The sequence below is a fragment of the Hypanus sabinus genome, unplaced genomic scaffold (genome assembly GCF_030144855.1).
Source record: "Hypanus sabinus isolate sHypSab1 unplaced genomic scaffold, sHypSab1.hap1 scaffold_276, whole genome shotgun sequence".
NCBI classification, from domain to species: Eukaryota; Metazoa; Chordata; class Chondrichthyes; order Myliobatiformes; family Dasyatidae; genus Hypanus; species Hypanus sabinus.
The window spans coordinates 400,256-466,965 of record NW_026780896.1 but is presented as its reverse complement, the minus strand read 5'-3'; the positions used below and the strand labels follow the sequence as shown (position 1 = coordinate 466,965).

Below are 66,710 nucleotides of genomic sequence, written 5' to 3'. Positions count from 1 at the left end.
TTTCCGACACACCGTATATCCTGATACACAGGCCACACAATCCCATCTACCGACTAACCTATCTTTCCGACACACCGTATATGCTTATACACAGGCCCCACCATCCCCTCTACTGTCTAACCTATCTTTCCAACACACCGTATATCCTTATACACAGGCCACACCATCCCCTCTACTGACTAACCTATCTTTCCGACACACCGTATATCCTTATACACAGGCCACACCATCCCCTCTACTGACTAACCTATCTTTCCGACACACCGTATATCCTTGTACACAGGCCACACCATCCCCTCTACTGACTAACCTATCTTTCCGACACACCGTATATCCTGAGACACAGGCCACACCATCCCCTCTACTGACTAGCCTATCTTTCTGACACACCGTATATCCTTATACACAGGCCACACCATCCCCTCTACTGACTAACCTATCTTTCTGACACACCGTATATCTTTATAGACAGGCCACACCATCCCCTCTACTGAATAACCTATCTTTCCGACACACCGTATATCCTTATACACAGGCCACACCATCCCCTCTACTGACTAACCTATCTTTCCGACACACCGTATATCCTTATACAGAGGCCACTCCATCCCCTATACTGTCTAACCTATCTTTCCGACACACCGTATATCCTTATACACAGGCCACACCATCCCCTCTACTGACTAACCTATCTTTCCGACACACCGTATATCCTTGTACACAGGCCACACCATCCCCTCTACTGACTAACCTATCTTTCCGACACACCGCATATCCTTCTACACAGGCCACACCATCCCCTCTACTGACTAACCTATATTTCCGACACACCGTATATCCTTATACACAGGCCACACCATCCCCTCTACTGACTAACCTATCTTTCCGACTCACTGTATACCCTTATACACAGGCCACACCATCCCCTCTACTGACTAACCTATCTTTCCGACACACCGTATATCCTTGTACACAGGTCACACCATCCCCTCTACTGACTAACCTATCTTTCCGACACACCGTATATCCCTCTACACAGGCCACACCATCCCCTCTACTGACTAAACTATCTTTCCGACACACCGTATATCCTTATACACAGGGCCACACCATCCCCTCTACTGACTAACCTATCTTTCCGACACACCGTATATGCTTCTACACAGGCCACACCATCCCCTCTACTGACTAACCTATCTTTCCGACACACCGTATATCCTTATACACAGGGCCACACCATCCCTTCTACTGACTAACCTATCTTTCCGACACACCGTATATCCTTATACACAGGCCACACCAACCCCTCTACTGACTAGCCTATCTTTCTGACACAACGTACATCCTTATACACAGGCCACACCATCCCCTCTACTGACTAACCTATCTTTCTGACACACCGTATATCTTTATAGACAGGCCAAACCATCCTCTCTACTGACTAACCTATCTTTCCGACACACCGTATATCCTTATACACAGGCCACACCATCCCCTCTACTGACTAACCTATCTTTCCGACACACCGTATATCCTGATACACAGGCCACACAATCCCCTCTACCGACTAACCTATCTTTCCGACACACCGTATATGCTTATACACAGGCCCCACCATCCCCTCTACTGTCTAACCTATCTTTCCGACACACCGTATATCCTTATACACAGGCCACACCATCCCCTCTACTGACTAACCTATCTTTCCGACACACCGTATATCCTTATAGACAGGCCACACCATCCCCTCTACTGACTAACCTATCTTTCCGACACACCGTATATCCTTGTACACAGGCCACACCATCCCCTCTACTGACTAACCTATCTTTCCGACACACCGTATATCCTGATACACAGGCCACACCATCCCCTCTACTGATTAGCCTATCTTTCTGACACACCGTTTATCCTTATACACAGGCCACACCATCCCCTCTACTGACTAACCTATCTTTCTGACACACCGTATATCTTTATAGACAGGCCACACCATCCCCTCTACTGACTAACCTATCTTTCCGACACACCGTATATCCTTATACACAGGCCACACCATCCCCTCTACTGACTAACCGATCTTTCCGACACACCGTATATCCTGATACACAGGACACAACATCCCCTCTACCGACTAATCTATCTTTCCGACACACCGTATATGCTTATACAGAGGCCACACCATCCCCTCTACTGACGAAGCTATCTTTCCGACACACCGTATATCCTTGTACACAGGCCACACCATCCCCTCTACTGACTAACCTATCTTTCTGACACACCGTATATCCTTATACTCAGCACACCATCCCCTCTACTGACTAACCTATCTTTCCGACACACCGTATATCCTTATACACAGGCCACACCATCCCCTCTACTGACTAACCGATCTTTCCGACACACCGTATATCCTGATACACAGGACACAACATCCCCTCTACCGACTAATCTATCTTTCCGACACACCGTATATGCTTATACAGAGGCCACACCATCCCCTCTACTGACGAAGCTATCTTTCCGACACACCGTATATCCTTGTACACAGGCCACACCATCCCCTCTACTGACTAACCTATCTTTCTGACACACCGTATATCCTTATACTCAGCACACCATCCCCTCTACTGACTAACCTATCTTTCCGACACACCGTATATCCTTATACACAGGCCACACCATCCCCTCTACTGACTCACCTATCTTTCCGACACACCGTATATCCTTATACACAGGCCACACCATCCCCTCTACTGACTAACCTATCTTTCCGACACACCGTATATCCTTATACTCAGGCCACACCATCCCCTCTACTGACTAACCTATCTTTCCGACACACCGTATATCCTTATACAGAGGCCACTCCATCCCCTCTACTGTCTAACCTATCTTTCCGACACACCGTATATCCTTATACACAGGCCACACCATCCCCTCTACTGACTAACCTATCTTTCCGACACACCGTATATCCTTGTACACAGGCCACACCATCCACTCTACTGACTAACCTATCTTTCCGACACACCGCATATCCTTCTACACAGGCCACACCATCTCCTCTACTGACTAACCTATCTTTCCGACACACCGTATATCCTTATACACAGGCCACACCATCCCCTCTACTGACTAACCTATCTTTCCGACACACCGCATATCCTTATACACAGGCCACACCATCCCCTCTACTGACTAACCTATCTTTCCGACACACCGTATATCCTTGTACACAGGCCACACCATCCCCTCTACTGACTAACCTATCTTTCCGACACACCGTATATCCTTGTACACAGGCCACACCATCCCCTCTACTGACTAACCTATCTTTCCGACACACCGTATATCCTTGTACATAGGCCACACCATCCCCTCTACTGACTATCCTATCTTTCCGACACACCGTATATACTTGTACACAGGTCACACCATCCCCTCTACTGACTAACCTATCTTTCCGACACACCGTATATCCTTATACACAGGACACACCATCCCCTCTACTGACTAACCTATCTTTCCGACACACCGTATATCCCTCTACACAAGCCACAACATCCCCTCTACTGACTAACCTATCTTTCCGACACACCGTATATCCTTATACACAGGCCACACCATCCCTTCTACTGACTAACCTATCTTTCCGACACACCGTATATCCTTATACACAGGCCACACCATCCCCTCTACTGACTAACCTATCTTTCCGACACACCGTATATCCTTATACTCAGGCCACACCATCCCCTCTACTGACTAACCTATCTTTCCGACACACCGTATATCCTTATACACAGGCCACACCATCCCCTCTACTGACTAACCTATCTTTCCGACACACCGTATATCCTTATACACAGGCCACACCATCCCCGCTACTGACTAACCTATCTTTCCGACACACCGTATATCCTTATACACAGGCCACTCCATCCCCTCTACTGACTAACCTATCTTTCCGACACACCGTATATCCTTGTACACAGGCCACACCATCCCCTCTACTGTCTAACCTATCTTTCCGACACACCGTATATCCTTATACACAGGCCACACCATCCCTTCTACTGACTAACCTATCTTTCCGACACACCGTATATCCTTGTACACAGGCCACACCAACCCCTCTACTGACTAACCTATCTTTCCGACACACCGTATATCCTTATACACAGGCCACACCATCCCCGCTACTGACTAACCTATCTTTCCGACACACCGTATATCCTTATACTCAGGCCACACCATCCCCTCTACTGACTAACCTATCTTTCCGACACACCATATATCCTTGGAGGTATTGCCTACTGAGTCTCTGTGCTTGGACGTTAGGAACAGGAAGGGGTCAATAACTCTACTCTGTGTGTTTTTACCGGCCACTTAATAGTAACAGGGATATCGAGGAGCAGACATGGAGGCAGATTCTATAAATGTGTATTAATAGTAGGGTCGTCGAGGTGGGAGGTTTTAATTTCCCAAGTATTGATTGGCAGCGCCCTGGAGCAAGGGGATTAGATGGGGTGGAGTTTGTTAGATGTGTTCAGGAAGGTTTTTTGACATAATTTGTAGATAAACCTACAAGAGGAGTGGTTGTGCTTGATCTGCTATTGAGAAATGAACCTGGTCAGGTGTCAGAACTCTCAGTGGTAGTGCATTTTGGAGATAATGATCACAATTCTATCTCCTTCACCATAGTATTGGAGAGGGATAGGTAGAGACAGGTTAGGACAGCATTTATTTTGAGTAAGGGGAAAAATAAGCCTACCAGGTGGAAACATGTAAGCATAAATAGGGAACAGGTGCTCTCAGGGAAATGAACGGACGAAATGTGGCAAACGTTGAGGGGATATCTGCATGGGATTCTGCGTAAGTACGTTCCAATGAGACAGGGAAAGAATGTTAGGGTACAGGGACCGTGGTGTACAAATTCTGTTGAGAAACTCGTCAAGAAGAAAAGAAAAGCGTACGAATTGTTCAGAAACTTGGTAAAGATGGAGATCCAGAAGATTATAAGGCTAGCAGGCAAGACCTGAAGAATGAAATTAGGAGAGTCAAAAGGGGCCACGTGAAGGACTGCAGGGCAGGATTAAGGCATTAATAAAGTATGTGAACAGCAAAAGCATAAGAAATGAGAGAATAGGCACAATCAAGTGTGACAGTGGAAAAAATGTGTCTGGAACCGGAGGAGATAGCAAAGGTATTTAATGAATACTTTCCTTCAGTGTTCACTGCAGCAAAGGATCTGGGCGATTGTAAGGATGACTTACAGCTGACTGAAAAGCTTGAGCATGTAGCTATTAAGAAAGAGGATGTGCTGGAGCTTTTGGAACGCATCAAGTTGGATAAGTAACCGGGACCAGACGAGATGTACCGCAGGCTATTGTGGGAGGCGAGGAAGGAGATTGCTGGGCCTTAGGCGAGTATCTTTGCATTATCACTGCGGACGGGAGAAGTTCCCGGGAATGGGAGGGTTGCGGAAGTCGTTCCCTTGTTCAAGAAAGGGAGTAGAGATAGCTCAGGAAAGTATAAACCAGTGAGATTTACCTCAGTGGTTGGTAAGTTGATGGAAGACATCCTGACAGGCAGAATCTATGAACAACTGGAGGGGCAGAACATGATTACGAATAGTCAACATTGCTTTGTCAAAGGCGACCTGCATAATTGCATTGTTTGACGATATGACTAAATGCATTGATGAAGGTAGAGCAATAGGTTTAGTGTGTATGGATTTCAACAAGGCATTTGATAAGGTAACCCATGGACGGCTTAATGAGAAAGTAAGATGGCATGGGATCCAAGGGGATATTGCATTGTAGATCCAAAAATTGGTTTGCCTACAGAAGGCAAAATGTGGTTATGGGCGGGTCATATTCTGCATGGAGGTCGGTGACCAGTGGTGTGTCTCAAGGATCTGTTCTGGGACCCTTACTCTTCGTGATTTTTATAAATGACCTGGATGCAGAAGTGGAGGGATGGGTCACTAAATTGGCTGATGACACATCTGTTGGTGTTTTGTGGATATTGTGGAGGGATGTCGAACGATACAGCGGGACATCGATAGGATGCAAATCTGGGCTGAGAGGTGCCAAATAGAGTTCAACCCAAATAAGTGTAAGGTGGTTCATTTTGGTAGGACAAATATGATGGGAGAATATGGAATTAATGTTAAGACCCTTGGCAGTGTGGATGATCAGAGGGATCTCGGTGTCCGAGTCCATAGGACACTTAAAGCTGCTACACAGCTGTTCAAAGCTTGACTCTGTGGTTGAGCAGACATATGGTGCATTGGCCTTCAACAACCGTGGGACTGAGTTTCGGAACCAGGAGGTAACGTTGCAGCTATATAGGTCACTGGTCAGACCCCACTTGGAGTACTATGCTCAGTTCTGGTCACCTCACTGCAGGAAGGACGTGGAAACCATAGAAAGGGTGCAGGGGAGACTTACAAGGGTGTTGTTTGGATTGGGGAGCATGCCTGATGGGAATTTATTGAGTGAACTCGGCCTTTTCTCCTTGGAGCACCGGAGGATGAGAGGTGACCTGATAGAGGTGTATATAATAATGAGAGTCATTGATCGCGTGGATATTCAGAAGCTTTTTGTCAGGGCTGAAATGGCTGACTGTCACTGTCCGATCAGTGAAGACCGCATTCCGCTTCACAGTCCGGTCCGTGGATTCCGTATTCCGGCTATTCCTTTTCTCCCTTGTTCCGTAGGGCGCCTTAATTGAGGCACCCGATTCTCGTTTCGGGCTGGCAGCATAAATTGCTGTGTGGTCCAGTGATTCCTTGCTGCACCGTCCTCGTCAGTAACCGCGTCAGAATTCCAGTCAAGATAACCCGCCGAAGTGAGACTGGAGCCGCTGTCTGTGGTAACTGGGCGGCGTCAGCGACTTGTAGTTATTTTGAACATCTTTTTTGTTTTAAGTTAAAGAAAAGTCTATCTTTGTGTGGTTTTGTCTTTCCGTGTTCTCTCCTCCGCTGGGTAGGTCCGGCCATTTTCCGCTACCCTGAGTGTTGCGTGTCCTGTGTCTAATAAGAGTCCCGGCTCTATGTCCTGTGTCCAAGGAGGAGCCCTGGATCAGTGTTTCGTGCCCTGTGTCTAAGAGGAGTCCCGGCTCTATGTACAAGGCGGAGCATCGGCTCAGTGATCTGCGCCCTGTGTCTAAGTCACGTCTCAGCCTAGTCCAAGTCAAAAGTCTAGGTCCAAGTCGAGAATCAAGTTCCAAATCGAAGACGAGAGCTGAGTTCCAAGTCCAATTCGACAGCCAAGTCCGAGTCTAATCCGAGTCAATTCCGAGTCAAGTCCAAGCCAAGACCCAGTCAAGATGTGGCAGGCTGAAACTGAGTCTGCCGCCCTGAGTCCCGAGTTACGACCTGAGTTCCCTGTCAACTTCTAGTCCCAAGTCGAAGTCCATGTTTCCAGTTTCTCACTCTTCGTCTACCTTCGTGCTATCATTTTGTCCACGCTTCTTGGCTTCACTAGCATTCTTAATAAATATAGTTTAGTTCCCAGTATTTCAGTGTCTGTGTCTTCTATTTGGGTCGGCTTCCATTGGCCCCGTATGACACGAACAAGAGAGTTTTAATGTGCTGGGAAGTAGATTGAGAGGAGTAGTCAGGGGTAATATTTTTACGCAGAGAGTGGTGAGTATATGGAATGGGCTGCCGGCGACGGTGGTGGAGGCGGATAATATAGGGCCTTTGTGGATAGACGATGAGCTTAGATAAATAGAGGTCTATGGGTAACCGTCATTAATTTCTAAAGGAAGTAGAGATTCTGCACAGAACTGTTGGCCTGAGATATCACAGAGTCCTGGGATATCACAGTTTTAGATCCAAGTACAATGGACCCGGGGATCAAGCTGCGCAGGTATATGTGGTATTGAGTGAGTATCTATTTTCTAAGCTCAGATGTTTATATCTGGGGTTTCTTTGGGAGCAATGACTGCTATATTGAGGAGAGGATGAGTTTCCATTTCATCTATCACAGAAAGAGTCTGTGAGTAAATGGGCTGTTCTGTGTTCACAACAGTAGAAATAAACCGGTGAGTTTGGTCTTCAAACTGTGTGTGGAAATACCCCCTCACTGTCATCTGTCTCTCGTCGGTGGAAAACAGGCAGAAACTTAAGATGCCGGAAATCTTCACTAAAAACATGAAATAGTTGAAGCTATTCTGAAGTACGGTTGTGAACCGAAATCGCTAACTTTGTTCCTCTGGAAAAGCTCCTGTGCACAAGCGCTTGTTTTGTGATACTCAGTGGAACAGTGAAGAAACCACAGTTTTCCCCTATGAATTTTCCTGGTACCACTTTCCCTGTTGTTCATGGAAATGTGTTCAGTACAACTGTTGCTCTCATGGTTCACAAGAATAATCTCAGGAATGAGAGGGTTTATGTCTGACAAACGTTTGATGACTCTGGGCCTGTACTCTATGGATTTCAGAAGTATGGAGGTGGACGGGATCTTATTTAAACCCAGAGAATACTGAACAGCATGGTGACATTGGACAAGGGAAGGATGTTTGCATCAGAAGGAGAGTATATGATCTGAGAGGACAGCCTCAGAATCAAGAAGTTTCCCTTTAAACCTGAGATGAGAGTAACGTCGTCAGCCAAAGAGTGGTCGACGTGTGGAGTTTGTTGCAACAGATGGTGTTTGAGGCTGTCATTTGGTATATTTATGGCAATATATTATTGATCACTAGAGTAGGAATCATGTTTTGTTAGCCAAAACTACTAGACGATTAATTCAATACAGCACGAGGCATGGTTAAAAGCAGTCTTTTCGATGTTAGATTCATCATTTCAAAATGGCTTCCGTGTTAACCTTTGTCACAATGTAACTCATAGCATGTGATGTTGAGTTTGTTATTTCCTTTTTCAGTTACCTTTGTTGAGCCACTTCCTCCGTTTCCTTTGGAACAAACCAGTATAACTGCAAAATCTGTTGCCCAATTTCATCACTCTGTGTTCACTTCCTCCCAGCGTAGAGACAGTAACCTCGGGAGCAAATGCAACAGTATGATAGTGGGAGGAAATGATGCTGTGAGCATGGGCTGTATGGAATGAACTGAGAATATAGAGATATTGAAAATCTGCAGCATAATACACAGGCCCTTCGGCCAAAAGTGCTGTCCGAAACATGTACTCACTTCAGAAATTTCCTGGGGATACACATAGCCCTCTATTTGCCAAAGATCCATGTCCGTATCAAAAAACACTTAAAAGACCCTACCCTATCCGATCACCTCACTGCAGGAAGGATGTGGAAACCATAGAAAGGCTGCATGGGAGACTTGCAAAGATGTTAATAGACAATAGCTGCAGAAGTAGAGCATTCGGCCCTTCGAGCCTGCACCGCCATTTTGAGATCATGGCTTATCATCTACTATCAATACCCGGTTCCTGCCTTGTCCTCATATCCCTTGATTCCCTTATCCATAAGATACCTATCTAGCTCCTTCTTGAAAGCATCCAGAGAATTGGCCTCCACTGCCTTCCGTGGCAGTGCATTCTACACCCCCACAACTCTCTGGGAGAAGAAGTTTTTCCTTAACTCTGTCCTAAATGACCTACCCCTCATTCTCAAACCATGCCCTCTGGTACTGGACTCTCCCAGCATCTGGAACATATTTCCTGCCTCTATCTTGTCCAATCCCTTAATAATCTTATATATTTCAATCAGATCTCCTCTCAATCTCCTTAATTCCAGCGTGTACAAGACCAGTCTCTCTAACCTCTCTTCGTAAGACAGTCCAGACGTCCCAGGAATTAACCTCGTGAATCTACGCTGCACTTCCTCTACAGCCAGGATGCCCTTCCTTAACCCTGGAGACCAAAACTGTACACAATACTCCAGGTGTGGTCTAACCAGGGATCTGTACAAATGCAAGAAGATTTCCTTGCTCTTGTACTCAATTCCCTTTGTAATACAGGCCAACATTCAATTAGCCTTCTACACTGCCTGCTGCACTTGCTCATTCACCTTCAGTGACTGATGAACAAGGACTCCTAGATCTCTTTGTATTTCTCCCTTATCTAACTCTACACCGTTCAGATAATAATCTGCCTTCCTGTTCTTACTCCCAAAGTGGATAACCTCAGACTTATTCACATTAAACTTCATCTGCCAAGTATCTGCCCACTCACCCAGCCTATCCAAGTCACCCTGAATTCTCCTAACGTCCTCATTACATGTCACACTGCCATCCAACTTAGTATCATCAGCAAATCTGCTTATGTTATTCTCAATGCCTTCATCTAAATTGTTGACGTAAATTGTAAACAGCTTGGGTCCCAAAACCGAGCCCTGTGTCACCCCACTATTCACCTCCTGCCATTCCGAGAAACACCCATTCACCGCTACCCTTTGCTTTCTATCTGCCAACCAGTTTTCTATCCATGTCAATGTCTTCCCCCCAATGCCATGAGCTTTGATTTTACCCACCAAACTCCTATGTGGGACCTTATCAAATGCCTTCTGAAAATCGAGGTACACTACATCCACTAGATCTCCCCCGTCTAACTTCGTGGTTACATCCTCGAAAAACTCCAACAGATTAGTCAAGCATGATTTACCCTTGGTAAATCCATGCTGGCTCGGCCCAATCCTATCACTGCTATCTAGATATGCTACTATTCCATCTTTAATAATGGACTCTAGCGTTTTCCCACCACCAATGTCAGGCTGTCAGGTCGATAGTTCTCTGTTTTCTCCCTCCCTCCTTTCTTAAACAGTGGGAAAACATTAGCCATTCTCCAATCCTCAGGAACTGACCCTGAATCTAAGGAACATTGGAAAATGATTGCCAATGCGTCCGTTAATTTCCAGGGCCACCATCTTTAGTACCCTAGGATGCAGATCATCTGGACCTGGGGATTTGTCAGCCTTCAGTCCCATCAGTCTACTCATCAGCGTTTCCTTCCTAATGTCAATCCCTTCCATTTCCTCTGTTACCCTCTGTCCTTGGCCCATCCATACATCTGGGATATTGCTTGTGTCTTCCTTAGTGAAGACAGATCTGAAGTACTTATTAAACACAGACAGCGGCTCCAGTCTCACTCCGGTGGGTTAACTTGACGGGAATTCTGAAGAGGTTACTGACGAGGACGGCCCAGAAAGGAATCACTGGAACACACAGCAATTTAAGTTGCCAGCCCAAAAAGAGAGTTGTTTGGGTTCGGCAGCGTGCCTTATGGGAATTTGTTAAGTGAATTCGTTCTTTTCTCCTTTGAGCACCGGAGGATGAGAGGTGACCTGATAGAGGTGTAAATGATGATGAGAGGCATTAATCATGTGGATAGTCAGAGTCTTTTTCCCAAGGCTGAAATAGCTAGCTAAATCTGACGGTCCGGTCCGTGAAGACCGCATTTCGCTTCACAGTCCGGTCCGTGGATTCCGTATTCCGGCTATTCCTTTTCTCCCTTGTTCCGTTCGGCACCTTAATTGAGGCACCCGATTCTCTTTTCGGGCTGGCAACTTAAATTGCTGTGTGTTCCAGTGATTCCTTGCTGGGCCGTCCTCGTCAGTAACCTCTTCTGAATTCCCGTCAAGTTAACCCACCAGATTGAGACTGGAGCCGCTGTCTGTGTTTCCTGGGCCACGTCGGAGGATTGCCGTTACTTGGAGCCTTTTCGTGTCAAGTTAAAAGGACAGTCTATTGTTGCGTCGTTTTCTTCCCCATGTTCTCTCCTCCGCTGGGTAGGTCCGGCCGTTTGCCGCTACCCTGAATGGGAAACGGTCACAGTGTTTTGTGCCCTGTGTCTACGAAGAGTCACGGCCCTATGTCCTGTGTCCAAGGAGGAGCCCTGGATCAGTGTTCCATGTCCTATGTCGAAGTCAAGTCTAAGCCTAGTCCAAGTGAAGAGTCAAGTTCCAAATCCAAGTCCTGAGCTCAGTTCCAAGCCAATGCGATAGCTAAGTCAAAGTCTAGTCCGAGTCAACTCCGAGTCAAGTCCAGGCCATGTCCGAGCCAAGTTCCTGCCAGGACATGAGAAGCGATTCATGACTTAAGTTCCCTGTCAAGTTCTAGTCCCAACTCCAAGTCCAGGCTTCCGGTTTGTCACTCTTCGTCTACCTTCCTGTTATCATTTTGACCTCGCTGATTGGCATTCCCAGCATTCTCACCAAACATAGTTTAGTTCCTAGTGTTTCAGTGCTTGTGTCTTGCATTTGGGTCCGCTTACATCGCCCCCGTGTGACACTAACATGAGAGGGCATAGTTTTAAGTTGCAGGGAAGTAGATACAGAGGAGATGTCAGGGGTAATACGTTTAATTAAGGGGTGGTGAGTGCATGGAATGGGCTGTCGCCGACAGTGTTGGAGCAGGAAACGATAGGCCTTTTGAAAAGATTCTTGAATAGGGACATAGAGCTTAGAAAAATAGAGAGCTACTGGTTACTCTAAGTAATTTCTTGAAGGAAGTAAAAGTCTAAAGGGCAGCCTCGGAATCAAGAAGTTTCCCTTTAAACCTGAGATGAGAGAAACTTCCTCAGCCAAAGAGTGGTGGAACTGTGGAGTTTGTTGCAACGATGGTGGTTGAGGCTGTCATTTGGTATATTTATGGCAATATATTATTGATCACGAGCGTAGGAATCATGTTTTATTAGCCAGAACTACTGTATGATTAATTCAATACAGCACGAGACATGGTTAAAAGCAGCATTTACAATTTTAGATAAATAATTTCAAAACAGCTGTCGTGTTAACCTTTGTTACAATGTAACTCATAGCATGTGATGTTGTGTTTATTATTTCTTTTTTCAGTTACCGTTGTTGAGCCACTTCCCCCGTTTCCATGGTAACAAACCACTAGAACTGTAAGAGGTGTTGCACAATTTCATCGCTCTGTGTTCACTTCCTCTCAGCGTAGAACAGTAACCTCGGGAGCAAATGCAACAGGTTGATAGTGGGAGGAAAGGGTGCTGACAGCACTGGCTGTATGGAATGAGCTGGGAATATAGAAATATAGAAAACCTGCAACATAATACACAGGCAATTCGGCCAAAAGTGCTGTCCGAAACATTTACTTACTTTATTAATTTCCTGGGGTTACTCGTAGCCCTCTGTTTTCTAAGCTACATGTAGGTGATTGATATGTTCCTTCTGCCTTCGGCCACAAACTTATCAATCACTCGTACTGGCGACCACTCTGGAAGTCCAAGATGCTGACTTCTACAATGAAAGGATCCGTATGCTCCACGACCGCTGGACTAAGTGTTTACATGTAGGATGGGACTATGTTGAAAAGTAAATTTGCACGGTTTTCTAAAAATGACTTCTACTTTAGGCCGCGAACATATCAATTACCCCTCATACGTATCCAAGTTTCTCTTAATAGACCCTACTCTATCCGTCTCCACCACCGTTGCCGGCAGCCCGTGGAACGTACACTCCACTGCCTGCATAAAAGATAACCTTAACCTTGACATCGCCTCTGTACCAACTTCCAAGCTCCTTAAAACTGTACCCTCTCGTATTAACCATTTCAGCCCTGAGAACAGCCTCTGCCTATCCACAGGGTCATTGCCTCCCAACATCTTATATACCTCTATCAGGTCACCTCTTATCCTCAATCGCTCCAAGGAGAAACGGCCAGGTTAACTCAACCTGTTTTCAGAAGGCATGCTCCCCAATCCAGGAAACATCCTTGTAAATCTCTTCTACACACTTTCTATAGCTTTCACATCCTTCGAATAGTGAGGTAACCAGAGCACAGTACTTCAAGTGGGGTTTGACCAGGGTCCTATATAGCTGGAACATTAACTCTCGGCTCTTGAACTCAGTCTCACGGTTAATGAAGGCCAATGCACCGCATGCATTCTGAACCACTCTTAGCATACGCAGCAGCTTTGAGTGTCCTATAGACTCGGGCCCCATGATCACACATATCCTCCACACTGCCAAGAGTCTGACAATTAATACTATATTCTACTATCATAGATCATCTAGCAAAATGAACCACCTCAGACTCATCTGGGTTGAACTCCATCTGCCAATTCTCAGCCCAGTTTTTCACCCAGTCGATGTTCCACTGTAAACTCGACAGCCCTCCACACTATCCACAGTACCCCCATCCTAGGGGCCGTCAGCAAATTTACTAACCTATCCCTCCACTTCGTCATCCAGGTCATTTCTGAAAATTACGAAAAGAGGTGTTGCCATAACAGATCCCTGAGGCATTCCACTGGTGACAGACATCCTCTTTGCCTTCTGTGGACATGTCAATTCTGGATCCAGAAAGCAAGGTCTCATTGGGTCCAATGCCTCCTTACTTTCTCAATAAGCTTTGCATAGGGGTACCTTATCAAATCTCTTGCTGAAATCCATACACACTACATCTTCTGCTCTATTTTCATCAATGTGCTCAGTCACATACTCAAACAAATCATTCATGTTCATAAGGCACGACCTGCCTTTGACAGAGGCATGGCGACTATTCCTATTCATATCTTGCCTCTCCAGATGTTCATAAATCCTGCTTCTCAGGATCTTCCCGATCAGCTTCCCAACCACTGAAGTAAGTCTCAATGGTGTATGATTTCCTGGGCTATCCCTACTCACTTTCATGAATAAGGGAAAAATATCCGTAACCCTCCAGTCAGTTAATATCTGCGCATTAAAAATAATCAAAAACTGCTCTTGCAGGAAATTTAAAGTAGATAAGAGAGAATGTTGGAAACATTCAGCAGATCTGCAGCACCTCGGACAGTCTCAGTTCTGGAACTGGGTCTCCCAGCATTTCTCCTTTCCCAGATGTAGTCTGGTGTACTGAGTTCCCAGCATTTTCTATTTTATAATTTTACACTGTGTTTCTGATACCCTGAGGGAACCATCGCAGCAAACTGTGCAGGGCATGACCCCACACAACAAGAAGTCAGTGATCAAAGACAGATACTGGAGCCAAGTTGAAGTGTATCCGTATGCTCTCACAATCTACAGCCTGGTAAACCAGCCTGAGCAACAGCGCAGGCAGAAGATTCTTAATTTCCCGTCCCACCTTAGTTTGTGAATCGAAAATGGCAAATCTCCGGCAACAAATTGTCTGTGTGTCGCTTATAATATAAATGGAGTCTCTCAGAATGCAGAACTGGCAGTATACGGGCTTCAATCCAGGTTGTCAATTTTACAGCTGGGACTGGAATTTCTTTTGTCTGCAGTGAGGCTGAAGTCTCGGGTGGTTATACATGGGTTATGGAGACATCGCAATTCGCTCCACCCAGTGGGACATCACACCTGTCGAGTATTCTGGAGATTTTTGACGAGTTCACTGTGGAGATAGATGAAGTAGGACAGTGATTTTGTCTAAACGGACTTCAATAAAGCGTCAAACAAGATCCTCCATGGCAGCTCATCTGGAAGGTGAGGTCACATGAGGTGGATTCACACCGGGATCGAGGACAGGCAGCAGAGGGTGATTTTGCGAATGGAGGCCAATGACGAGAGGTATGTGCCTGACTTTGTCGAGACCTCGGTAACTCATTGTTCATACTATTGTTACTTATATGAATATACAATGCACGGTTAGCAAGTTTGATGCCAAAGTCGAGACTCTGGTTGATATTGCAACATGTTACAATGAATTTCAAAGGGATCCTGTCCAGTTATGAAGATGGGTTGTGGAATGGCAAATGGTTTCATATTGGACAAATGAGAGATGGTACATTTTGGAGAGTCAAACAAGGCTGGGACTGATATAGTGAATGGGCGGGGACAGAATGTTGTTTAACAATGCGACCAGCGAGTCCAAGTGTACAGTTCACTGCAGGTTAACGGGCAAGAATAAAGGGTCGAATAGTAGTCTTTACTTATTCTGGCCTTATTCATTTAGGGCATTGTGTTCTGGATTATGGACATAATATTCTAGTTAAGTAAATTACTGGTGACGCTACACTCAGTATTATGTACAATTTTGTTCACGCTATCGTAGTACTGACATTATCAAACTCACAGAGCACAGAAGAGTTTGATGACAATGCTGCCTGGTCTAGAGGGCCGAGTTTCGGGGAGAAGTTAACCATATAACCATATAACAATCACAGCACGGAAACAGGCCTCCTAACATGTTAGTGGAGCTGGATCTTTATTCCATGGAGCACAGGGGATTGAGCGTGACGTTGTAGGAGTTTATAAAATGAAGAGTGAGTATAGATTATGTGGTTGGTCGTGGTACTTTCACCAGGTTTCAAGATTCAGGATTCTTTAACATAAAGAATAACACACACACACACACACACACACACACACACACACACACACACACACACACACACACACACACACACACACACACACACACACACACACACACACACTGATTGTACACACATACATTGATTGTATGTCCAAGAAATAAAGCTAAGCAGAGGAGTGTCTGGACATGCCGTGACTGAAAGGAAATGTTAATCTAGTGCTGATGGGAGTTCTGTAGGGTGGGTTAGAGGGTGGAGGCGTTGATCAGTCTGATTGCTTGCGGAAATTAAATATTTTTTGAGTTTGCTGTTCCTGGTGTGAATGCCATGTAGCCTCTTCACTGATAGGAGTGGAACAAATAGTTCATGGACAGGGTCGGCGGGAGCCTTCATGGTGTTATGTTGTTACTGGCCAATTTTCTGGCACCAGAGTGTATATAATATGTGTGTGTGTGTGTGTGTGTGTGTGTGTGTGTGTGTGTGTGTGTGTGTGTGTGTGTGTGTGTGTGTGTGTGTGTGTGTGTGTGTGTGTGTGTGTGTGTGTGTGTATAGGAGTATGCCCAGGAGTATAAAACTACTTGCAGTTTCCAGAGCTATGCTGCTGATGTAAAGTTATGTGAGTGGTGCAAGTTCTCCTGAAATGGATAACCATCTCCTTTGTCTCGTTGACGTTGAAGAAGCGGCCAGTCCGTAGTAATTTGCTTCTGAAGGTGTAGATTTGAAGACACATGAGTGAATTGTTGACGATGGCCGTGAAGTCATCAGTGAGCTGGTGTCCACACTGCCCGAATATTTGGCCTGGGATGATTTCTGGCCCGTCAGCCTCACAGTGGTTGAGTCTCGGCAGAGTCCTCCCATCTGCTGCTGTTACAATGTGTGACTGCTCTCCTCGGAGAGGATAGCTTTCGTGACTTGCTCGAGCTGCGAGCCTGGAAACATCCGCCAGGGATGGGGACGTGACTGATGTAGTCAGCGCTATTTTTCCATACGTAGTCTGCAAAGCCATTGATGTCCAGTCAAAAATACCAAAGATTGTTCCCCAGGGTTGGGGAGTCTAAAGTCAAAGGTCGCAGATACAATGGAGCAGAGAGACCAGAGACACCGCAGAGGTACCTGTTCAGTATTTGCATCGTTGTTCATCTACCTCGGGATCCGCATTCTCATCGTGTTTGGAAATTCCCACTTACTTTCAGCTGTCGGTGACAACTGGAAATGAAAGAAATACTCAAGTTGTTGGACACCTGAATTCAAATCAGAAAATGTTTGAAGCCATTCCGACGCAGCGAGTTGGAGCTGAAGCATTAACTTTGTTTCTCTCTCCACAGATATTCTTTACCTGTTGAGTGTTTCTTGTACTTGCAGCGTTTCTTTAGAACATTACGTTGGAATGAATTATGTCTCCTGGAAAATGGAATTGTGTAGGACACACAATGTAATTCATTCTCTTACAGAAACAGGGATTTTAGCCAATCTAGTCTGTGCCATTCTCTGCTTAGACCCATCCACGTGCACCCAGACCATAGCCCTCAATACCTCCTTTATCCGTGTGCCTCCTTAGATTCCCATTAAATATTTCACTTTTTGCCCTAAACAGATAACCTCACCCAACCTGTGTGGCAAAAGCTTACATGAATTCACCCTATTTATACCCTCATAGTTTGCAGACCTCTAGCCCGGGTATCCTTTGTATACATTTGGCAGGAGTTCGCAGTCTGGGGTCCACGGACACCACGGTTAATGGTAGGGGTCTGTGACATAAAAAAAGTTTGGGAACCTCCGCTAGCATCACAATCTCTTCTGCTGCACGGAATCAATTTCTAACTTGTTCAATGTAGCCCTGTTACTCGGTTCCTTAAACGCCAGCAACATCCGTGTCTTCCAGGGCTCCTGCAGTCTCTACATTAGCCTGCCAAGAGCTATTTAGTGTAATCTGGTCCATCTCTGACACATCCGTACCCTTTCCTGATCTCTTCATCTCTAGAGCCAGGTTGTCAACCAACATCTTTTATAAACTTACTGATTTCCATGGTAATCTCGACCATACCTCTTCCCAGCCTATCACCTGTAAAATGCTCTACCCTTTTCTCAGTTTCATTGCTTCTGTTGCATCTGTTTCCAGGATGTGGCTGTCCTCCCTCGGGTATTGATATTCTCCTCACTCACATTTACCGTACTCAGTGATCACTCCATCTTCCTATCACCGTAATAGTGATAGAGTTCCACATGTCCTTACCTACCACCCCTTCAGCCTCTGCAACTTCCACCATCTCCAAAGAGATGTTACAACTATACATATTTTTATCTTCCTCGCCCACCCCACCCTCTTCTTTCAACAGGGATCACTCTCTTCATAATTCCCTTGTTCATTTATCCCTTTTCACTAATCTCCCTCCAGCCACTTATCCCTGCAAGTGGCCTAAGTTCTACACCTACTCTACACTCATCTCCATTCAGACACAAAACATTCCTTCCAGCTGAGGCAACACTTCACCTGCGAATCTGCTGGTGTCATCTATTTTGTCGTGTGCTCCCAATGCGACCGCGTTTACATGGGTGAGACCAGCCATAAATTAGTAGACCATTTTGTCGAGCATCTCTGTATCATCTGGCACAAGGGAGACTTTGCAGTGGCCAAACATTTTATTTCGACGTTTGTATCAATGGCCTCCTCTTGTGCCAAGATGAATCCGCCCACAGGGTGGCGGATCAACATTTTATATTCCATCTGGGTACCCTCCAACCTGATTGTATGAATAATGAATTCTCCTTCCAGTAAACAAATCCCACCGCTCCGCCCCATTCTGAACTTTCATTTCTCCCTGGGTCCCCTCGTTCCCTTTCTCCTGTTGACAACGCTCTGATTCTTTCCTCTCCAGCCCTTGAACAGACCATCACTTGACCTCACCGATCACCTTCCAGCTCCCCACTTTATCCCCACCCCGACCTTTGTATTCAGATCACTTCCCCCTCCTCCTCAGGAATGAAAAAGGCTCGTGGTCCAAAATGTGGACAGTTTACTTTTTTCCATAGTCACTGCCTGCTGTGCCGACTTCCTCCAGCATTTTGTGTGTGTTGCTCTGGATTTCCAGCATTTGCAAGCTTTCTCGTGTTTAAGTGTGGCAATTACCGTAAAAATTATTTGGGCTTTGTTGAGACTGCTCCTGGGAAATGGTGTAAAATCCCGCTCCCCATACTAACACGGATTATACAGACCAAAGAACAAACTGCCGGAGGAACTCAGTGGGTTGGGCAGCATCTGTGGAGGGAAATGGACTGTCAACATTTCGGGCCGAGACCCTCTCTCTGGACTGAGAGTGGACGGGAAATAGTCAGAGAAAAGAGGTGAAGGGTGGGTATGGGGCAAGAGATGGAGAGTGAGAGGTGGATCCAGGTGAGGGGGAGATGGGAAGGTGGAAAGAGTGACAGGGGTGTGTGGTGAGTGGTTGGGGCAACACGGGGCTGCAGAAATGGAATTTAATCCCATGGAGGACTACAAAAAGTTAGAGATTCACCAATCCGATTCCTGGAGGACAAAGAAGACTCAGTCTTCACATAAAACAGAGGCTGGCAGATGTGTGGAGACTGCAGGGAGCGAGGAAATGAGGACCGGGCAGGAACACGTGGATGAGATGGGAGAACAGCCGTCAACTTGTTGATGGTTTGTGGAGCTGAGTGGCCACCTCCTCCTGTTTCTCACTTGATGTTTCAGTGTTCCTGTCCAGTGAGGCTCCAGAGGAATGTGATTAGAAATTAGTGTTTATAAACGGAGAAGTGATTTCAATGAAACCTGCACAATTCTTCTTCGGGTGGGAATTCAGTGTCGGACCGGGATGGGATTTGATCCAGTAACTCTGAGAACCGGGTGGTGGAGCGATGGGGACGGGGAAGATGCAGAGGGAAAGATTAAAAATGTAGTTGGGCTAAATATGAAATAATGTGTAAAATGCGGCAGATAGGTCGGGCAGTGTGTGAAGAGCGAGGAGCTGAATCACCGGTTCAGGTGGAAAACCCTCCACCCGTCACTTGATCCAGGTTCTCACTCCCATTCCAAACGCAGATCTGCTGCAACAACGGGCTTTCGCTTCCGAGGCCCCGCCCCCCGCTCTCACAGTCTCCGGATGGGCGGTGGCTTTCGTTCCGTTCTCTGTTGAAGCGGATTGTCTGCTGGGAGCCGGAGGACTGATCGCTGTCTGCGGGACAAATTGATCAAGTTCTCATGGGTCAGGATTTGCTACCGGTCACTAGGGGTGAACGCGACAGAATATTTTTCATCGGTGAGTATTGAAGCCGATCCCGGGGGAGGGGAATCTGATGTTGGGCAGAGAGTCCCGTTAACATTCTCGTTCTGATGGCGTCGTCCCGCTTCCTGGACTCAACCTGTCGTGGTCGCTCCGGGTTATGGGACCTTCTCACCGAACCGCCTGAGATAAGCCGCCGCTCAGCCCCTGGTATTCTGGTCCCAGGAGCGGGATGAGGTGGTGATGCCGAGACTGAACCCATCCATTAAGATGTACATGGTGAACTTTAGCTCCATTTCAAGGCCCGGTTCCAGATCCAAACTTCACCTGTATTGACGCCTGGCGTCGATAATTTTTGTACATATCTCCAGCATACTGGAAGCGGTCGTTCGGCCTGTTGTGTTCTTGCAATCAGAGGGTTAAACAGAGTTATCGCATTCTCGGGACACTGCTCCACGTGTTTGAGTAGTTTCATCTTTCCCTGTTCAGACAAGACAGTGAGATCCAGATCTCTCACGTTTTCTCGGGGGACTGGGAAGTTTATTTCCATCTTCTTTCCATTGCTGCGACTTGCCGGCATGCTGACAGTGTTTCCCGATATCTGGCCCTATTAATGCGAGAAATAAGTCTTGTTCATTTATCTAGGTTTCTCGGAAATGTGTCCACTCCCTCCGGAATTTCGAAAGAAGCAACACAGGCTGTCTAATATTCCCACACGATTGAAATGGGGAATCTTTATTTTTTTTCCATGTACAGAGTTTGAGTGAAAATCGAGTCTCCGGTATTCTCCACAGAGATCAATACAGTGCAGCAGTACATTGAGGTAAAACAAATCATTCTGGTTACAGAGAAAGTGCAGTGGTGCAGTGCAGGTAGATATGTGGTGCAAGGTCACATCGATTTAGACTGTGAGGTCAGGAGTCCACTCATCACGCTGTTCGCTTCTAACAGCAGAATGGACACCGTCCTTGAGCCCGGTGACATGTTTCTGTTCCATTTAATCCTCAAACCGATGGGAGGGTGAGAAGTGAAAATGTCCAGGATTGTGGGGATCTTTCATTATGTTGTCTGCTTTACTGAGGAATTATAGACAGAGTCCATGGAGGGGAGATCAGTTCCTATGATGTACTCCGCTGTGTCCACAGTTCTCGTTCAGTTAAAGGAAGAGCAGTAGCCGTATGAAGATGTGAAGTATCCGGATGGGATACTTCCTGTGGTGCATTGATAAAGTGTACAGTATAGAAAATAACACAAACCAAAATACTTATTGTTTGTTCTGGCTTTGTTATATTGGTATCCGTTGTCAACTAGTGCGTACTATTATTTCATGGTTTGTGTATTGCTGGAGGACCATGAGATATTGCCCTGGATCCCATTCTCCCATCTCCCAGTGATATATATATATATATCAACCATCTTGTTCAACCTCTGTTCAGTCTGTATCCCTTCACCTCAATGAGATATATCAACCATCGTGTTCAACCTCTGTCCAGTCTGTATCCCACCATCTCAATGATATATATCAACCATCTTGTTCAACCTCTGTCCAGTCTGTATCCCACCAACTCAATGATATATATCAACCATCTTGTTCAACCTCTGTCCAGTCTGTATCCCATCACCTGAATGAGATATATCAACCATCGTGTTCAACCTCTGTTCAGTCTGTATCCCACCAACTCAATGATATATATCAACCATCTTGTTCAGCCTCTGTCCAGTCTGTATCCCACCACCTCAATGATATATATCAGCCATCTTGTTCAACTTCTGTCCAGACTGTATCACACCATCTGAAAGATATATATCAACCATCTTGTTCAATCTCTGTCCAGACTGCATCCCATTGCCGCAGTGATATATATATATATATATATCTTTCAAACTTTGTCTTCATTGTGAAATTTTGGTTTGCATCTTTTCCAGAATTAGTTTTTATGACAGTTAGGACTACCAGAGGTGTAATTGAAAACAGCACGTGGCAGGGTAAAAGCAACTATTTCAATTTTAGTTTCACCGTTACAGAATGGCTGAAGTGTTCATCTTTGCCATAATGGAACTCAAAGCATCTGAAGTTCAGATTGTTGTTTCATGTTTTGTTTATTTTAGGTGAGCCACTTCCTCTGTTTCCATGGTAACAGCCCGTCAGAGCTGCAGCAAGTGTTGCAGTTTTTTATCGCTCTGTGGTCACCACCTCTCAGCGTAGAGACAGTAGCCTCGGGAGCAAATGTAACAGAGTCATAGTGGGAGGAAAGGATGCTGTGAGCAGTGACTGTATGGGATGTACTACAACAGAATGTATTCAGAACTAAGAAATTAGTTGGTGTGGGGTGGCGTTTACAGTTTAGGGTGGCAATCGGTTACTATCTGTGCATTAAAATGAAGAGGGACAAAATGCTACAGTTGCAGGAAATTTAAAGTAAGGAGGTGAAAATACTGGAAACGCTCAGCAGACCGGCAGCATCTTGGACAGTCTCAGGTCTGGAACTGGGTCTTCCACCATTTCTCCTTTCAGAGATGTAGTCTGATGTACTGAGTTCCCAGCATTTTCTACTTCATAATTTTACGTTTTGTTCCTGCTGCACTGCAGGGAACATGGCAGCCTGCTGTGCTAGGCAGGATCCCACACAGCAGAAAGATTGCGATCAAATGTGCTCGGTTTAGCTGCTGGGGACAGTCTGAAGTGTATCGGCATCCTCTATACAGACCGGGGAACCAGCCTGAGCACCGGCCCCGGCAGAGGGTCATTAGTTTCCAATTCCAATTCCACCTTAGTCACGGCAAATTACCGGCACCAAAGCGTCTTTGTATGAGTGATAATATCGGGCCGGTGACTCTGAGGATATGGAACTGACAGTATACGGGCTTCGGTCCAGGTTGGTAACTCGACAACAGGGATCGGAATTTCCTCAGTCCGCAGTGAAGCTGAAATCCCGGGATGTTGGACATTGGTTATGGGGAAATCACCGTCCACACTGCCCAATAGGACATCATACCTGTCAAGTATTTTGGAGATTATTTAAGAGTTAACTGGGGAGTTGGGTGAAATTGGGCAGTGATGTTGCATCTGAACTTTGGTAAAGTCTGTAATAAGATCCCGCATGGCAGCTGATCGGGAAGGTTCGGTCACGTGGGATTCACGGGGTGCTGGGGAGGTGGATTCACACCGGGATCGAGAACAGGAAGCAGAGGGAGATGATCTAAAATGGTTTTAGCGAATGGAGGCCTGTGACGAGTGGGATGTGTGTGTCAGTGTCGACACCTCTGTAATTCATTATTCATGCCATTGATTTGTATCTGAATATACAAGGTACGATTAGTAAGTGTGAATTGAATTGAATTAAATTGAATTGATTTCTTAAATCCTTCACATACATGAGAAGCAAACATCTTTATGTTATGTCTCGGTCTAAATGTGCAATGCGCAATGAAAGTAATTTATAATAATTTATAATGTATTGAGCAGTCCATATAATATAGAGTACACTCAATGCAGCGTGAATTAATCAGTCTGATGGCCTGGTGGAAGAAGTTGTTCCGGAGGCTGTTGGTCGTGGCTTCAAAATTGTTTAATGACATTGCAGTCCACAAGTGTAAAAGAGAACAAAATAATTGTTTCTCTGGATCCAAAGCAAGACAGAAAAAAAAACAAAAAAACAAAATGACAATCACAACAATAAACAAAACACAATATATAATGTATGATAGTTTAAAAACATTGTTCGTATGTCCCTGAAGTGACGATAGACACAGGAGTTTCTAGACATTTGAGACTGGCATTGATTATACGTCCATAAAGTGACGTTAGGCACAGGAATGTCTAGAACTGTCAGGAAATGTTAAACTACTAGTGGGTGGGATGTGGAGGGTGGGTTAGTGAGTAGAGGTGTTGATCAGGCTTTCTATTTGGGGAAAATAACTGGTTTAAGCCTGATTGTCCTGGCGTGGATGTTACAGATTCACAATTCCTTTAAGGCAACACCAGAGTCTTCAAGCGAGTTTTGGGCATATATTGGCATTTCTATCTCACGCAGCCTATTAAGAAGAAGGGTTAGGATATTAATGCTAAAGTTGTAAACGACACCGTGATTCCAAAGTTTGCAGAATTGTGTGCAGTTATGGTTAGCTACTTGGAGGAAAGATATCGATAAACGTGAAAGAGTGCAAGGAAAATTACACGGACATTGCTGGTATTTAAGGAAATAATTATAGTGGAAGGTTGAACAGGTTAGAACAGGGGAATGATGGGGTATATACAGCTACAAGTAAAGGAAGGAACCATGGACCCTAGGTTGGGAACCCCTGCTAGCGATATAGAAATCTATGATGGTACAAATAGGGTGAATGCAGGTAGGCATTTTCCCCTCAGGTTGGGTAAGATCATGGATTTAGGGGAAACAATGACACATTTAAGGGGAATCTGAGAGGAAACTACTTCACTCAGAGGGCGGTGCGAATGCGGAAGCAGTTCCCAGCAGAAGTGAGAGATGAAGGTTCAATTGTGGTTTTTGAGAGATGGTTGGGTAGAGGGAGGTATAGAGGGCTGTGGTCTGGGTGCAGGGGGATGGGACCACACCGAACATGGCACGGGGTGAATGGGCTAACAGTCCTGTGTCTGTGCTCTAAGGGCTCTGTGAATCTCAATTGAAACTTCTACACATGAACCACATTTGTTGCAGACAGGTGGTATCCAACATTGTGTTTTTATTTTGGACGAGAGTCTGCACTGCTCAGAGCTCTGTAGAGCTGGAACTATCAGGAAATTTACTGAATGCACCTCGACAAGGTAAATACAACAGCTGAAATTTTAGTTTCACCGTTACAAAATGGCAGAATGTTCTGTTCATCTTTGCCATAATGAAACTCAGAACATGTCGCATTGAATGTGTTATTTCCTTTTTCGGTTATCTTTGCGAGCTACTTCCTCCTTTGCCAGGGCAACAGCTCACCAGAGCTGCAAGAAGAGCTGAACATGTTTATCGCTGTCTGGTTTCTGAATCTCAGCGGAGAGAGAGTGGCTTTGAGCATTCACTGTGCGGGATGGATGATGTATGTGCTGGAATGAAGAAACAACTAATGATTGTAGGGATTGCATTTATGCAATTCTATTCTGTGTGTCAAACATCTTGCAGTCAGTCAGTGTTTTGTGCATCAAAAGAACAAAAATAAATCTCCTGTACTGTGCTTCCAGTGCTATATTTTCAATTTGATATTTAAAACATTTAGTTCCTGTTATACGCCGGGAAAAGTGGCTGCTAATTGACCTGGGCTACACCGCCCTCAACAATAAAATAATGAACAAATATGCTCAATCTAACTGTCGAGACAAGTTGAAATGTATCAGTGCCCTCTTTAGGACCCAATATCCATGTTTCTCCGTCCAGACAAAGGATCATCAGGCTCCAGTTCTGTCATGGGTTGGTGTTGGAGTGTAAGTTTTTGAACTGGGATTAGCTGAGACACTGCCGCATATAACCGGCAGCAAAGAGCCCTGAGAGAGTTGGTGCCTGAGATACAATCTAGGGATGGGGTCTCCAGGAATATGGAAATTGTGGTGTTTGGGCTTTGGTCCACGTTGGTGCTTTTATAGATGCGGCTGGGTGTTCCTCCTTCCGCAATGAAGCAGACGTCTCCGGGGGCTGGATATTGGTAGCGTGAATCTCTCAGTGTGAGATCTGGAAAAGATGTGCGAGGCTCTCGGTGTGGGCTGTGACCCTCTGAGGTTGGATCCCGGGATACCGCACTTGTTTTGACCCAGATAAATGCATCAGGGATTAAGTTTTCTGGGTTTATGAGCTGTTGAGCGAGTATTCCTGTTCTGTGCTCAGATCTTTGGTTCTGAATTTCCATTTGAAGTAAAGCAGAGAATGAGTCCTCATTCTATCCCTCACAGGGAGAGGCTGTGATTAAATACTCTGTTTTGTGTTTACACCAGTAGAAATAGCACAGGGTTTCAGAATTCAATTCACATTTGGAAATCCCCCCTCACTGCCACCTGTCTATCTGCCAGTGAGAATCAAACAGAAACTCGAGATGCTGAAGATGGAACAGAACATGGAACAGTACATCACAGGAACAGGCCCTTCGGGCTCAGTGGTGTGCCAAACCAGCTGAGAAGCAAATCAACCCCCCCATTCCCAAAACTAATTCCTACCTACACAATGTCCATATCCTCTCAATGTTCCTCACACCCACGTGCCTGTCTAAACGACTCTCAAACGCCTCCAATGTATTTGCTTCCACCACCATAACAGACAGAGCATTCCGGGCATCCACACCTCTCTGAGTAAAACAAATTACCCTCACATTTCCTTTGCATCTACTCTTTCACACGTTCATTGCATGTCTTCTGGTATTGGACATTTCAAAACAGCGAAACCATACTCCCTGTCTACTCCCATACTCCCATACTATCTATGTCTTTCATACTCTTATAAACCTCTATCAGATTTTCTCTCAGTCCCCACCGCTCTATGGAGAAGAATCCAAGATTTTCCGCTAAAAACTGGATGATGTTTGAATTCATTCTGACGAAAGGTCAGGAAACCGAATTGTTAACATTTTTCCTCTCCCCACGACTGTTCCTTACCTGCAAAGCGTTTCTAGTAATTCCAGTTTCTCTTTACTACATTCACCCTGGAACACTTTAAATCTCCTGCGAATGGATCAGTGCCCCTGCGCTCGTTTAGTAAGAATTGATGGAAGAGTAAAGAAACCACAGTTTTTCCCATTATCCTGATACCAAATGTCCTGTTTTTTCTTTCCCCGGAAATGTATTCAGTACAGTTTTTGCTAACAAGGTTCAAAGAATAATCCGAGGAATGATAAGCATTTTGCATGAGGAGCATTTGATGGCCCTGGGCCTGTGTTCAGTGGAGTTCAGGGGGTTGGTTGGAGGAGTAGGAGAAGTTAGGGCGGGCTTGATGATTTACACCGACTGAATGACAAGAAGTCTGGATGCAGTGGGAATAGAGAAGGTGTCTTGATTAGACGGTCTCGGATCTGAGTGTATTGCCTCAGAATAAAGAAGCTTCACTTTGAAACTGAGATGAGAGCCAAAGATTGGTTAATCAGTGGAATTTGTTACTACAAAGCGTGGTGGAGGCTATCGTTGGGTATATATCATCTTCTGGATTGCTAAATAGATTGAGTATTATAGCAGGGAAGCAGGAATACAGTGCTGGAAAAAAAAACATGCTCCATGATTGACTATGGATCACCTATTTCTACTCCTATATATTATGACTTGTATCTGATACCATGACTGAACAATGACTTTTTTTTTTATCCCATCTCAATCAAGTGAAAATCTCCAGATGCAGTGTTGGAGGCAATCATTGGATATATTCATGTTCTGGATTGCTAAATAGGTTGCGTATTATATCAGGAAAGCAAGAATACGGTGGTGAGAGAAAATCCTCCAATATTGATTATGGAATAGACTAGAATGACCGAATCACCCAATTCTACTCCTATATATTATGACAAACTTTATACCGTGACTGAACAATGACTTCTTTGTAGCCCATAACAAACAAGAGAAAACATTTAGATGCTGGAATTCCAAGCAACACACACAAAAAGCTGGAGGAACTCAGCAGGCCATAAAACATCAATAGCAGAGAGTAGAGTCGACGTACAGATGCTGCCTGGCCTGATGAGTTCCTCCAATTCCAGATTTCTTCACTCGGATCCTGATATATGCGTTCAAGATTTAAATTTCAGGTTAATGCTTTGATCTCGTTTGTAATAGTTACATACATCATTATCTGTCTGGTTAAAGTTGGACCTGCGGTGAGAGGTTTATTGGAAGAAAAGCCCGTGACCGAAAGCAAACCACAACTGAAGACGAGGGAACAGTAACAAGGAACCAACCGGAGGACTGAAAGCACCAACTCGAGGGAACCCTTCTGACTCGGTTAACACTGGCTCAGTCAGGAGAAAGTTTGGTGAGTCTCATTTACTCAAACACTGGTCCTTTAGACATTACATTTCTGTACCAAAGAAAATAGGAAATAGCTGGAGGGAGGCTGAAAAAACCTAGAAGCGCCATTCCAGATGTACTACTGTGCTGTCAGCATCCCATCTCTCTGAAGCCATGCATATTCCCTCATGCTGTTTGCTCATTTCAAACTTCTCACTTCTCATGTTTCCTTGTTTGTCTGTATTACGTCATAATAATTTCAAAAAGCGTTGAGAATTCCCTCCCAATATAAGACGCCGCAACTGCTACCTGATATAGTGATTGCAGAAATGCGGAATTACCATGAACTACAGCAACATGACATTGACTGCTCTGTCTATTACAAGCTGCAATGATATACTTGCCCTCGTTGTCATGCAAGCCTCTGCTAAGAGCAAACCTTCTTGGAGCCAAATGTCCCAGCACCACATTTCTTTCAGTTCTAACTAGCAAATGCCAACCAATAATTTACATTTACATAGCCTGGAGTCAACAAGCATTTTTCTACCAAGAAATTGTCAGAACTTATGAATCTGCGATTAACAAGAAGTAGGTTTTGCAATGTTCCCATTTGACCCTGTACCAAAGGCACGGGTTATACCTGTTCTTGAGATGAACGAATGTCCTTGAAGCCAGGACTGCTGTCGCTGACGGAGTCGGTTTAAACTCAGTTCTTTTCGGATGGGAAGCAGCGTGTTGGGTCTGGTTATGAAGCAGTTGATATTAAGGTAGATGCGATGTTCAGAGAGACTTTGGAAGGATTGCCTGTGGACAGAGCATCATGTAGTGAAAAGAAGCAACAGGTTACCCTCCTCTTCCCACCCCACTCCCACTCACCCTCTCACCCTCCTATTTTTTGCCGGTGTTCATGGCGGAACTCTTTCTACTCACTGACCAGTGAAATTATACCCTTTTATTCCATTCAAAGCTCTGTTTGTTTATAAAGAATGGGGTTGAAGTGCGATCGGAATGAACTTGGGAGAATGCGTAAAAAAAGTTTAAATCAGATCAGCAGCAGGTTCGGTAGGCCGAGTGGTCCACTTATGCATTTGGGTTGTGGTCCACAGTCTCCCCATCTACCACGCGCACCAGCTCACCACCCAAGCGCGCCCTCTCGCGGAGCTTCGTCAGTCTCGGGCTGACGTTGAGACGATTTCAGCATGCTGCGCGTGCCCGGTATCTCTCGTGAAGTGACGTAACATTTACTTGGCTCTCCTTGGTGACACCAAATACCAATTTAGCATAACAGCAATGGGGATATGGGCTTCGTCATTAAGGGGTTTCCTTAACAAGGAGTTGGCGGAGCTTTAAGGGCGACAGATTGAAGTGGGAGTTCAGGGGTTTTATCTCCTCTGAATGAGAAAGGATGGAGAAGACTTCAGCATATTTTTAGTGGACACCGATAAAGTGTTGCCTGCAAGTGCGGAGTCGGAGTGATTTTGACAGCAAGTCACAATCTTACTATCTGGAGGGACCCGGTGGCTTCATTTTGTTTGAGGAGTCTGGGTTTAAACAACGGAGTAAGCAGATGCACCTTAGGCCAACAGTCTGTCCCAGTGGGTGTTGTGGGGACAGATGCTTGGAGTATGGTTGCTCCTTGTCTACATTAGGGACAAAATGCAACATTTACAAGTATGTTATTGGCTGACAACATTTATATTGATTCAGTATTTTATTTATGATGCAATTATTGTCCAACTTATGTTCGTTTAATTGTCGTTCAAAACATACATGAAAACCCATGAACACAGCCAAATACAACAGCGTTACTGCACACTAAGCCTCCTTGTTGGAAACTGCCTCTCTAAGATACCCCAAGGGCATAGGCATTTCCTGAATAATATTATCTATTCGTCATAGTCTGTCAATTTCTCCTTTACCTTCTGTTTTACCGAACAGAGTGTTCTCCAAGGAATCCTGTCTTCTCATGATGTGGCCAAAATATTTCAGCTTTTCAAGCTTCCTAGTGAGCAGTCTGGCTGTATTTCTCCAAGTATTGATTTTTCGGATCTTCTTGCTGTCCAACGAACTCTTAACACTTTCCTCCAGCATCCAAAGTCAAAGGTGTCGATTTTTTTGTATTCAGCCTGACTAATAATCCAGCTCTCACAGACATACATCTCAACTGGAAATACCATAGACGTCTCTACGGTCCTTCGTAGACAATGTTATGTCTGTGCTGTTCAGTAGTTTCTCTAAATCCCCATTTCTGTCCTCCCCAGAAATAAATGCCGTTTACTTCTGTGGCTGCATGTACCATCTATAGAATTTTTTGTATTGAGGAAGACAAAATTCGTCACTGCTTCCACTTGCTTTCCATTTATCACCACGGAGTTAACAGGACTGGTTGGTTTTGTTAATATTGAGCACGAAGCCAGCTTTCCACTTTCTTCTTTCACGTTCATTAGAAGCTTCCTCAGATCCTCCTCACTTTCAGCCATTAGAATATTATCACCTGCCTATCTGAAATTGTTAAAGTTTTGTCTGGTAAATTTGATTCCAACATCTCGTGTCCTCTAGACCGGCATTCATCATGATGTGTTCAGCATATAGATTAAATAAGCAGGGTGACTGTGTGCAACCTGGTCATACTGCTTTCTCAAACTTGAACCCGTTTGTTGTTCCCTGCTCAGTTCTAACTGTTGCTTCTTGATCATTGTACAAGTTTCTCATAAGGCAGAACAGATGTCCCGGTATTCCCATTTCTTTAAGGATTTGCCATAGTTTATTATGGTCCACACGGCTGAAGGCTTTAGAGTAGTCAATAAAACATTGATAAGTACTTTTCTGGAATTCTTGCGATTTCTCCATTATCCAGCCTAGGTTAGCAATATGGACTCTGGTGCCTCTGCCTCTTCTAAAAGCAGCTTGTACATCTGGCTGTTCGTGTTCCATATATTGTTGGAGTCGTGCCTGCGTGATCTTTAGCATTACCTTTCTCGGATGTGAAAATTGTCAGTAAGTTTTGGTAATTTGAACAATCCTTTACATTTCACATCTTGGGTATTGAAATAAAAATGGATCTTAATCCAGCCTACAGGTCATTGTTATTTTTTGGATTCCCAGAGCTGATGGAAAATTGCATGCAACACGTTTACAGCACCATCTTTTAGAATTTTAAACAATTCAACTGGACTCCTGGCACATCCTGCAGCCTAATTATTGGCAATGTTTTCTATCGCCCAGTGGACTTCACTTTCCAGAATGTCTGGCTCTACATCGATGAGGGGGCCATTGCAGGTGTCATCGCTGTTGGGTCTTTCTACAATTCTTCTGTGTGTTTCTGCCAACTCCTTTTGATGTCCTTTGCTTCTGTGAGGTCCTTCCCTTCTTTGTCTTTTCCTATGCTCATTTTACATGAAATGTTCCTTTGATTTCTCTAATCTTGTGTAACAGATCTCTTGTTTTGTTTTATTTCCAATTCTGCTGGCTTCTTCAGCTTCAGTGCATCGCTCCTTTAAGTAAGTTTCCTTATTCTTCTTTGCTATCTTCTTGAACTTTGTGTTCAGTTGGAGGTCTTTGTTCCAATCTCCATTTGCTCCCTGTAATGTAGGAGGGTGAGCAGTGACGTTACGAACTTGTTTTAAATTATGAGGGACAGAGGAACTGACTCACTCCTTTATTTGTGTAATTCAGGTCATTGCCAGCAGGTGGGGCTTTCTTCCACTCGGACGGAAGACAAGAAGAAGACAATCAACCAACGTCAGTCAGAGTCAGAATGGACACACTGGGCTCTTTCTCATTAAAATTCGGTCCTTATGGTACATGTGTAGTCAAATCATCAATAGTTCAGAGGGATAAACTTGGGCGATAAAGGAGCAGAGAGAAAGCATTATTCCAAATGGTAAAGCGTCCATGAGCATTGAACAATTCACCAGCTCCAGCACAGGGACCTAACGAGTCGAATCGCTCCCCTCACCACACAAATCTTCACCTGAGAGAAAGGAGAAGGAGCTCCTGAATAAGGTGGGAGTGGGTAACACTCAGACAGGAATACAACAGCGGGCAATGTAACAGTCGAGGGGACAAATAGAATTTATGTCAGCATTTGGTGCGCTCTGATGTGGGAAATGCCTCTGACAGCCAGTGAGAGGAACAGATGTTGTTTTCACTTTGGGAACGGCAATGGTGAATTCTCTCCCGATTTTTGGGTTGTTGAACAATGGAGGTGAGAGGATTTTCCCAGTGTCTTGTTTTCTGTGGCCAATTTAAAGATCATTATATTGTGGGAGAACGGGCTGTGTGCAGAAGACAGTAAACAAGAGAAATTTTACACAGGGTATCTGGTGGTTGGTGGGGTGGGCTGCCGAAACAATGAAATGTCCTTGGCGAATAGGATTAAAGTAAAACAAAATGATAAGTGGAGCGGGCACCGCACAAAATGCTGCAGTTACTCAGCAGGTCAGGGAGCATCTGTAGAGAGAAATTAACTACCGACATTTCGGGTTGAGGAGTCTTACAGAATTTGTAAATTGATTTCAAAGTTGTCTTGGGCACATAAAATGGAGTCTGGATTGGAGGAGCGGTGTTCTGGCTGAAGGTCTGTGACCAGAAGTGTCCACAAGGATCACTGCTTCACCATGTGTCGTGTGTGATGTAAATAAATTAATAATACACTATGTGTTGCTGAAAATGATATACTGGGTGGACTGATTCGTTGACTTACAGACTTGGCGGAGTTGCGTAAATTTGGGACTGTTGTCAGAGTGTTCAGCATCCAATCATAAATATGAACAGAGTCAACAAGTACAGTTAATTCAGGCAAATGTGAGAGGTTGCACTTGTGAGAGGTCAAGGTCGCGAGCGATGTTCACAGTGAGTGCTGGGACCATTAGTAAGATTGATGTATGATCGAGCCTTGTGATGGATATGCATAGCTATCTGAAAGTGGAAACACAATTGGTAGGGTTCTAACGATGAGCTGAGGTGTTTGTTAAAGTTGGGCTGTAACTTGATGAACGTTAGTTAAGAGACGATTTCGATGCTGTGCAAAAATCTGGTAACCACATCACGAGAATGTTGTGAAGAGTCTGGAGAGGGTGCAGATGAGTTTCACCACAAATCCCAGAGGGAATAGGTTTAAGATTAGAGGGTAAAGTTTAAAGGGGATTTAGGATGCATATTTTCCACAGAGAGTGATCGATGTCTGGAATGAGCTGCCGAGGGAGGGACTGGAAACAGATACTCAGCAGCATCTGAGAGGCTTTTGAACTCATGAGTAGGGCGGGAACGGAGGGATATTGATCATGTTCCTGAAGATGGGATTGGTTTAAATTGGCATCGTGTCTGCATCCGCATAGTACATCTACAATTTTATCTTCTATGAATGACTACAGATCTGAACTCCGCAATCTCCGCCTTCCTGTCAAATTGTGAGGATCACCGCCTGCTACGGTTGACGCGATTCTACATGGAGCGATTGGAGCAGGCAATTGAGGAGGGTGTGGAGGGAGTCAGCTTCATGTTAATGGGCGAGGATCACCTCACCGGGCTAGAGTATCATGTAAGTGGTTGGAACATAGGCTGAGTGTAGCTTCTACAGAATCTATCACAGACCGACAGAACCGGTGTAACGGCGCCTCTGGGCTGTGAAAATCCTGTAATGCTTGTGGTCAAAATGAAGAAAAGAGTTTTCGTTTGCAGAAACTCTGAAACTTTATTAACCAATATAGGCCTCTGTCCATTTTTCTCAACACATTCACTTTTAGACAGGTTAGGGTACAGACAATGATTGAGAGGTGAATTTAGTGACGTTCAGTTGCCGGACATTGCAAGTGGACAGAGAACCACTTTACACCACTCAGTCTGACATTACATCATGTTCCCAACACTCGAACTTAATGGCCATTCACCCGACTATTTTAATTACCCCCGGGTTTTCCCACTAATCAAATATATAGTGACTATTTCTCAGCTCATTTCTCCAGTCTACCTTCAACCGCATCGTCAATTGCACAGGCAGTACTGAATATCGTCTCACTTTTCAACTACTAACCCTAATTCATTTGATCAAATCTCCCAACATGCCTCACGGTTCAGTTACATTCTGTTCCTTGTGACTGTTCCATTTGGAGTTTGTAATTATCACAGCATATACTGTTAACACTGGGAACTGCAAAATCTTACAATTGAAAGTAGTCCAAGCATCTGCAGTTAACTCGGAATTACCAAGAAACTCCTTTCAAATGGTCCTCGTGTTACTGGGACACATTCACCTATTGCTCACCAGATTGAATTTTAGTGAAGAGCCAAACATGATCCCTAGAACTAACATTCCACACGAGACAGCTGACAATTTTAATCCAAACTTCCTTCTCTGCATTACCACCATTTGACTTTGGTCTCTCTGACACGCAGAAAAGGATTGCAATTGCTGTCTGCTCCTCACTGCCAGTTCTCTGCTGCGGTTCGCCGGGGATTACCACAGGGAATATCAACAGTGACCCTGTCATAGCTTGACTTAGCCATAGTCATTGAACTCTACAGTACAGCAACAGGCTCTTCGGCCCATCAGCTCCACATTATACGCCTGGTCACATTGATCTGCACACCGACTAGAGACATTCATACCCGTCTCATTCATGTACTTAGCCAAATAATTTTAAATGTTCAAATTGAATGCACGTATACCAGTTCCGGTGACAGCTGGTTCCATACTCTCACCAGCCTCTGAGTGAAGATTTTCTCCCTCAAATTTTCTTTCATCTTTCACCCTTAATCCAAGACCTCCAATTCCGGTCTCACCCAACTTCACTAATACTTGCCTGTTCGCATCTACAGTCATTATACCATTTATGCACTTTTATTCCTCTATCACATCTCTCCTGGTTCTCCTGCACTCTAAGACAGACCTAACCTATTCACACTTCCCCTATATCTCAGGCCCTCAAGTCCTGACAAACCTTTATATAACTTTTTCTGCACTTGTTCAATCTTATTGATATCATTCCGAGCGGTTGGTGCACACATTGCTCCCAATTAGCCCCTGTAACATCAATTCCGACAGACTATCTCAACTTCTGTATATAATATTTTGATTTATGAATGCCCATATCCTGAACGTTTTACCAGGACATCTACGCCTGACACTTTTAAGCAATTTTTGATCTGTATTCCCTGATATCTTGGTTTTACCGCACTGCTCAATGCTCTACCACTCAATGCCTTAGTGCTATCGTGGTTTGTCCTCAAATAGTGCAAAACCACACACTTGTCTTGATTAAATTCTATCTGTTGATCTCCATTCTACGTTTTTCCAGCTTTTCCAAGTCCAGCTGCAAGCTCTGTTAAACTTCCTCGCTGTTACTACATTGATGTCATTCACAGATTTACTGACCCATTTTGTCACATGTCATCCAGACCGTTTAGATATGTGACATAAAACACCAGACCCAGTACCGATCCCTGAAGGACACCACCTGTCATAGACCTCCAGTCAGAGAAGCAAACCTCTACTACCTCTCTTAGCTTCTCTCATGAATACAATATCTAAACCAACTTACTACCGTGTCATGAATGCCATGCGACTTAATCTTATTGACTAGGTTCCCATGAGGGACTTGTCAATCGCCTTGCTAAAGTCCATGTTGACAACATCCACTCACTTGCCTTCATTACTCGCTTGCTAACTTCCTCGAGAAACCATAAGATTGGTTATACAGGATTGACCATGCGAAAATTAGTGTTGAATCCTAGTGAATCCTTCTCCATCCAAGTACTCATATTCAGTTCCTTAGAATACCTGCCAATAAATATACCACCACTTGTGTTAGGCTCACCAGCCTATAATTCCCTGGCTTATTCTTGCATCCTTTTCAAACAGCGGAACAACATTGTTACCCTCCAATACTGCTGCACCTAGCATTTTAAATATCTTTACTAGAACTCCTGCAATCTCTGCACTAGCCTCAGACAAGGTACGAAGGAAAACCCTGGGGATTTATCCACACTATTCTGCATTAGTCAGCAAACACCTCCTCCTCTGTAATCTGTACAGAGTCCACGAACTCACCGCTGTTTCACCTCTATCTAAAGACTCTGAATGTCTCTCAAGTAAATGTAAATGCAAAAACATCTATTTAAAATCTCCCCCACCTTTTCCAGCTTCATGCATAAAGGCCCACTCTGAACTTCAAGAGGACAAATTTAGTCCGTTGGTATATTTTTGTTCAAAACATATTTGATTTTTGAATTTATACCTGGGTATAAATCAGGCCCTCCTGATTTCCTCCTTTAGTAGCTCTTGCATTTCTTGTACTCATCAAGTACCTCATTTGATTCTTCAAGCCTATACTTGCGATGCGCTCAGGGCCGTGATATCACAAAAAAAAACAAAAAAAAAAAACATCGGAACGTACAAACTCTTCACTTGTGGTCATTTATGGATTAAAAATCTGTACTCTCAAAATATCAGTTTTGAAGGCCTCTCACTTATCAAGCACATCTGTACCACTAAACAACCTGTCCTAATCTGCTTTCGTCAGATCTTTTCCGGTACCATTAAAATTTGCCTTTCTCCAATTTAGGATCTTAACCTGAGGACAAGACCCAATCCTTTCCACAATGATCTTTAACCTAATGACATTATGATAACCAGATCCAAAGCGTTCCCCTGAACACACCTCTGTCGCTTGCCCTGTCTTGTACCCTGATCGGAATTCCAGAATGTGCTCTGTCCAGTTGTCACATGAATATATTGATTACAGAAACTCCCTGGACACATTTGACCTACACTATCCCATCCAGCGCTTTAACACGGAGTGCCAGTCAATAAATGAAAACACAGTATGTTCTGTTTTTTTGTTTCTGTGATCTCCCTGCACATTTGTTCTTGTAAATCCCGTTGACTATTGGGTGCTTTATAATATAATCCCACTATGTGGTCATACCTTTCTTAGTCCGTAGTTTCACCAATGCAGTCTCATTGGACCGGCTATCCAGTTTGTCCTGTCTGAGCAATGCAGGGATATTTTCTCTGACTGGTTATGCCAGCCCTCCATCTGTAATCCCTCTCGCTCTATCGAATCATGTCTAACCCAAAGGAACCCTGGAATGCTGAGCTGCCACTCCTGAACCTCCTCCAACGAAATCACGCTAAAGGTTACAATGCTGTAATTCAATGAGCTGATCCATGCGCTAGGTTGATCTGACTTTCCTACAATACTCCTTGCATTGAAATAATACGCATTTTGGAGAAAAGAAGTTTCACGATGCTTATCCTTTAGTTTCCTGACTTTGCATGTCGGCTTAACAACATCTTTCCCACTCAACCACTCCACTATCCACGTTGGTTCTTCATCCCCCTGCAACTCAAGTTTAACACCTCCCCCCTCCCCATGTAACTCTAACAACCCTTCCCGCAAGGGTATCAGTTCTCCTCCAGTTCAGGTGCAAAACGATCAGGTGTCTCTAAGCCCCAACTTCCTTGGAAGAGAGCCCATACATCCAAGCATCTGAAGCACTCCGTCATGCACCATTTCATCAGCTACACGTTAGACTGTACACCGTCCTATTTCAGGCCTCATTCGCACGTTTTATGGGTAGCAATCCTGAGAACGCGGCCATGGAGTTCCTGCCCGTCAGCCTAGCATCTAACTCCATGAGCTAACTTTGCAGGACCTCATCACACTTCACTAGTACATCAGTGGTACCAACGTGGCCTACGACCTCTGGCTGCTCACCGTGCCCTTAAGAAAGTTTCAGAGTCAAAGCGAGGACTCCCTGACCTTCGCAACACACCATACAGAAATCTTGTACTCGTTAATAGAATCTCCTGTCTGTTCTTCTAACCCTTGAGTTCCCCTGTCAGTGCAGTTCACTCTTCTCACCCTTACTGTGTCAAAAAACGAAACTCAGTGCCAGAGACATAATCGCCGTGGCATTCCTCTGTTAAGTCATACCCCGCAACTGTAAGCCGTATACCTGTTATAGTGGGGTTTCCTGAAGTGGCTGCCTGTCCTCTTTTCCCCTCCTGTGTCCTGGCCTTGGTAACAGCTCCCTCCCTTTATCGACTGCCAGCCGACCTCGCAGCTTTTTGAAATAACCTGGGTTCATCCAGCTCCAATTCCTGAACACAGTCTGTAAGAAGCTGTAGGTGGATGCAACTATATGGTTATATGGTTAATTCCTGAAGGTGTAGTTATCGGGGACATTGGAGGTTTCCCTGCCTTGCCACACCCTGTATGAAGAACATTCCACTATCCTGCCTGGTATTCTCACTGTTCTAACTGTGAAAAGGAATCGAAAATACTATAGAAAATCTACCTAAAGCCTCTGCCTCTCCTCACTGAAACCTCTCTGACACAAAGTCTCAACTCCACGCTCTATCTCTCAATCACTCACATTACGTCTGCTCCGCCTAAGCTTTGCCAAGTGGATAAGTACCCCGCAATCTGTGGCGCGGAATGTCCCGAACGACCCCCTCGCTTTTCTTTTTAAATCTTTACCCCGCTTTGAACACTTCAATGTCTGTTAGCGATCTGTGGAGAGCAGAATATGCTGGGTCAGTCTATGATCAGGGTAGATTTGAAACCATCCCTCCGCTCCTCAATATATTTCCCATTGTTCATTACAGAGCGTGACTGAGCTCGCCGAGAAGGGGAACCGAGCAGACGCTTCCAAACTCCTCCTGGATCTGGTGATGGAGAAGGGCTCCGGGGCCCGGAAGGTGATGTGGGAATCCTTTGTGAAATTACATCATCATTTACCGAAGCTGAGCAGAATATTGAATGAAATACGGGAACGTGGTACGGTGAACAATACACTGTGTATTACAATATAGATGCTGATGAATTTATAGTATTACACAGAACAGACTTCATGCAGGTTAATCTGTTTGAACAGGTGACGGCCAGGTCGCCTACATGGACACTGAGCGGGGTTTATCTGAAGTGCCCAAGCATCTGAAAGGTAAGTGATGGAACGGACATGTCAATGTTTTTAATTCACGCTGAAAGTCTGACTACAGTCTTATAAAGTCTCAGCATTTTCTCCTTGCTATTACCTTCGTTTACCCTTGAAATATATGACAACGTTACATTTGCCTTTTTTGCTGCAGACTCGGACCGTAAATTAACCTCTTTGGAAGCTTGCTAATCCCTCTGTAACTTTGATGTTTCGACCTTCTTCCCATTTAGATAATGGTCCGCACTATTGTTCTTTTTACCAAAATGTATTATTGGACATTTCCAAAAACAGTATTCCATCTGCAATCTTTATGCCCATTCTTCCAATTTGTCTACGCCCTGCTGCAATCGCCTAGCTTCCTCAGCACTACCTACTCCTGCACCTATCTTTCTATCATTCGCAAACTTTGCCACAAAGCTATAAATTTCATCATCTAATGCATTGACTAACAATGTGAAAAGCAGCGGTCGCAATAATGACTCCTGCAGAACACCGCTAGTCACTGGCAGCCAACCAGAAAAGGCCACTTTTATTCTCACTTGCTGTCTCTATCATTCCATATCTCTTGTCAGTCATTCCGATATCCGTGCCAGTAACTTTTCTATCTTACCAACGTCATTTTCCAGTGGTCCAATATGAACTCTTTCCTCCATTTTACTCTTTATATAACTGAAAACAAAGTTTGTTATCCTGTTTTATATTATGGTCTTGATTGCCCTCATATTTCATGTTTTCCCTTCTTACAGCTTTCTTAGTGGCCTGGTGTTGGATTTTAAAAGTTTTCCATTCTTCCAACTTTCCACTCACATTTGCTACCTTATATGCCATTTCTGTAATGCGTTTTATTACATTGCGATACTGGTACATGTATGTTATATTTCTCCCTCTCAAATTGCAATTTGAATCCAATCATTTTATGATCATTGCCTCCTAAGGTTCCTTTGCATTAAGCTCCCAGTTAAGATCTGGGTTATTACACAACACCCAGTCTAATATAGACTTTCCCCGAGTAGTCTCAAGCACAAGCTGCTCTACAAAGCTATCTCGTGGGAATTCAATAAATTGCCTCTCATGCGATCAGACACCTTAAGTATGCTTGATTTTCCTACTTCCCTTGCATATTGAAGTGTCCAATTACACCTGTGGCATGATCCTTATTACATGCCTTTTGAAGCTACCTTTGCAATCTCATCTCAACATTTTGGCTACTATTTGGAAGCTTATATATGATTCCCACAGTTTTTTTACCATTGCAATTTCTTATCTCCACCCACAAAGATTCAACATTCGCTGACGCCATGTTACCTCTTTTTAAAGATGCAATTACATCTTCCACCAGCAGAGCCACACTACCACCTATGTCGTCCTGCCTGCCCTTTTGACACAAAGTATATTCTTTGACGTTAAGCTCCCAACTATGGCTTTCTTTCAACCACGACTCAGTGATGCCCACAACACCAAGAGTTCATCCACTTTATTCTGAATTCTACGAGCATTTAAATACCCCCCTGCCATATTAGTTTAAAACACTCCCAACAGCTCCAGTAAATCTTACCGCAGGAATATTGGCCCCCCTCGGATTCAAGTACAACATGTCTCTTTTGTACAGGTCCCACCTGCCCCAGAATTGGTCTCAGTTATCCTAGAAATCTGAGTCACTGCCCCATGACACAATTCTTCAGCCACGCATTTACTGCCACTTCATTCTATTCCTATCTTTACTATCGTGTGAAGCAGGCAAGAATTCTGAGACAAGCACATTTGAGTTCTAGCTTCTCAGCTTCATTCGTATCTCCCTATGTTCTGTCTTCCAGACTTCCTCCCTTTTTTTCTCCCAATGTCATATGTACCAATTTGTGAAAAGACATCTGGCTGCTCAACATATTGTCTGTCCAGAGGCATTTCGGACCCTGGCACCAAAGTACCATCCGTGTTGCCTTTCTGTGCCCACAGAATCGCCTATCTGTCCCCCGACTACAGAGTCGTCTATTACTGATGACATCTTCGTCAGTTTCCTACAGGGTATTGCCTGAGTTCACAGTTACCTTCTGCAGTGTTGCAGAGTTCAGCAGGAGCTGAACACAGTGAAACCACCCGCTCCACACAACACTCTCCTCTCCAGAATCACGTGTGCACTTGGTGCTCGCTGGAACACCGGGGAATCTGCAAACTACCAATAGAGGGGAGAGTGGAGCCTTTAACAATGGATCTCAATCAGATCAGAAATGTTTCTGGGCCGTCGTTCATTTTCAGACACTGTCATCACTGATCTCCCGATTTCACCCAAACAATGTTGTCAACTTTTTTTTTATTCGGGAAAATACGTTGAATGTCTATGTTCATCAGACAACCTATTTCTCTCCGTCCTAAGATGTTCGAAGGAAACACAAGGAGACTCTGCGGGCACAAACTGAAACACTGAGAGTGAACACGATCCTGATGAGGGAGAAGGTGAAGGTTTTCCAGCTGGTTGATCGATACGTTGAGCTCACGGTCATTTCTACTGTTCGAGATCGGAGACTGGTGGAACATGAGCTGTTAGCAAGAGGCAGAGCCCACGAAGAATTGAGAGAGAAACATCTCCACAGAGAGCTGGAAAAAATCCGGATACATCAGTTATTCAAGAGGAGTTTTCTTAAACAATTTAAAAGACCTAACATGGAAAAAAAATCTGGGATGTCCACAGCGGTGGCCGGCGTTCCAGGGATCGGAAAAACAACAATGGTACAAAAGATTGTTTATGACTGGGCCACAGGGAAAATATATCAACAATTCCAGTTTGTCTTCAGTTTCAAATTCCGCGATTTAAACACCATTAACTGCAGAATAAACATGAAGGAACTGATTCTGGATCAGTATCCTTACTTTGGGAATATTCTGAGAGAGGTCTGGAAGAACCCAGAGGGATTGCTGTTTATATTTGATGGTTTGGATGAATTCAATGACAGAATTGATTTTGCTGACAGCCGGAGAAACACAGAACCTCAGCCCACATGCACAGATCCTGAATTCAAGTGCAAGGTGTCTGACATTGTGTACAGTTTAATCCAGGGCAAGCTGCTCCCAGGGTGTTCAGTGCTGGTAACCACCCGCCCCACTGCGTTACATTTATTGGAAAAGGCTGAGATCAGTGTCTGGGCTGAAATCCTGGGATTTTCTGGTGAGGAACGGAAAAAATATTTCATCAGGCATTTTGAAGATAAAATGGTGGCGGCAGCTGTTGTCAAACATGTGAAGGAGAACGAGATCCTGTGCACCATGAGCTACAACCCCTCCTACTGCTGGATCCTCGCTCTGGCACTGGGCCCCTTCTTCACACAAAGAGTCAGGGACCTCCAGCAAGTTCCCAAGACTATCACCCAACTGTACTCCTACTATATTTACAACATCCTGAAAAACCACGGCCGTGAGATTGAGAACCCCCGTGATGTGTTACTCAGGGTTGGTCAGTTGGCCTTCAGAGGAGTGTCCGGAAGGAAAATTGTGTTTACAGATGTAGATTTGATCAAGTACAATCTGCAGCCTTCCCAGTTCCTGTCCGGGTTCCTGATGGAGCTTTTGGAGAGACAGGATTCTGCCCGGAGCGTGGTGTACACATTCCCACACCTCACCATCCAAGAGTTTGTAGCTTCAGTCGCACAATTCCTGAATCCACATCCCGGGGATATCCTGAAATTCCTCACTGAAGCCCACAACACGACAGATGGGCGATTTGAGGTATTCCTCCGTTTTCTTGCTGGTCTCTCCAACCCAATGACAGCTCGGGGCCTGGAGGAGTTTCTGGGTCCATTTCCCAATGAAACAACCTGCCGGGTGATTGACTGGGTGAAGGAGGAGGTTAAACGTCAGATTGGAAACACATGGAGTGATGCTGGTAAAAGGAGCTTTCTGAACACATTGCACTACCTGTTTGAGTCTCAGAATAGTGGACTGGCTCAGGCCGCACTGGGATCTGTGGAAACACTTTCATTCAGTGTAATGACACTGACCCCGGTTGACTGCGCGGTCCTGTCTCATGTCATCAGACTCTGTGATACAATAAAACACCTCGACCTTGAGAACTGCCTCATTCATTGCGAAGGAATCCAACGGCTGGGACCCGGGCTGCACAAGTGCCAGGAGTTGAGGTAACTTGATTTATCTCTCACTCTGAACTGTGAAACTGTTCCATTGTGTTGTTTCAATGTAAAGAAACTGGGATAAAACTGTAATAAATCAGATTGTGAAGAATTCTGACAAATGCCTAGTGAACAGTGGCCATTGGTTTAACTGTATTAAATCAAAGGACTGGCTGCCTGTGTTTCCCGCTGCCTGTGACACGTCCATTGACAATGTTCCTTCTCACTGTTACTGACACCCGGACCAACACTGACTGCAACAGGTGGGTCAGAGATTCACACCCCCTTCCCAGTGAGGGACAAGAGACCGTCAGCAGACCGTCCCAGGGAGAAGGAAAGAAATGCCATTGTGAGATTGCACTCCCCTGCCATTCCCCGTGTGCGACTATCACCATCAGTCCACCTGTGCGACTGTGCTCACCGCCAGATACCCAGTCCCCAATGCGTGCATCCCCTCTCCCGATTGTGGGCCTCCGTTCAGACTCAACCCTCCTGTGCAATCAATTTCTGCATCGTCTCATCTTGTGGGATTATCTTTTCCCATCAGCATCCTCCTGTGGGACTTCTCCTCCTCATCCCCCTTCGTCCTGCTGATTCTGTCTTCCCAGCTCTTCTATGGAGCTGGGAATTCAGAGATGGAGTCTCTTCTATCGACTCCCATCGACATATCCTCATTCACGAATCTTCCTCACTATGGCACTTCCTCCCACACTTCAACCCTAACATATCAGGAACAGTTTTCTAACCATCGGGAAATTGGACAGAATATGTTGAGTTTACAGGGTCACACCGGCACACTAAATTATTGACATTCGGTGAATACCCTGGAGCTGGACAGTGAGGGACATTGACAGTGATGTGAACTCCGATCAGTGATTTACTGAAGGGTTTAATGTTTCCTGAAATATCCGAGTGAGAGAAATTCCCCCAAACCCACGGTTTGAATCACTTTGTTCATCAACTTGTTTATTTTTGTTTAGCCTTGGTTGGAATAAACTGGGAGATTCAGAAGTGAAACTGGTGTCTGCAGCTCCGAGGAACACAGAGTGTAAAATACAGAAACTGAGGTAAGTACAGACTGTGGGAGATTGTGTTTACAGTCACTGGGTGTCTGACACTGAACATTAATGTGATCAGTAATTGTGTTACTGATAAACACTGGGGATTTGTACCGTCTGCTGTCTCTCTGTGTCCTTCACCCTCACTCTCTCTCTCTCTCTCTCTCATCTCCAGGTTGGGGGGAGTCAGTCTCACAGATTCTGGAGCCGAGGATCTCGCAACCGCTCTCAGTACAAACCCATCACTGACGGAGCTGAACCTGAGTGATAATAAACTCGGAGATTCAGGAGTGAAACTGGTGTCTGCGGCTCTGAGGAACCCGGAGTGTAAAATACAGAAACTGAGGTTAGTACCAGACTGTGGGAGGTTGTGTTTACAGTCACTGGGTGTCTGACACTGAACATTAATGTGATCAGTAATTGTGTTACTGATAAACACTGTGGATTTGTACCGTCTCCTGTCTCTCTGTGTCCTTCACCCTCACTCTCTCTCTTCTCCAGGCTGAGTCGTGTCGGTCTCACAGATTCTGGTGCCGAGGATCTCATCTCTGCTCTCAGTACAAAACCATCACTGAGGGAGTTGAGCCTGGGATGGAACTCGCTCACAGACCGATGGGTCCCTGCCCTCCGCCGCTTCATACTTACCCTCCCGAGTCTGCAGCGGATAGAGTGAGTGTTTGTGTTAACATTCAATCTGATAAAATGTCAGCGGATCCGTGGATTTCCTGGTGATATTTGTCTGTGAGTGCTATTGAAACAATAACCCCGGTCCCCTGTTAATGACACTGTTGTGAAAACTGTTTATTTCATCTTTATTCCTCCATCTGTTTCAGGTTGCTGGGGAATCAGTTTGGAGAGAAAGGGAGGAACGAACTGAGAGCTCTGCAGGAACCCAGACCTGGATTGACCGTGCATCTGTGAACATCTGAATGTGTTAACATCACAGGGTCAGACACAGGGTGAAGCTCCTTCCACACCGTCCCATCACACATTCCCGGGGTCAAGCACAGTGTGAAGCAACCTCACACCATCCTGTCACATACTCCCGGGGACAGACTCAGAGTGAAACTCCCTCCACACCGTCCCATCACATACTCCTGGGGATAGACACGGAAGAGGATGGGAGTGGGCAAAAACGGGCAGGGGGATACAAATGGGAATCACAACCATAGCAGTTAACAATCAAATTTGAGTTCTAGGCTCGAGAAGTAGCCCAGGATGAAATCAAAGTTGAGGATAATTTTGGAGAACGGGACTCCACCCCTTTCCGTCATCTCCCACGGTCCGCAGTCCTCACAGGACGCCGTCCGTTCCCGTCCACTCACACGGACCGTGATCCCAAATAAATTTCACTCTTTCTCATTCATTGTCACTATCGACACTCCCAATGAGACCACCCCTTCCCATTCACTCCACTCATCCGCATTCCTAATGGGACGCATCCCTACTCATTCGCTTTCATCGTCCATACTTCCAATGGGCCCCGTCCCTTCTCATTCAGTCCCACTGTTTGCCTGCCTGTGGGCTTCGCCCCTTCCAATTTACTCCCACTGTCTGATCACTCCCATTCAGTCCTGTCATCCGATCTCCCAGTGGGATCTGGCCCTTCCCATTCACCCCCACTATCTGCCTCCCAGTGGGACTCCATTCAGATTATTTCCAACGGGAATGGGATTATGGAAATTGGCGAGAACGCCAGAATTCAGTATTTGACCGAACTGGGTGCGGAGTTTACAAAATTTGACATTTATTAGTTACACGGAACGTCGAGGGTGCTGTGGATGTTGACGGCTTTGTTACATTGACAATGCTCATCTCCTGGCGGAGACGGCGGATAGGATCGGACTGAAGGACCTTTGGCACGTCTTCCTGAAGATGGCCGGGGTTGGTGGAGCATGTGAGAGAGGTTTATGGTTTCCGTGTCCCAAGGCCGGGTGATTCATCGCGCCCGGTTCCCGGTGTCCACATAGCACACAGGAAGTTATACTTGGCACGGTCCCCGCTCTTCATAACGTGGCTGGGAATTTTGCCAGGCACAGTTCCCGATCTCTGTCTCCACACTGAGAGTTTTACCGCACACGGTGTCGTGTCTCTGTATCGACACCGGGAATATTATCGCACACGTTTCCTGGTGTCTGTATCCTCCTCTCTCCACGACACTCGAAGTGATGACGCACAGGATCCGGAGATGAGGAAGTCGGATCGGCCTCTATTGTTTGCGATATATTTATTATTTGTGATAAACAGTCTGCGCAATCGAGTGGAGGGTGGTCGAGAGTGTTTGTCTTGCGAGGGGCTCCTGATTGAAAATGGTGAATAGGGAGGGAACGACAGAAGGATTTAGAATGTTCACTAGACAGGGAGTGAAAGGTTGACTGAAAATGGTCTCCGGGGAGAAAGTGATGGGCTGAGTGACAATGGGCGCCAGGGAGGGGGCGATGGGCGGAATTAAGATGGCCGTGGTCACCACGTTTCTCAGGGCTGTCAGGGAGGGAGTTATACACTGACAAGAGAATGGGAGTGACAGGCAGAGTTCAAATGACCGACAGGGTGGGGACTGAAAATTATCACCAGGGGTGATACCGGGAGGAGACATCGGGAGTTATGTGCTGATTAAAAATAGGTTTCTGGATTAAAGCCAGAATATAAAACTATCACCCGGGGAGATTGACGCGCACGTTGAAAATCGTCACCAGGGAGGAAGGGAGGGCTGCACTGTGAGAAAATGGACGCCAGAAGGTGACAGGTCAGAGAGAGTGGCTGCCCGACCTGAAATAGTCCTAGATTCCTTTGCTATAATGGCCTGCAGGGAGAGAGTGATGGACAGAATTCAAATGGCCAACATTGCTTAATTTACATTTGTCATGATGAAATCAATAAACCGCTGTAACTTCCTGTCCTGGTGCCGGACTCGAGTTTTATTTGAGGTTTCTGCTGCCCCCCGCACCCTGTGGACTGCAACAGTGGGTCGGAGCTCCTCACACTGACACAGTAGCGTCTCAGCTCCAGGCTGAGGGAGGTCGGACTGCCGGAGTCTGGGTGCCCAGGATCTCATCTCCACCCAACCCCCTTCCTGGCTAACTGTCCCCCTCCCGCCCCCCGCAGACAGTTACATCGACTGATATATCAGACGTAAGTCTACTGAGGTTCCTAGTATGAGAGGGATGGTGGATGGAAGACCGGCGTTAGCACGGGGTGAATCTCCCTCCACAGCATCCCATCACACACTCCTGGGGTCAGACACAGAGTGAAGCTCCCTCCACACCGACCCATCACACACTCCCGGGGTCAGACACAGAGTGAAGCTCCCTCCACACCGACCCATCACACACTCCCGGGGTCAGACACAGAGTGAAGCTCCCTCCACACCGACCCATCACACACTCCCGGGGTCAGACACAGAGTGAAGCTCCCTGCACAACGTCCCATCACACACTCCCGGGGTCAGACACAGAGTGAATCTCCCTCCACACCGTCCCATCACACACTCCTGGGGTCAGACACAGAGTGATGCTCCCTCCACACTGTCCCATCACACACACCCGGGGTCAGACACAGAGTGATGCTCCCTCCACACTGTCCCATCACACACACCCGGGGTCAGACACGGGGAAAATAAAAACGCCTCTGTAGTGTATCAACTGAGTGGAGACTCACATTGTGTTCACCTTGGAACCAGGAACCACACGCACACACACACACACATACACACACACACACACACACACACACGATGAATATATGTAGAAGTGGTCACAGAGACGGGGAGGGATGCAGTTTGCACAGACCAGGAGAGGGTGGGAGGTGGCACAAACAGGCAGGGGAGTACAGACGGGAATCATAACCATAGCACTTAACAATCACATTTGACTTGTAGGGTTGAAAAGTAGCCCAGGATGAAATCTAAGTTGTGGATAATTTTTCAAAGCGGGACTCCACCACTTCGGGTCCTCTCCCACGGTCCGCACTCTTCACAGGACCTCGTCCCTTCCCGTCCACTCACACGGACAGCGATCCCAATCAAATGCCAATCTTTCCCATTCATTCTCACCATCCGTACTCCCAATGACACCACCCTTTCCCACTCACTCCACCCATCCGCATTCCTAACGAGACGCACCCCTACCCATTCGCTTGTATTGCCAAACTTCCATTGGGCCCAACCCCTTCCTCTTCACTCCCACTGAGCCCCGTCCCTTCCCATTTACTGGCACCGTCTGCACCGCTTCCCATTCACTCCTGTCGTCCGGAGTCTCCCAGTGGGATCTGGCCCTTCCCATTCACTCCCACCATCGGCCTCCCAATAGGACTCCTTTCAGATTATTTCCAACGGGAATGTGATCCTGTTAGTTAGCGGGACGCTTGAATTCTGTACGTGACAGAACTCGGAGCGGCTTTTATGGAATTTGTCGAGAACGCCGATGGTTTATCAGTTACACGGACAGTCAAGGGTGGTGTGGATGTTGACGACTTTGTTACACTGATGATGCTCATCTCCTGGCGGAGACGGTGGATACGATCGGACTGAAGAACCTTCGGCACGTCTTCCTGAAGATAGCGGGAGTGGGATGCGTGTGGGAGAGGTTTACCCTTTCCGTGTCCCCACGCCGGGAGATTCATTGCGCCCGGTTCCCGGCGTCCACATAACAGACCGGAAGTTATACAGGGCACGGTTCCTGGTCTCCATGTCCCAAACAGGGAATTTTGCCAGGTAAGGTTCACGATCTCTGTCTCCACACCGAGAGTTTTTACCGCGCACGGTGTCGGGTCTCTGTATCGACACCGGGAATATTCCCGCACACGTTTCCTGGTGTCTGTATCCTCCTCTCTCCACGACACTCGGAGTGATGACGCACAGGATCCGGTGATGAGGAAGTCGGATCGGTCTCTATTGTTTGCGATATATTTATTGTTTGTGATAAACAGTCTGCGCAATCGAGTGGAGGATGGTCGAGTGTGTCTTTCCTGCGAGGGGCTCCTGAATGAAAATAGTGAATAGGGAGTGAACGACAGAAGGATTTAGAAGGTCACTAGGGAGGGAGTGAAAGGTTGACTGAAAATGGTCTCGGGGGAGAAAGTGATGGGCTGAGTGACAATGGGCGCCATGGAGGGGGCGATGGGAGGAATTAAGATGGCCGTTGTCACCTTGTTTCTTGTGACCGACAGGGAGGGAGTGATACACCGACAAGAGAGTGGGAGTGACAGGCGGAGTTAAAATGACCAACAGAGTGGGGATTGTGCACCGACTGAAAATTATCACGGGGGGGCGGGGAAAGTTGTGTGCTGATTAAATATTGGATTCTGGATTAAAACCAGAATATAAAATTAATACCAGGGAGAGAGTGACGCCCCAATATAGCATTGTCAATAGGGAGGGAGTGAGGCGCGCTTTGAAAATGGTTTCCACGGAGGGAGGGAGGGAGGGATGCACCGAGAGAAAATGGACGCCACAAGTCAGAGGGAGTGGCGGCCAGATCTAAAATAGTCCCTGATTCCTTTGATACAATGGCCGACGGGGAGAGAGTGATGGACAGACAACAGAGTGGGGGAGTCGCACCGGGTAAAATGGCCGAAATGGAATCAGTGGCACATTGAGAAGAGAGACGGAGTAATGGGTCGATGTAAAATGATCTATTGCTCTGACATAAAATGGCCGCTCCTTCGCTTAAACTGTCTGACGGGGCAGTTTCTGGTTGTGATGTCTTGTTGAAAGTGAGAGCCGGGAAGGGAGGAGGTGAGACGTCGATTGAAAACGGCCGTCAGCATCGTTAATTTTGTTGATGAAAAGGGAGAGATGTGGTGACTGAAGGACATCCCGTTTGGCCGGGTTGAAACGGGGCCAAGGAGGGAGCGACGCCTTGGATAAAATGAACGGCGGAGAAGGACTGAAGGACTCGTTGAATTCAATTAATCCCACCCTGCAAAAATACATTTCAGGGAGGTAGCGCCATCAATTTGCAGGAGACTCCCGGTACTTCCGGGAAAGCTGGGATGTCTGCAATACAGTAGCTCCTTCGCAGCTAGCCAGTTAGTTTAAATAACGTTAGCTATGCTGCTGAACGAATGACACCTGTTAAACTCACTTCAGCAGTGATTTAACCCACCATGGGCAATAGAAAAGTCACGGTTGCAGACAGTGCAGCTAGCAACACTGTCAGTATTTTTGACCTCTAGTAGGCAGGGGAACACTTCAGTGTATGGGGTGAACTACGTTTTGTATTTTCTTGGTTTGGAAAACTCTGCCATGGTTCTCTCTCTCTCTCTCTCTCTCTCTCTCTCTCTCTCTCTCTCTCACACACACACACTGGCTGTCTGTCTCTCTGTCTCTCCCCCCATCCCCTTTCTTCCTGATGCCGCAGTCCCTTTCTCTCAATCCCAAACCCTAGACTCTCCCACGGGAGGAAGTGCTAGGAGAGAGAGAGAAGGATTGATTTCGAGAACGATTTGGAGGCAGTAAGAGAAAAAAAAAAGAGAGGGACATTCAGACAGGCAGACAAATACGGGAGAGAGACACAAAAAAATCAGAAAGCAAACCAGAGGGAGAGAGTGAGAGAGTAAGTCCGAGAGAGCAATGCGTTAAACCGAGTGAGGGAGGGAGAGAGAGAGAGAGAGAGAGAGAGAGAGAGAGAGAGAGAGAGAGAGAGAGAGAGAGAGAGAGAGAGAGAGAGAGTAAGTCCGAGAGAGCAATGCGTTAAACCGAGTGAGGGAGAGAGAGAGAGAGAGACAGACAGAGAAATCCAGTGAATGAGAGCGTGAGAGAGCTCACGAGCGAGAGAGAGAGAGAGGGAGAGAGAGATACACAGGCAGAGAGTAAGAGTAAAAAGAAGAGTGATAGTTAAAGAGAGAGGGAGAGAGAGATTGAGGGAGAGAGAGAGAGAGAGAGAGAGAGAGAGAGAGAGAGAGAGAGAGATAAAGAACAAAATAGAGAGTTCTAGTTAAAGAGAGAGCGAGCGAGGGTGAGATACAGCGAGAGACAGTGAGTGTCAGGATGAGTGTCAATCGGAGACGAGATTCGGACACGGAACAGCGACGCGTGAAAGGCTCCATTCAGAGCAGCAGAAACTCGCACCGCAGCTTGGGAACAGGAGGAACCAGCGAACGGAGCGAGAATGGGAAACCTCAGACCCCTCCCATGGTGCTACCTTGGTGACTGTATTTGTGTCAGAGAGAATGGAACTTCCCAATCCCCTGTCTGAGTGTGTGCAGCTCCTTCACTATCTTTTCTCCTCTGTCCACACGCCTCACCTCCTCCGTCTCCCCCATCCTCCTCACCCGTCACCATCCTCACACAGCAGAATGTCAGTAAATCTCCAGAAAAGCTCAATACTGACCTCCATTAGAATAGTCGGATAGTTCTGAGCAATTGAGAAATGCGTGTGTCCGGACCTCTGGTTTTATCAGCTTGAGCCTAGAAAAACAAAATAATACATATTGACGTGTATAACACACATATCACATAATATCCCGGTCTGAAACCGATCTGGAAAACTTTACAAAGGAAAATAAGAACTGAAATGAGGAATTTTAGAATATGCCATGTGCACTCGAACCCATTTACGATAACTTCAACGAGGAAAGAAGGATAAAGAGAAGTTGATATAAATACTTCACACAACAGTCAGATAGAACTTCTAAGGACATATTTTCATCAACAGAAACATGATTAACCACTCCAACGAACATAGACTATTGTGATAAGAAGTACACGGAACTGATATTAAATGAAAGCACAAGGACGAATACTGAGGGAAGTATCACGACAGTAGAAGCTGTTAACCAACGGAAGAGCATGAACTCCAGACCCGGCAACATCCTTGTAAATTTCCTCAAAAATGTATCATACTTCAGCGAGACATCCCATCCCCTGTACTTAACTCGTTGAAACATGAAGGCCAATGTTCCCAAAGCTTTATTTACGACCCGATCTACCTGTGACACCACTTTGAACAGATTATGGACCTGTATTCCCAGCTCCCTTTGTTCTACCGCACTCCTCAGTGCCCGACCGTTCAACCTCCCCTGGTTAGTTCGACCGAAAATCAACACCTCGCATTTGTCTGCGTTAAATTCCTTCTGCCATTTTCAGCTCATTGCTCCAGCTGGTGCGGATCCCGCTGTAAGTCATTACAGCCTTCCTCGCTGTCCACGACACCTCCAATCAGGTTGTCACCCGCAGATTTCCAGTAAACCACATTATCATTCAGATGGGTGACAGAGACGAGAGACAAAAACATACCCAGCACTGCTCCCTGCGGCACTGGAGGAGTCACAGGCCTCCAGTCAGAGATGCGACAATCTCCCTCCACTCTCCGGCTTCCACTACAAAGCCGATGTCTGATCCCATTTACTACCTCATCGTGAATGCCGAGCGACTGACCCTTCGTGACCAGCCTCCCGTGCCCGAGCTTATCATCTGGTTACTGACACGGACACAATCACGTGGTAAACATCATTCACCAAAATGTTGCTCTAAACGGCAAACTCATAAAAGGTGCCATAGATTACTGTAAATACAATCCGTGACCTGTTTTAGAGTCAGAGGCCTACAATAACATGACGAGCGATCCATTATCGCGGGTAGGGCAATCCATAATACCAGGGACAGCACACCAGGACACCCGGTCGTCAGCAGGAAGTAGAGGTGAGAATACGTGTGGAATTCGGAGATAGGTATACGAATAATAATCGCTATAATAGCATAATAATAGAAGTAGTAGCAATACTTGAAGAATTCCTCCCAAATATTGCCCAAGACTGCCGAAGTGCCACCAATGTAGATCGGGTCAAATGTGTTATGTGAATCCAGGACCGCTTTGAGAAGTGAAATGAAGATGATACTGAAAGTCAGACCGTTACACTCGATCACTTGTGAGGGGACGAGACGTTTCACGTCGCTCCTGTGTCAGTTGGGAATTCGTTCGCGACCAATGACCGTAACTCCACTACTTTTCAGGTCGTCAGAGAGAAGAGAGGGAACAGACATTTCAATCAGAAACTTCATGGGTGGGAACCCGACTTTCGGTGGCATAAGGAAGAAGAAATGGGATCAACATGCACGAAACAGCGCCCCCTAACGCCTTCACCAGCGATTTGGGGGATGTTAACCAGGCCAGCCTGAAAAAAAATCACCAAGGAATTACCATCAACAGATCGCTTGCAGTACCAGAGGAAACCACACTGGACCACTCTTACACCATCAACTACCGTGCGGTCCCACTCGCTCACTTCGGGAAGTCTTATCACCTAGCTGTACTTCTGCTCCCTGGCCGAGACTGAGGACAGCAACACCAGTAGTGAGGACCAAGAACGTTTGGACCAGGGAAGCGCAGGAGCGCCCAGAGGACGGCTTTGAATCGGTGGGCTGGACTGTATCCACGATTCATTTTCCAACCTGGATGAGTATGGTACATTTGTTGGCGACTTCATTAAAACCTGTGTGGATGACTGTGTGCCTACAAAGATTTACTGTACATTCCTAAACCAAAGGTAATGGCTGAACCAGTTGGTACATCGTCTGCTGAAGTCTAGATCTGTGGCATTAAAATCTGGCGACCAGGGTCTGTACCAGAAAACCAGGTATGATTTGCGGAGGGCGAAGCGACAACTTCGAACGGGGTTGGAGGCGACATCGGATTACGACAACTCCGTCACGGTCTGCAAGACATGACTTCCTACAAAGCGAAACCCGGAAGTACGAATGGCTGCGACATTTCACTGCCAAATATACCCAACGCCTTCTATGAGCGCATTGAAAGGGAGAATATAACTACAGCTGTGAAGATCCCTGCTGGACGCGGTGACTCTGTGATCTTCGTCTCAGAGGCGGATATTAGGCTGTCTTTAAAGACAGTGAAACCTCGCAAGGTGATAGGTTTGATGGAATTCCTGGTAAGTTGTGAAAATCTGTGTCAACCAACTGGTAGGAGTAGTCAAGGACATTTTCAAACTCTCACTGCTACGGGTGGAATTTCCCACTGCTTCAAAAAAACCACCAACAACAAATATACCAGTGCCTAAGAAGAATAATGTGAGCTTCCTTAATGACTATCGCCCGGTAGCACTCACATCGACAGCGATGAAATGCTTTGAGAGGTTGCTTATGACTAGGGAAAACTCCTGCCTCAGCAATGACCTGGACCGACTGCAATTTGCCTATCGCCACAACAGGTCAACGTCAGATGCAATCCTAATGGCTCTTCATACGGCTTTAGACCACCTGGACAATACAAACACCTGTGCAGGATGCTGTTTGGTGACAATAGCTCAGCATTCACACCATCATTCCGCAATCCTGATTAAGAAGTTACAGAACCCGGGCCTCTGTGCCTCCGTCTGCAATTGGATCCTCGACTTCCTAACTGGAAGACGAAAACCTGCGCGGAATGGTGAAAATGTCTCCTCCACGCTGAAGATCAACTTTGGTGCACCTCTGGGCTGTGTGATCAGCCCACTGCTCTACTCTCTGTACACCCATGACTGTGTGGTTAGACGTGATTCAAATACCATCTATAACTTTACTGACGATGCAACCATTGTTGGTAGAATACGAGATGGAGACGAGAGGGCGCACGGGAACGGATATACCAACTAGTGGAGTGACGCCTCAGCAACAACCTGGCACTCAACGTCAGTAAGACGAAAGAGCTGATTGTGGACTTCAGGAACGGCGAGACATAGGATCAGATACCGATCCTCACAGAGGGATCAGAAGTGGAGAGAGGAGTAGTTTCAAGTTCCTGGGTGTCTGTTTATCTGAGGACCTAACCTGGTGCCAACCTATCGATGCAGCAATGAAGACGGCAAGACAGAGACTATACATCATTTTTAGTTTGAAGAGATTTGGTATGGAGGGTTGTTGGGGGGTGGGGTGGAATGCGGTGCTACTGCACAGGACCGAAAGAAGCTGCAGAGTGTCGGAAGTTTAGGCAGCTCCATCTTGGGTAATAGCCTCTAAACTTCCCAGGACATCATCTTGGAAAGTGTCAGCGTCCATTATTTAGGATCCCTGTAACCCAGGGCATACCTTTTTCCCATTGCTACCATCAGGGAGGAGGTACAGGAGACTGAAGCACACACTCAGCGATTCAGGAACAGCTTCTTCCCTTCTGTCATCCGATTCCTAAATGGACATTGAGCAGGTGCTTACTATCTCACATTTTTATCATATATTATTTCCGTTTTGCAAGATTTTTAAAATTCACTCTACACCCAATGTAATTAGTTTACTTATTTATCTACTTTTGCTATGTTATGGTTTGCTTTGACCTGCTGCTGCTAAGTTAGCAAATATCACGGCACATGCCGGTGATAATAAACGTGATTTTGATCATGAGAATATCTGTTTGCGTCCGGTACTGCAACGCTCCGCGGACAGCGAAGGACTTGTCAAGACACAGATGAACTCATGGTTCTTCACTGGAACCAAGAAAGAGGTCAGTTTGTGCCACTGGACATGGACTCCTGAGGTCAAAAGAGTGGAACTGTCCCAATGCAAAAGGTTTTGCAATTCAGAAACTCTCCCCCATATGTTTCATGGACATTCTACTGTATTATGATGATACGAAAATTGGCCATGAAACACTTGAAAAGGAGCAGAAAGACCGACGGCAAGGAATAATAATGCTCTTCGCTCGCTCGCTCTCGCTCTCTCTCTCTCCCTCTCTCTTTTTATCTCTCGCTCTCTGTCTCTCTCTCACTTTCCCCTCTCTCCTTCTCTCCCTCCCTCTGTCAGTCTCTTACTGTCTCTCTCTGCCTCTCTATCTGACTGTCTCTCTCTCAGTCTCTCTCTCTCTCTCACTTTCCCCTCTCTCCTTCTCTCCCTCCCTCTGTCAGTCTCTGACTGTCTCTCTGCCTCTCTCTCTCAGTCTCTCTCTCTCTCTCCTCCCCCGGCTCTTCCGCTTCTGTCCCTCTCTCGCTCTCACTTTCTCTCTCTTTAAGCCAAATACTGTGTACGGAGTTCTATGTTCTATGTACTCATGCCAGCCTGCTTTTCAATCACAATATTCAAAAGTCAACTTCTGAAACATATAGCGCTTTTCTTTAAATGAGCTTAATGATAGAATCTGCACGTTTTGTTCTAACCTTATCTTCGAATTTTACTCTCAGTTTTTTTGCGAAATCTACTGAATATTTTATAAATAAATTGTGAACATATAAAACTTCATACATCGGTATTATTTGACAACACCTCCCCACACCTGCTACTCCGGTACTATGCAAAAAGGGTTAACTGCATGTGTCATTTCATTAAATGCCGATATCGTTATTTCCACGGAGAGTTTCAGCGTCACAAGGGAGTTTCCCTTTCCTATTAATAAGCATCTGAATCACTGAGCTCTCACTGAACAGCCGCTCCGGCACTCACAGTGATTCGCCGATCCACACAGCGGGACAGAGAGAGCACGCTGCAGAAGGAAGGTTTGCTGGTTCCGGAATGGATCAGAGTCCGGTAACAGCAGAGTGGAGAGTGACAGAAATTCCGAAGAATGTCTTCTGGGCTGCTCAGTTTATCATTGCTAATTATGAATGAATGACCCTAGACCTTCGAATTACGTATGCATTAAAAATCATTCAATTGATCTACTTCCCCGTCCTCGCGATCATTGCTCTCCCCGGTAAGTCTCTCTCCAAAGCTCAGCTATGCAACACTATTAAACTGTTTTCTAATGTTTATCACCCATTTGAAATCATTGCTGCTGTCGCACACTGCGGATAAGACATTTTGATAGATTCAAATTCTGTAACAATGCTGTTCCCTGTGACTCCCGGCACTGCGCAGGACGATGATGTAACCGGTAAAATCTGTCCAAACGTTGCACACATCATGTCATGACCTTTGATATTTTGCATCTGAAACGTTGCTTCTTTCCTGTCGCTTCTTCTCCCTCGAGAACATCAGCTGCCGAATCAAGTTGCTTTCAGACCTTGTGTTTACAAAGCAAATTAATTTTCCAAATCCAAATATTTGGAAATATAATCCAAATCCGTAATATTCTCGCAGCCAACTGCCCTGTCGACTGAGTGCCAGCCACAAATCTACACACTAGCCACAAATCGGACAGATTCGTAACAGAAATCGCTTCCTGATGTGTGTCACTTGAATATTATTTTTCTCCTCCTCGCAGTGAACCTGGTGACGATTTTAATCCTGTCCAGAGGGAAGTGCGGTCTCTCCAGAGTTGTCACTCTCTACCTGGTTGCCATTGCAGCGGCGGATGTTATGGTCCTTGTCCTGGACCTGATATTGAGCAAGATTCCATATACTTACGCGCCAATGGAACTTATCCTCTGGCCTATAGATGCACCAGTGTGTAAAATCCACGCCGTCCTGCTTTACGCCGTCACCGATTGTTCGGTCTGGTTCACCGTCACTTTCACCTTTGACCGGTTTGTGGCCATTTGTTGCCAGGAGCTGAAAACAAAATATTGCACCGGGAAAACTGCGGCTGTGATTCTGCGGACAGTGACTGTGATCAGCTGTTCAAAGAACATTTACTGGTATTTTCGGCTCTCAAGGCATTATACATGGATAATTGCTCCTTTTATTTGTATGGAAAACGTGTATTATTTGTCTTTTTTCTGTATCAATGCCAATAGACTTATTTTATTACCTTCTCACCCCTGTAATCCCATTCCTGCTTGTTCTCCTGACGAATGCATTAACCGTCCACATGTTTTAGTCACCAGCAGAGGGCGCAGCAGACTCCGGTGTGCTGACAAGGGACAGGATGCCGGGGACCCGGAGATGGAGAGCCGCAGGAAATCCCTCGTTTTACTGATGATCATCTCTGGCAATTTCGTCCTGCTGTGGGGACTGTTCACTGTGTATTCTGCGTGGAACCGACTGTCATTTGCCTCTGCGGCGAATCTTCCTCCTGATTCTCTGCGAGAAATGGGCTTGATGCTGCAGCTTCTGAGCTGCTGCACAAACACGGCTCTTTACGCCGTCACCCAGACCAAGTTCAGGGAGCAAATGAATGACTCGATAAAACATCCCCTGGCTCTCATTGCTGCGAGGATGTCATGAAGTAATGATGTTTCCCTGCCTGGCTCAACTAATTCACCACTCATTGCAGGCAAACTCTGCACCAAAGGAGACCCGTGTAAATACGTGTTCGTCCCATTCGTCACTCGCTTTACTATCGCGCATGATTCCTCACTCCAGCTCAACTGACGACCCTTTGAATCGTTTTATTTTCTGCATTCACCAGTGTATATTCCCCTCTCTTCCCGAGTGGAACGACCTACGTTAGTCAGTGTATATAGCGCCGCCCTGGTGACCCACAGTTCTGTCTTGCAAGGCCCACCGTCCACCTGGTGCGGATGCACTGCCCCGCTCCAGCGTGCGATTCTGTGTTCCCGAAACCTCTCCTGTTCAGCGGTCCAGTTCCCCCAGTTCGCAGTTCGAGACTGGAGATCGTGTCCCGGGTATCGCTGACCGAGACCAAGGATTCCGGAAACATCTTGCAATCTCAGTGTTAACGGGAGCTTGAAAAGTCGGTGTTAGCTTGGTGGAAATGCGAATGTCAGTCCGCATTGTGGGGTGCAATTGCTGTAGTTTTTTATAAAGCCTCAGTTTGGTCGAGGGGGAAGGCGGGGACAGACACGTCGCCGGATTCCAATGAGAGAGAAACGCGGGGGAAATACAGCCCACATACTTTGGTGTTTTACCGATAGGGATTGAGAGACTGTAAACTCTGGAACTGCTCGTCCCTTCAGAATTAGCACAGACCTAATGCCATTGGCTTGTGTTCCAAACTTACCTGACTTCCCCAAATCTATCAAAGTCATTCAGCGTCATTGGACCAGCCGGTAAAATGGGCTGAGAAGTGGTCGATGTAATTTCATTCAGGGAACTGATAGCTGTTGCGTTAGGAGGATTCACACGTTGAATGTTGGGGAGCGATCAGTGCGGTGGAACAGGGAGATCTGGGAATGGAGATCCATAATCTCTCGAAAGCGGCATCAAATTTCGACAGGGCTGTAAAGAGGGTATTTGGTACATTGACCTTCATAAGTTAAGGTATTGGGTATCGGTGATGAAATGTTATGTTGAAGTTTCATGACGTTTGTGAGGCCGAATTCGGAGTATTGTATGCAGATCTGGTCACCTTTCTGAAGGAACGATATCAATAAGATTGAATGAGTTCATAGAGATTTTACGAGACTGTTGCGGGGTGTTGAGGACAGAGCTATAAGGATAGCTTGAACAGGTTATCGCTTTATTCCCGGAATCAGAGGAGAAAAGCGAGTGATCTGACCTATCACTTCAACATGTAGTAAACAGAACGATCACGACTGCTGGTGACGCATCACTGACTCTCTGGTATAGTCACTGTGTATTCAGACCGGTCACTGAACACACGGACAAGGTTTCTCCCTCAATATCGGCAATCGTGTTAGAAATGCTTGTATCAGGTCCATGAATATCCGCACAGATCATCTCATTGGTCATTCAGAACTTCCCTCAAAAAACTAAAACTGCCGTTACATTTCCTGTCCCAACTCGGACACAGCAGTGACTTTCATATTTAAACTCGTCAATAATAATAATACCCCATAAACATCGACCACGGACTGTGCCTGAATATCCGAGCACAATATTACATTTACTTCTAAATACCCAACCCCTATTCTGCATATTAAATTGTGAATTTTCCATCAAGAGCCGAAGTGTACAATCACGGGATGAACTACTCAGTTCTGCGTTTGCGCAAATCAAATTAAGACAAGCTATTAAACGATCTCCAATTAAAACACGAATCCCTATGTTATTCCAATCTCAGGATACGTTAGAAATCACCGGTTCAAAGTGAGTCTATCATCAAAGTCCGTATATGTTACCATATCCTATCTCAAGATCTTTTTTTTTTCATTTCTGGCTGTTACTGGAGGGGGTGGAAGAGAAGTAAACTATTTTCCCCCAACTGCTACACATAAGCAGATAGCCGCTGCCAAACAACTGAGAAGGTGCGTTTGAAAGATTTGTGAATGTGAGTCTGTAAGCAGCAGGGAATCAAATCGAGGCAGATCGGCAGACGGAGACTGTCGTGAATCAGTTCCGATGGGATCGTCACAAACTCTCCACTCGGCATACTGACCGCGTGTCTGTGACGTCCTGGAGAGACACCGCCAAGACTGAAGAGGTCAGCAGACCCAAACACAAACTGAATGCTATGCCAACATGTTAGAGCCATCAAAGCCGTAATTTGGACGTTCAAAAAAGACACTTCAGTTCAATAAACTGAACTCTGTGTTGTTATAGACCTTCAGAAAGACACTTCAGTTGAATAAACAGAACTCTCTGTTTTTATAGACACCGCAGCGCTGCTGTGGGGAATAATGGGGACAAGATTTTTTTCTTTCATCCCGCCCCTATCCCAACTTATTAGCTTTATGTATCGCCTTCTATCTTTTATCACCTCCATCTTCATATTCCAGCTCGATCCCCCATCTTTCCCAGTGTGATTAGGCAACTAAATACAGGAGCAGGAGTAGTCCACTCGGCCGACCGAGTCTTCTCTCCCATTCTATCATGGCTCATTTGTAACTACTCAACCCCATTCTCCCGCCTTCTCCCCGTGACGTGGCATCCAGACTAACCAGGAACCAACCAATCCACGCTTTAGTATGCTCAGTGTTTTGGCGTCTACAGCCGTCGATGACAATGAATTACACAGGTTCAACACCATCTGGCTGAGCGAATTCCTTCTCGTCTCTGCTGTAAATGGTAGACTTTCTGTACTGACGCTGTGCCCCCTGGTCCTGTTTCCACAGTTACTCCATCGAGTCCTTTGGGTATTCGATAGATTTCCATAAATCCACCCTCCATGTTCTGAACTCAGGCGAGTACAGGTTCGGAACCTTCAAACTCTCCTCCTACGCTCAGCCTTGTATTCCCGGAATCATTCCCGTGTACCTCCTCTGGACGCTTCCCAATACCAGCACTACCTTTTTTACTGATGTGTCCCAGACCGATCACAATACTCCGTGCGGTCAGATGAACGCAGTGAAACTCTCCTCATCCGCTCAGCCGTGCATTCCCGGAATCATTCCCGTGAGCCTCCTCTGGACCCTTCCCAATACCAGCACCGCCTTTCTTAATGAGGGGTCCCAGACCGATCACAATACTCCGTGCGGTCAGATGAACGCAGTGAAACTCTCCTCATCCGCTCAGCCGTGCATTCCCGGAATCATTCCCGTGAACCTCCTCTGGACCCTTCCCAATACCAGCACCGCCTTTCTTACTGAGGTGTCCCAGACCGATCACAATACTCCGTGCGGTCTGATGAACGCGGTGAAATGCCCGCTGAAACGTTTATCTACATTCGTTAAACCATAGAGCGACCAGTTGGTTTCTGCAGTAGAATTAAGTCAAACACCATGTTTCCTCCAGAATCTATCCACCTGCCGATATGTGGAATCACGGTTAACAACTGAGCTCTCAGAAATTCGCATGCGTTTAGTGGTGATATAGTTCACTCGTTGTCTACCCTGTAGAGATGAAATGTGACCGTCATCAGATATGTAATATGTAAGGATCAGTTCAGCTGTTCACACGGATGGTCGCTCTGCAGAACATGGGAACTGTCGGGGACGGGTCACTCGTGTCCCGCCCGTTCTTTCTTTATTTTATTTTCATTCTCTCCGTTCGGTATCATTCTTCTATCTGATTATGTTCACGGTGTTTTTCTCCGGGCTTGTCCAGTCAGAGTGGATCAGCTCCCTTTTCTCCATCCTCCTCGCTGTTTCTCATTTTCCTGTTTAGTGATGCTCACGGTGTTTTACTCCGGGCTGGACCGGTCAGAGTGGATCAGCTCCCTTTTCTCCATCCTCCTGGCTGTTTCTCATTTTCCTATTTAGTGATGTTCACGTTGTTTTACTCTGGGCTGGTCCAGTCAGAGTGGATCAGCTCCCTTTTCTCCATCCTCCTCGCTGTTTCTCATTCTCCTATTTAGTGATGTTCACGGTGTTTTACTCCGGGCTGTTCCAGTCAGAGTGGATCAGCTCCCTTTTCTCCATCCGCCTCGCTGTTTCTCATTTTCCTATTTAGTGATGATCACGGTGTTTTACTCCGGGCTGTTCCAGTCAGAGTGGATCAGCTCCCTTTTCTCCATCCTCCTCGCTGTTTCTCATTCTCCTATTTAGTGATGTTCACGGTGTTTTACTCCGGGCTGTTCCAGTCAGAGTGGATCAGCTCCCTTTTCTCCATCCTCCTCGCTGTTTCTCATTTTCCTATTTAGTGATGATCACGGTGTATTACTCCGGGCTGTTCCAGTCAGAGTGGATCAGCTCCCTTTTCTCCATCCTCCTCGCTGTTTCTCATTCTCCTATTTAGTGATGTTCACGGTGTTTTACTCCGGGCTGTTCCAGTCAGAGTGGATCAGCTCCCTTTTTGCCATCCTCCTCGCTGTTTCTCATTTTCCTATTTAGTGTGTTCACGGTGTTTTGCTTCCGATTTCACTCCCGATCCCCTCGATTACTCCGGAAACTTCCCCGCTAATGTCTTCAACCTCGCCGGTATACAAATTTAGATTGGTGTGTTGCAGCATGAGGAATTATCATCGGAGCACACAGCGGAGTCGTGTGTTTTGTTTTCTTTCTCAACAATCTCTCCATCTCCTGACTGCTCCCTCTTTGTTCTTTCATATCCCAAGGCTCCGTGACAATTTGCTTCTTTGCTTCTCCCTCTGTTCTCTGTTTCTCTCCGACCGCACAATCGGTCCCCTACTGAGCAAACTACATCTCATTGTAGCATTTCGGAACATATATTTACACTGATTATAAATGTACGCTGCACTTTAAAGAACTTACAAAGCCACCGAAAAAAAGCGTCTGATCTTTTTCCTTCTCTCTCTCTCTCTCTCTCTCTCTAAAAGCGTCTGATCTTTTTCCTTCTCTCTCTCTCTCTCTCTCTCTCTCTAAAAGCGTCTGATCTTTTTCCTTCTCTCTCTCTCTAAAAGCGTCTGATCTTTTTCCTTCTCTCTCTCTCTCTAAAAGCGTCTGATCTTTTTCCTTCTCTCTCTCTCTCTCTCTCTCTCTCTCTCTCTCTCTCTCTCTCTCTCTCTCTCTCTCTCTCTCTCTCTCTCTCTCTCTCTCTCCCTCTCCCTCTCCCTCTCCCTCTCTGCAACTAACTGGAAATTATCTTGCAATATAATCGATTTTTGGAAAGAAATAGGAAATATGATACAGGAAATCCGAATTAGAACAGAAATTGCAGAAAACGGTCAGCTGATAATGTAGGTTCTTTTTAGAATAATAATTGATATTTGAGGTGTCTGTAGTTATTGTTCACCACAAGGAAAAACACCACAGTACCTCGTGTCTGTGGATTCGAACAAGGTATCTTCATTCATTCATCATCTGGTGGGTCTTCCACCCGATCGGAGTTTCACCACAAGAGAAACACCACAGTACCTCGTGTCTCTGGATTCGAACACGGTATCTTCTCACATTCATCATCTGTTGGGTCTTCCACCCGATCGGAGTTTTACAACACCATTGAGGTAGGAGTTGGGACGACGGGTAACTTCCAGGCGCGAAGGGATTCATGCCACCACTTTGTCCATTCTCTTTATCAGTCTCTGTCCTCCTGCGCCCGCCCTCCTTAAAACAACACTTGCTGCTCCTCCACCTGTCCACGCTTAGTCCGCAGTCTTCGCTGCAGGGCCATCAATTTCATCATCGTTAAAAAAGCGGTCCGAACACACCCTTGTGGAACACTCCTAGTCACCGGCAGGCAACCCGAAACCCATCCCTTTGCTTTGTTCCCACGCTTTCCCTGTTGTCAGCCAGACGATGCTCGACGTATGCTACTGCCTTTCCTGTAATACACTCGGCAGATTCGTGTGCGGAATCTTGTCAAAGACCTTCCGAAAATCGAAGTGCACAACATCCACCGTTTCTCATTTGTCCATCCTGCTTGTTAATTCCTCAAATAATTCCAAAGGGTTTGCCAGGTGCCCTTGAGGAAAACTATTTTGCCACGTGTCTTCGAATATCCGGAAACCGCTTCATTAACCATCCACTTCAACATCATCCCGAACACTGCGGTCTAATTATAGAGCTAACTGCCCTATACATTCCTTTCTGTAGCTTCCCGCCCTGCCTGAAGACTGAAGTGTCATTTGGTATTCTCACTCCTCTGCAACCATGCCAGAGTATCGTAATATTTGAAAGATGATTACTAAAGCACCCACAATCCCGTCAGTCGCTACTTTTAAAACTCTGGGGTGTGTTCCCGTCATTTCAAGGTGACCGATCTACCTTCAGACTGATTAGTTTCTCAAACAGCTTTCCCTTAGTCAAAGCAACCGCCCTCACTTCTTCCCCGGACACCCTCGAACTCTCGGCACACTGTCAGTGTCTTCGACAGTAAAGACTGGTGCAAGATACTTGTTCAGTTCGTCCGCCATTCCCTTGAATCCAGTTATTATCTCGACAGCGCTATTTTCCAGCAATGTTTACACTCCCATGTTTTTTACTATATATATATATATATGAAACCGAAAAAAAACTGTATGATTGTTGATATTATTGGCGTGATACCCTTCATATTTTATTACTCCATTCCTCTCCTCTTATGACCATCTCCAACTGAATCCCACCATGCGTATCTTCAATTCACGCCACACCCCCTCCCCTCTCCACGCGACTCCTTTGTCCATTCGACCCTCCCCATAGATCGCCCGACTGGCGCTTATGCTTGCAAGCGGAGCAGGTGCTATACCTGCCCCTACACCTCCTCCCTCAGGGCCTTAAACAGTTCTTCCAGGTGAGGTGGGGTGTACCTCACAGAAACCTCGCGCATTGTAACTGTTCATCCATGCTCTTGTGCTAATTATAACAATAATTTCGACTTCAGCTTCGCCCCTTGCATTTTAATATCGATATTTAAAACATCGCCCATGTATCTACCGAAGCGCCTCTTCAATGCTCCCAGTGAAGCTGCCTCAACCTCGTTCCCTGGCCTCATTCCTGATGCTCAGCACCTTCTAAATCTTTGCCCACTCAGCCTGAACCTGCGCCACTCATTTTGGACAAACCGACGCAACATTCCAATAGCTTTCATCCCCATTCGTCTACTTTCCAAGGCATAAACACTCAGCCTGGCCAAATTCATAATTCTGACCCTCAAGACCAAGTAGCATCCTCATAAAACCTTTCTGCACTACGTCCGGTCTAAACATTTTATTTCAACAACAGAGTGAGCAAAGCTCTCGTGTTCCAGGTACTGAGGAAGATTGTGAGAAAAAGAGCGGCCTGATGATGATGGGCCATTGTACGGGTGGAAATGGTCGTGGGTGAGAGCACATCACACACTGGGTTCAACATTACAGTATGGGGTTTGATACTGCGTATGTCTGCCCGCGCTCCCTCAATATCTATTATATTCCTGTATGCACATCCCAGAGTCCAACATGGACACTCTGCTGATGTGGGGGCGTTTGTCCTGTGCACGATCATTTTCCACAGGAGATTTGCCATTAGATTCCTAGGAACACAGCTGGTATCTGCAACTGTCGTGGGCCTTGTTTACACGTGGAGATAGTTCCTCAAAATTCAGTTCAATACTTATTCAAAGGGTGGCTGCGTAATTCCCTAAGGACAGATGGGAATAGATAATATGACGGCCACTTGAAAGCGGCATGTTTAAAGGAGCTGGTGCAGATCACAAACACAGTCTGGTTCTGCTTTGTTTGAATGGGCTGTTATTGTTATTATTATCATCCTGAAGGTAAATCCACCAACACTTCCCTCCAAGTCCCTGTGTTCCGAGTTTACCACCCGGGATCCCTCTTTCACTTTAGACAGGAAGATAATAAAACAGGTGCAGCTGTCGGCGATTCAGCCCCTCAAGCCAGTCCTGACAGTCGATAATATCCATGGATCTTTACCATCTCTCAACTTCTCTCCTGTTCCAGGCTCCCATTGTACTAAATCCCAATCTTTGAATATGTATCCCCTTCCTTATTATGTACAGCCATTGATCTAATCTCAGCGAACCCCTAAGGTGGAGAATTCCAGATATTCACTCTTTTCCACGAGAGGAAATTGCGATATACCTCAGTTGTTCAAGAGCAAGGATGTCCTTTTCCATTTGTACAGGGCCCTGGTGAGACCACACCTGGAATATTGTGTACAGTTTTGGTCTCCAGGTTTAAGGAAGGACATTCTGGCAATTGAGGAAGTGCAGCGTAGATTCATTAGGTTGATTCCTGGGAT

General features: G+C 45.8%; 1 protein-coding gene across 1 annotated transcript; it reads left to right on the top strand.

The window, feature by feature from the left end:
• The first annotated feature begins 27,827 nt into the window (after positions 1-27,827).
• On the top strand, positions 27,828-47,405 carry LOC132388177 (NACHT, LRR and PYD domains-containing protein 3-like). Its single transcript, XM_059960523.1, has 10 exons — positions 27,828-28,391; positions 32,042-32,166; positions 33,742-33,908; positions 38,979-39,150; positions 39,248-39,313; positions 41,682-43,437; positions 44,409-44,495; positions 44,662-44,832; positions 44,988-45,155; positions 45,320-47,405. The coding sequence occupies exons 2-10, from the start codon at positions 32,124-32,126 to the stop codon at positions 45,405-45,407; spliced, it is 2,718 nt and encodes a 905-aa protein (XP_059816506.1). The 5' UTR covers positions 27,828-28,391; positions 32,042-32,123; the 3' UTR covers positions 45,408-47,405.
• The last annotated feature ends 19,305 nt before the right edge of the window (positions 47,406-66,710 follow it).

Excerpts from the sequence above, each read along its gene's own strand:
- LOC132388177 (XM_059960523.1), top strand. The coding sequence starts at position 32,124 with ATGGACACACTGGGCTCTTTCTCATTAAAATTCGGTCCTTATG. Across the intron at positions 43,438-44,408 it reads CACAAGTGCCAGGAGTTGAG|CCTTGGTTGGAATAAACTGG; the intron begins GTAACTTGATTT and ends ATTTTTGTTTAG. Across the intron at positions 44,496-44,661 it reads TGTAAAATACAGAAACTGAG|GTTGGGGGGAGTCAGTCTCA; the intron begins GTAAGTACAGAC and ends TCTCATCTCCAG.